Source organism: Molossus molossus, unplaced genomic scaffold, assembly GCF_014108415.1.
Source record: "Molossus molossus isolate mMolMol1 unplaced genomic scaffold, mMolMol1.p scaffold_m16_p_21, whole genome shotgun sequence".
NCBI classification, from domain to species: domain Eukaryota; kingdom Metazoa; phylum Chordata; class Mammalia; order Chiroptera; family Molossidae; genus Molossus; species Molossus molossus.
Genome location: NW_023425357.1, coordinates 8,734,187 through 8,805,078, shown reverse-complemented (window position 1 = coordinate 8,805,078; position 70,892 = coordinate 8,734,187). Strand labels below are relative to the sequence as shown.

Genomic DNA, 70,892 nt, shown 5'->3' with positions numbered 1-70,892 from the left:
TCACTGTTGTTCCAGAACATTCCCACAGAGGCGGAGCCCCAGGGCCTGCTTTACTTGAGTGTGACCGGACGTGACCGGACGTGACCGGACGTGTGCACTCTGCCTTCCCAGTCACGCAAGAGTGGATGACCCCAGGCTGGAATTTTAAAAACCGACTCTTGGGAAGCTAAAGTCTCCTAACCCTGAACAGGTGGATTAAAAATGCGAACGCACATCTCAATGACAGGGCAGGTTTTCTTCCAAGGGCTGAGCAGAGCCAATTCACCTGGCATGAAGGTGGCGTGGTTTCCATCCAACACGGGTGTGGCGTGCATACTCTTTAACGCAGGGAAAGTAAAAACCCTCACCTTACCCCTCAACAAAGGTCCACGATTCAGCCGGCAGATTTAAAAACTGAGTTGAAATTCACATGACATAAAATTAACTGAAGTGCACAATTCAGTGACATTTAGTCTATTCATGATGTTGTGCAACAAGCACCTCTATCTAGGCACACTGTCATCACCCCAAAAAATACACGTACCCATTACCGGTCACTCCCCCTTTCCCCTCCCCCCAGCCCCTGGCAACCACCAACCTACCCCCCCCCCCCCCCCGTCTCTGTGGATGTGCCTGTTCCCGTCAGTTCATAGATAGAGTCCTACAGTATGTGGCCTGTGTGTCCGCCTCCAGTCACTGAGCTCCGATTTGCAGGGTCAGCCACATCGGAGCAGGTATCAATACTGCATTGCTTTTTTTTTTTTTTTTTTATCCTCACCCGAGGACATTTTTCCATCTTCTGTTCAGGTAGAGTGGGAGGGAGAGAGAGAAACATCGATGTGAAAGGAACACATCGAGTGGCTGCCACCCGCACAACCGACCAGGGCCGGGGACAAACTGCAACCGAGGTACATGCCCTTAGCGGGAACCGAACCCGGGTATCTCAGGACCGCAGGCCGACGCTCTAACCGCTGAGCCAAACCGGCCAGGGCTAAAACTGCATTGCTTTTTATGGCCGAATAGTTACTACTTAATAAAAGCAATATGAGTACACAGTTAAAAACTGATCAACTATAGGAAACCAAAATAAATCCTGAAAGGCCCCCCTGTACCCCTCCACCTGCTCTCTACCAGATTCAGCACTCCAAGGGCAATTGCTGTAAAGGGGGAAAAAAAAAATACACACACACACACACACACACACACAAACACACACATCTTACAGAAACAAATATATCTATGTGCATCTCTTAAGATATTAATGTGTTATTATTCTATTTAAAAATATTCAACAAAAGGGACCATCTAAAAATATTAAACAAAAGGCACCATCACACATCGTTTTTGCAGGATGGTTTGTGCACTAAAAAGCAGGGCTTGGCTCCTGGCTGGTTTAGGTCGGAGCATCGGCCCTCAGGCTGAAGGGTCAAGGGCTCGATTTCCAGTCAAGGACATGTACCTGGGCTGCAGGTCTGATCCCGGCCCTGGTCAGGGCTGTGCGAGAGGCAGCCAATCGACATGTCTCTCTTACATTGATGTTTCTCTCTCTCTTGCTCCCTCCCTTCCACTCTACCTAAAAATCAATGGAAGAATATCTCGGGTGAGGTAATCGCTTCGGGAGAACATCACCCAACCGGTCCCATCCCTGGATTTTCCCCCACCTGGGGCCATGGGCGCCTTTCTGACTTCACTGATAGGCTGGGTGTACCTGGAGTGACTACCTCTGAGAAGGATGTAGACACCTTGGTCAAACGTGGCATTTCCCACAGAGGGAGGGCAAGGCCCCAGTCAATGAGCCTTTCACTGGGTCTTCATGGGCAGCGTACGCCAGGGCCCAGCTGGCTCTGAGCCCAGCTGGCTCCTGGTCCTCCAAGTCTGTGGGAGACCATTTGCATGGCATCCATCTTGTTAAAGTCTGCTCTGCTGTCTCCGGCCCCAGGGTGGGGTCTCTCTGAATACAGTGTCTGCATTCCTCTAGATAATTGTTTACTCCATTCTTTGCTTATCATTTGTTCCACCTGAGGTATTTACTGGAATTGGCTTCAGGTGGGATACTCATTAACTGTTTCACCTGTTTTTCCCCTCTATATTATGTGAACTCCCCCTGAATAAACGAGACTTGATCAGAATCCTGTCGTCTCCATTTCTCGTGTCTCTTGTCCCTCCTCATCCTCACTCCCCCTCTAGAGTCCTCGTTGCTCGACCTGTGGGACGGGTCACAAGTCCAGCTTCTCTCTGCTCTCTTGGGCATCTCCCCTCCCTGACAATCTCTATTCACAAAACCCCAACCTTGACCCCCAAGGATCTGTCCCCTGCCTCAGGGTGAATTACTCCACCTGGCCCTCTCCCACCCACATGTGCATAAACTTCTCAGGAGACATTAACATACTGATTTCTGATACGGATACAACCCCTAAGGGGGTCCAGTGCCCAAGAAATGGCATTTAACCAAGACCCCGGTGACAGATGAAGCGGCCACCCTGGTTAAGTCCATAACAGGGGCGGGATAAAGCAGGAGAAAACGAAGTTTTTAGCTGAAGACCTCAGCTTCTGATTGAGGGAAGGCAAGGATTTTCATCATCCAGCTGCTTTTAAAAATAAACTCACATTTTCAGGTCATTCACATCACCAGTTACCTGGTCTAGAAACTTCTAGAAACCCCACGACCTGCTGGAGATCCTTTCCCATTGGTGGAAGGCCATACAGCCAAGAGGAGAGACATCTCAATGGCTTCTTCTCTTAACCGAAAATTGAACCTTGAACACAGGTCAGACAGTGGCTCACACTGGGCTGGGTGGGAGTCTAGCCTTGTTCAGCACAAAACAGACTCAATATTTAATTTGCTAAACTTTATTCCATAGCATTTACATTGACAATGACTAATCATGGCGCCAATCTGTTAACACGATGAAGCCCTCAAGGACCTGATTTTGAAACCGGGTGCCGGAGAGCCACGGGCTTTCGTCAGCTCGAGTGTGCCTCGCTCCTGTTCCGTTTTGCACACACCAAGGAAAACCATGATGCACACCGATTAGCCGCAGCGAGTGAGACCACTTTCTTTCTTTTCTGATCTCATAAGACTCCTCCGGGATTTTGCAAGGAATCGTCACCAGAAGTTTGTTTTCCAAGTTGAATCACTGACAACATCTCACAACTGTGCACATTCTTTATCACAAAAACTGAAGTCAGAAGAAAGACTCCGAAAACGTCAAGGGCTAACCTCTCTCTGGCAGGGTGTTATTACTGTGAACCACGTTAATGCACTAACTTGCTACCACACAACTGAACAGCGCAGCGTGGCCAAGCACGTGGATTACAAAGTTGTATCGCAGGGCATGCACGTGACCGAATTTCTCCCACTTGGGTGACATTTACAAGACTGGTTCTCATCAGTCACACTTGTAAGAAACTCATTTATATACAAATAAGTGGCAGAAACAATTCACTCAAGACCTGTTCAAAAACAAGTTAATGTATGAACTCAAGTTAATGTATGAACTCAAGGTGATATTTTGCTAGTCTCCAGTGGGATGGGTTTGGCTCACGACATAGTTGAGTAATCATTTTTCAGTGTTTTTCACTTTTTTAATATATGAAAGAATAGATTCGGGTTACATCTTTGAGTGTACCTTGGCCCTCCAAGGCCAGTTTGGAAACCAATGATCTCAGGTAGCCTCTCCACCCCCTAGGCATGCGCACACAGGAGACATGATATTCTGGTCCATCCAGAGTCCAATTTTTTTAGACTACTTTTCCCTCTTACTACGTGAGAAATGTCTTCAGCCCCAAAGATGTTGACAGTTTGGTGGCACTGGACGGAATCAGAGCAGGGAAGCCAGGACAGCCCGAGTCCTCCCCTACAGGTTCCTGAGAGGGTTTCACCGCAAGTGGGAAATCCAAGGACTATTTTTATTAACAGAACTTAAAACTCAAATACTTCAAGGCCATTCTTTTGCCCCAAAACTAACTCTGGGGACCTTACCACCCTCCGGTTAGACAACTGAAGGATGGCAGAGGAAGCCTGGGGGAGCAAGGAAGCCGGGCCTGCTTCGGAGATTGTGGCTTAACTTACACGCCACCAAAGCGCAGAGAAGATGAAGGGAGAAAACGTCCGGGCTGCTCTTTTTTTTTCTTTACTGATTTTAGAGAGAGAGGAAGGGAGAGGGAGAGAGAGATAGAAACATCGATGAGAGAGAACATTGACTGGCCACCTCCTGCATGCCCGACTGGGGATCAGGCCCACAACCTGGGCATGTGCCCTGACTGGGAATCGAACCAGTGACCTCTTGGTGCGTGGGTCAACGCTCAACCACTGAGTCACACTGGCCGGGTTCAGCCTGCTTTTTTTTTTAATCCTCACCTGAGGACAATTTTTTTTTGTGGCATTTATCTTCAGATAGAGCGAGAGGAAGAGAAGGAGTAAGAGAGAGAGAGAAACATCGATGTGAGAGACGCATCTAGTAGTTGCCTCCCACACGACCCCAACCAGGGCCAGGGACAAACTGCAACCGAGGTACATGCCCTTAGCGGGAACTGAACCCGGGACTCTCTGGTCCACCGGCTGACGCTCCAACCACTGAGCCAAACCGGCCAGGGCTTGGCCTGCTGTTTAGACTGCCAGGCCCTACAGAGCTCAGCCAACCACTCAGAAGAGGCAGGGAATAGAGGAGAAAGACCAAACATGGATAAGCATAACAGTGACCCTGCCCGTGGATGGGTCAAGATGAACGTTATAGAATTTCCCCAGTCTGCTTCTTGACTCACCAACCTCAAAGGTGAATCTAGGAGGAGGGGGGAAAGCGGCCTGGCAGAGGGAAAAGCATAGTGGAATATATACCTCCCTCCCACCTTAATTTCTCCCACCTCAGATCTCACATAGCATTTACCTCTGAGAGACCGGGATCTTAGGAACCCAGATCTCTACAAAGTGGGTCCCTAAGACAGTCAAAAATCTTCATTCAAGAGAAAGCTTTGTTCCCAACTTGGAATTTCTTCCTTGGTCTTCTTTCACCTTGGGGGTCCCCCAACTCAAAGTTTCCTGGATTCTGCAGATAAATTAAAACAGCTCATGAGATGGAACAGGGAGAGATGCCATTTGGAATTTTTTTCATTTTTACTTACTGGGACTTTCTAAGTCCCTGAATATTTCTACCCCCCAACCAGGCCTCCAGAACATTCCACCCTCAAAGCCACCTACCCTGACAAACATTATAACCTCAAACCATTCACTTCTTATGGAGATGGTCAGATGGAATGGCAGAGACCTGTGAATACCAGAGCAACCCTCAACAAGATGGCTGGGTGAATTTGCTTTGCCACCTCCTGCCCCCACAGGCATTTCACGTTGGCCTTCAGGGGCTCCAAGGAGGGAGGTCAGGGCTTTTGCCCTCTAAAACCTCAACTGGTGTGTCACCCCCCTCCTCCACTGCACTGGGGTCCTCCTCACTGGCCATGTGACCTGCCACCCCCTTGAACTCATCAGCTTCCACCTGCCACTCCTGCTCCTCCCCCTTCATCTGCTCGGTGACACAACCCAAATGACTTCTGTTGTCATTCTCACCATGAGAAGAGCCTTCTGGTTTGGACTTTGCACCCTGTGACGTTGAGGCTGGTGACTCAGTGGGCCGTGAGCATCTAGGGGCCCTCTGGACTGACGCACCCCTTCTTGAGCCTGGCCCTTTCTTTGGAATGAATGGCTTCTTCTTGGCGCCTTCCACATCGACAAGGACATAAGAGATGGGGCCCAAGCTCACCTTCTTTTTCTTCCTCATGGGGACCGGGCTCTTTGCTGAGGCCCAGCGCATAGCCTTCCTCTTTGGTGGGCTCTCATGCCCATCATCTTGGTCTGACTCAGAAGCAACTCCAGGGCCTGCCGCTTCTGACTGGGCATCCTGAGGTGCATTTGTGGGAGTCTCTACAGGCTTCTTCAAAGCTGACTCCTGCTTCACACAGGGCTTTTTGCTGCTCCTGGTATATTCCGAGAGCTGCCTATTTTCACCATCATCAGCCTCAGGATCCTCCAAGGAGGCCGAGCTGTTGGAATGGTGGCCTTTGGGTTTCTTCCGGGACACCGGTTCCTGCTTGGGGGATTTTCTCTGCTTCTTTCTCCTGGAGCGAGTCTTAGCTCCAGCCTTTCGAACCAAAGGTTTGGGAGGGTCACCTTCATCTTCCATGCCATTCCAGCTGTCTGGGCTCTCCATCTTCAGGGCAGGGCCCACCTCGGCAGCCCTCCCTGGCTCCTTTTTGACCTTCCTCCTGGCTGCTGAAGCTGCAGCTGCCACAGCATGGGCCTCAGCGGCCTCCTGGGCCCTAGCTTCCTCCTGGCTGCGGATCTCTGCATCCATGTGGAAAACGATCTGCATCACAGCCCCCAGGAGCAACCCCAAAGCTTCTGCCCAGTTCTCTGGAGGCAGAGTGTGGTTCTGGGGCGGTGGGGGGTTGTTGAGCTGGAGCAAGCGAACCACATCCTCCCAAGTGCGCCCCTCGGCATCCAGGAACTCATTCAGGTTTTTTAAAAACTCTGCATCCTGGGTGGGGTGTCTGCAGACCACTCTCCAGACACCTCCCCTTCCAGGAAACTCCCGGGGTATGGCCCTCAGACTCACACCCTCGCCCACCTCAATTAGGGCGGCTTTGGCATTCTCTTCCCTCAAGAAAATCTTGTTGAGCACAACGTACGGGCCCAGCGGGGAGAGGACCCCATTCAAGGTCTCTTCGATTTCTGCTTGGCCACAGTCCGCCGGGATGCCCGTGACCAAGAGGGACCTGTGGATGTCCACTTCCATCCCGCGGCACCAGTCCTCCAAGAGGTTCATCGTCATGGTCGCAATCACCTGCCAGCTCTAATCCCACGAGTAATGAAGAGTCAACCTGGTGGGCTGGGGCCGCAGGGGTCCCCCCGAATTAATCCTGTAAAGTGAGAAGAGAGGGAGGTTAGATTCCCAGGACGACAGCCAGGCTCGAAGATCTTAGCGGCCCCCTCCGCGGCGGGCGCGCAGAGGCCTCGCGCTTCCCCGGGTCCTCCGCCCACACCGGGCCCCGGGCGCTCACACGTGTCCCGGATCCGCGAAGCCCGCGCCGGCCCCGCCCCCGGGCCTGGCAGTCCGCCGGCCGGCAGGGATCTGGCAAAACCCCGCCTCCGATAGCCCAGCAGCGCCCAGGAGAGGCGCCGGGAGGAAGCCGCTCGCCGGGCGTCGCCTCGGACCACCCCAGCGCGGCGGCTCCGGGCCGAAGTGGAGGGAAACCCGCGTCCGCCCCGCTCCGGCGCCGGCGGGTCACGCGCCGTCCCGCCGGGACCCTCGCAGCTGCGCGGAGCCAGCCCGGCGTCGCAACGCGCGCGTGCGCACTTGCTCTCGCGCCGCCCGCCGGCCGCGCGGCGCCCGCGGTCTCCATGGCAACGGGCCAGCGGCTGGCTCGCGCTTGGGCTCTACTCTTGGGCTTGGGGATCCCCGGGAGCGCGACTTGGCAGCTGTTCGCGGAGCCACGGGTCTGCAGATCCTCTTCCCGCCTTTCTCTCCTCAGTGTGGGCCTCGGGACCGGGGTAGAGGAGGACGGGGCGCCGACTGCAGTGGCCGCCCAGCTATGCTCTGCCTTCCTGCTGGGTTCCGTCAGCATGACTCCTGGGAGGCGCCAGAAATCAGAGGACACAAGGAAAGAGTGGCTTTCACCCCCACCCCACCCCCCGGGTTCCACCAACAAAAGCTACAGCTCCTGGCAGGATCCTTCTTCAGCTACAGTTCCTGGATTCCAGACGTTTCCAGAAACTTCTTGCTTCCACTCCCCCCCACCCCAGCCACCCCGAAGCCTGGGGATAATGCTTCACCATCCTTGCTGATTTTCTCAGCTTGCTGCCCGCAGGCTACAGCTTGGTGACTAGTCCATTGAACACTCAGTGACTGGGTCTGAGTTGCCCTCTTTCCTGCCAGGCCCTCAGCTAACAAAGCCGCGTCCAATCTGTGCATCGTGAGACAAGTCATCCGAGCGCTTTGGGCTCCTTCCTCTTCTGCACAACAGGAGCACCAGTCCACACCTTCCTGAACTGCACGCTTTGGAGATTCGTGGAGATCACATGTGAAGAGATGTATGAAGTACAGCGGTGGCCTGGGTCTTCAACCAAAATCTGTTCTTTGGATTCCATTTTGAAATAGGCCATGGCAAGACCAAATAGCCCAATCCCTCCCTATTCTGCTGTCATCTGTGCCATCCCTGAACTTGGACTTGATCAATATTTGTGCTATTGCTCAAGTTGCCATTGTGTTTCATGAGAAAATGAAGTGCCATTCAAAATGTTAAAGAAACACTTTAGCTATATAACCAGAGTTTAAAAAATCTTGTTCTTGCCCTGGCCCGTTTGGCTCAGCAGTTAGAGCATTGACCTGTGGACCAATGAGTCTCGGGTTCAATTTCGGTCAAGGGCAATCGGTTGTGGGCCCCAGCCCTGGTCGGGGTCATGTAGGAGGCCACCGGTAGATATGTCTCTCACATCAGATGTTTCTCTCTCCCTCTTTCTCTCCCTCCCACTCTATCTGAAGATAAAATGGGGAAAAAAAGAGATACAAGTTTATGGCTCTTTACATGTTGAAATTCTATGAAGCAGCTGAAAAGGGACCATATACCATTATGCAGTGGTTTGAAAACAGAGCCATACATTTTTTTGACACTGCTCTGGATGAGAGGTGGGAATCTGTGTCCACTCCTCTTGAATCTGAGTAGACTTGTAACTGCTTTAACCAGTAGAGAGTATGGTAGAAGGGAAATGATTGACCCCATTGAGTATTGGTAGGGAGCTATGTGATGTTGCAGACTAGGTTATAAAAAGCCAAGCAACTTCTTCCTTGTTTGTTGGGACTCACTCATTCTTGGATCTCTAAGATTCCAAGTAAGAAGTTCAACAACCCTCCGGCCGCCATGCTACGGAGAAGCCCAAACCATGTGTGTAGGCTAGTCCATAGTTCCCAGCTGAGCCTAGCTTTCAGATGATCTCAGCCCAGGCACCAGACATGTGATTAACGAAACTTCTAGATAATTCTAGTCCCCAACCATTTACGTCTTCCCAGCTGAGGCCCAGACACGGTGTAGCAAAAACAAACCATCACTGCGCTACCCTGTGTGAATTCCTGGCCCATAGAATCAATGCGTATAACAAAAAGTTGTTCTACACCACTAAGTCTGGGGTGGCTTATTATGGAGCAATGGGCGACTGAAAGGTACTGTAAATGCGACAGTAATCAGTGATGATTGCAAAGCAGTACTGCAAAAAACTGAGAACAACCTTCTTAAGTCAGCCTCTGAAAGGATACCTCAAAGCAGCTTTTTCTAGCAGTGCACAAAGTTTCCATTCATGGAATTTTTTTCAATGAAGTAGCATCGTCACCATCAAAGAGCTCTTTCTGCTTGTGTTGAAGAGATAAATCTTCTATTTTAGTCAGTTACTTTTAGCGAGGAAAGAAAGCGTCATAGTTTAGTGACATGTTCCCATCAGCAGAGCTGGTCAAAATGTCTTGTTCCTTCATCGTTCACTTAGCATCATAAGTGGGCAGTAGGCCCTGGCTAGGTGGCTCAGTTGGTTGGAGCATCATCCCGTGCACCAAAGGGTTTCAGGTTCTATTCTGGTTAGGGCACATAACTAGGTTTCGAGCACCAGTCAAGCACATACGGGAGGCAACAGATCAATGTTTCTTTCTCACATTGATGTTTCTCTCTCTCTCTCTCAAATAAATTAAAAAAAAAAAAAAGCCCTGGCCAGTTTGGCTCAGCGGTTAGAGCATCGGTCTGCGGTCCGGAGAGACCTGGGTTCGGTTTCCGCTAAGGGCACGTACTTCGGTTGCAGTTTGTCCCCGGCCCTGGTTGGTCATGCGGGTGGCAGCCACTCGATGTGTCCCTTCACGTCGATGTTTCTCTCTCTCTCTCCCTTCCTCTCTCTCCTTCCCACTCTATCTGTACAAAAAATGGAAAAAAATAAAAATAAAAAAAATAAAAAAAATAAGAGCTCTGCCTGACTGATGTGGCTTGGTGGTTGAGCATCGACCCATGCACCAAGAGGTTGCCGGTTCGATTCCTGGTCAGGGCACATGCCCAGGTTGTGGGCCAAATCCCCAGTGGGGAGCATGCAGGAGGCAGCCAGTCGATGTTCTCTCTCATCAATGTTTCTGTCTCTCCCTCTCCCTTCATCTCTCTCTAAAATCAATAAGTTTAAAAAAAATTTTTTTTAAAGAGCCCTGGACCCTGGCCAGTTTGGCTCAGTGGTTAGAGCATTGGCCTGCGGTCCAGAAAGACCCAGGTTTGGTTCCCGCTAAGGGCACGTACCTCGGTTGCAGTTTGTCCCCGGTCCTGGTTGGGTCATGTGGGTGGCAACCACTCGATGTGTCCCTTTCACGTCGATGTTTCTCTCTCTCTCTCTCCCTCCCACTCTATCTGAACAAAATATCGAAAAATGTCCTCGGGTGAGGATTAAAAAAAAAAAAAAGAGCCCTGGCTGATGTGACTCAGTAGTTAGAGCATTAGCCCACGTAGCAAAGAGTCTCAGGTTCCATTTCTGGTCAAGGGCAATACTGGGTTACAGGTTCAATCCCCGGCCCCAGTTGGGGCACATGCAGGAGGCAACCAATCGATGTGTCTCTTTCTCCCACTCCCTCCCTCCTTTCCACTCTCTAAAAATCAATGGAAAAAATATACTCAGGTGAGGGTTAACTAAATAAATAAATTAAATTAAAACATTTTTAAATAAGAAAAATAAAATAGCTCTGGCCGGTTTGGCTCAGAGGTTAGAGCGTTGGCCTGTAGTCCAGAGAACCTGGGTTCGGTTCCTGCTAAGGGCACGTACCTCGGTTGCAGTTTGTCCCCAGCCCTGGTTGGGTCGTGTGGGTGGCAGCCACTCAATGTGTCCCTTTCATGTCAATGTTTCTCTCTCTCTCTCCCCTTCTCTCTCCCTCCCACTCTATCTGAACAAAAAATGGAAAAATGTCCTCAGGTGAGGATTAAAAAATAAATAAATAAATAAAAATAAATGCGCAGTTGGGTGGCCAGAGGAGCAAGCTACTAGCTGACTGTGCTATGAAATGATACTAGCTACTACATTTTAAAAATAGATTTTAGAGAGAGAGGAAGGGAGTAGGAGAGAGAGAGAAATATCAATGTGAGAGAGAAACATCAATCATCAGTTGGTTTCATACTCACCCCGAACAGAGAATCGAACCTGCAAACTGGGTATGTGCCCTGATTGGAAACTGAACCCATGACCTTTCAGTGTACGGGATGACGTTTCAACCAAGTGAACCACCTGGCCAGGGCTTAAAAGAGCTTTTTAAATTTTTGTTTATTTATACATAAAAAAGAATATATGTATATATTTCGATGAGCAATAATCGTGTCTCAGATAAACTTCATTGACTACGATACTGCCACTGTGCAAAACTTATAAATATATATTTATAAATAGTCAATTATGTGGATGTACATATATACGTTCATATATATGTATGTGTGTGTCAAGTGAAGGCAGCTGCCTGCTCCCTCTCCCAACAAGGAGCCACTCTGATTACCAGCAGACCTAAAAATAGTGTTGAAGCATCCCTGATAGGAGTAGCTGTGGTTTCCATGGCAATGAATGGCCTATGGTTTCCATGACAACACAACCCTGCAGCTTCAACCCATCCAGCGGTCTCTGCACTGTGGGTTTAAGGTCACCTTTCCATCCCTTTCCTCTCTGTTTTACCTTTGGGTTTTTATTTTGTCTTCCTGTGTGTGTGTTATTTTTTTAATTCTTAAAAATGTTTTAGATTCTTTTTTCAATTCTGGTGTATTTCATACGAGAACCCGCAGAGTTTCTATAAACACTAAACACAGAGAAGGTCCCAGATTTCCCCACCGGGGGAAGTTGCACTACCCAGCGTGGTGGTTCTGAGACTTTCTGGCATGTTCTGTTCATGGCGCTGTGAGAGCTCCTTCTCGCTTCAGTTTCTTCCTTCCCCACCCCCCCAACTACCCCGCTTCCCCCCACCTCTAACTCCCACGTCGCCAACCTCAGCGTCTGGTGTGAGTCCACACATACTTTTCTCCATCTACCCAATCATTTAAAACTACACAGACTATTTAGTTGAGTGTCCTGTGCACTGGAAGTTTGCCAGTTTGATTCCTGGTCAGGGCACATACCTGGGTTTAGGGTTTGATCATCGATCGGGGTATGAATGGAAGGCAACAGATCTTTATCTGTCTGTCTCTCTCCTCTCTCCTTTCCTCTCTCTAAGCATGTCCTCAGTGAGGATTAAATAAGAAGAAGAAGAAGAAGAAGGGAAGGAAGGAAGGAAGGAAGGAAGGAAGGAAGGAAGGAAGGAAGGAAGGAAGAAAACTACATAGCCCAGCCAGTGTGGCTCAGTGGATTGAGCATCGTCCCATGCACTGAGGGGTCACGGGTTCGATTCCAGGTCAGGGTACATGCCCAGGTTTTGGGCTCGATCCCCGGTAGGGGGCATGCAGGAGGCACTGATAGATGTTGATGCTTCTCTCTCATTCATGTTTCTATTCCTGTCTCCCCACTCCCTTCCTCTCTCTCTAAAAAAACAATAAGAACATTTAAAAAATAAAACTACATAGGCTATTTTAAATAGCAATACTTTATCTCTCTCTTTTTAAAAAATTACTGTTAAATACTCTAGAAAATGCAGAGAGTGGGGGGAAGAGATGTAACAAGACTGGCCATGAGCTGATAGTGGTTATAGCTGGGAGTCATTACAATATTCTCTCTGCTTTTGGCTGGTTTTAAATGTCCATAATGGAAAACATTTTTTAAAGAAAACGCCTTCTGTCTTTGGGATTTTATTTTTTTTTACTAATGTGGTTTACAGAAAGAATAAAATGCATCCCCACAGGATTTTATTGTTTTAATCTTAATTGTTCTCATAAAATGTCCCATCCTATACCTTTTAAAAGGTAAAATTCATATCATTGACTGGGAAGAGAGGCATCTTGTCCCTCCATATTTTATTGAAATATTTAACCAAATGAATATCTACTGTGTTCTCTATTTAAATACTTATTCTCATAATTTTAGAAAACTGTCGTTATTAAACACTTTAGATATATGGGGAAAGGTACAGGCAGACCTCATTTTATTGTGTTTCGCTTTATTGCATTTCTCAGAAAATGTATTTTTCACAAATTAAAGGTGAGACTCCCCCCCCCAGCAAGAAGATTATGACTTGCCGAAGGCTCAGATGAAAATGAGCATTTTTTAGCAATAAAGTATTTTTGATTACTGTATAAACGTTTTTAGACATCATGTCATTGCACACTTACTAGATTACAGTATACACATAACATAACTTTTATATTCACTGGAAAACCCAAAAGTCGTGTGACTCACTGTACTGTGATATTTGCTTCACTGTGTCAGTCCGGAACCAAACCCTAAGTATCGCCAAGGTACGTCTGTATGAAGAACAAGAGAATAAGCAGTTGTGTGTTGGTTTACCAACCCTCCCCACCCCCAGCTTAGAAAGTGAAGCATTTCTTCACTTAGGTCTCTTGCAGCCATTAGCTCCCATGATTCTCGCAGGATACTTGCACTTACCCTGTGCCCTTCATGTGGTTTCCTCCTTATGACTCAGGTTTTGCTCCAAATGTCACTTCCTCTAAGAAGCCTTACCAGACTCCACCTGTCTGAGTAGTTTCCCCCTTCACAAAAATCACTGTCACCTCATATTGGCGTATTAATGCATCAGTTAGCATTCACTGTGTAACAAGCAACCCCCAAACAAAGTGGTTTGAAGACAGTACTCACACTCCCTGCAGCTGCATTTCCCGTGGTGATGTGAGCCCACCCGTCTGCTCTGTCTTGTCCACCATCGTGTCCCCAGAACCTCGAGTGTTCGTCGCACAGAGACATGGAATAATTGAGTGAATAAGTGCGTTTATCTGTTGACTGTCCTGGGCTGGGCATGGAGGAGGCACTGGGACAACTACTGTAATTCTAACTAAAGCCAGAGAATGAGACACTCTCTTTAAAAAAAAAAAAATAGGAAGAAAATAAGAAGGTTGTTTCTGTCTGCAGCGCTGGGAAGGAAGCCAGAACAAAGAGCCCTTATTCCTCAGTGCAGACAGGTAAATAGTAAACCCCGCAAGAAAACTCCCCCCTCCCCTGCCTGGGAGGGAGGTTTTCCCCACGAGAGTCAATGAGACCAGTCACTCCAGGTGGCCATAAATCCTGTGGGTGGCCATTCCAGGGAAACTTTCCAATCTGAACTCTCTCCCTCCCCAGTCAAAGCAAGGTTGGAGGGTTCACCACTCACGTCCCCTTCTTCATACCCCCCACCCTCGCCCCACACATACATTTTCGAGAAACTCCATTACTTGTATCGGGCCTTACCACAAAAATTTATTTTTTAGTTTGGCAAGCTTTCCCAGTGGGTTCTTGAATTCCCTCGCCTTGATGCTCCAGCTAAAAGGATCACCAGAGGGTAAGAGCCAATAAAAGGCATCTTCTAAGAAAACAAGCGTGTTGGCCTGGCTGCAGTGCATGCTGGGATCAGAGAAGGGGGTGCCAGAGTTAGAGGGGCAAACTCAGGGATGGGGCAGATGGCTTGAATGTGCTTAGGGACTCTTGTAGTAATTATTACTATCGCCACCACCATCATCATTATATTCATATATTCACAGATATAAAATTACAGTTACTATTACGCATGGTTCTAGCACTGTGGATACAGCAGTGAGCGAAGCAGACAATCCATGGCCTCTAGCCGGGAGGATCAACAATGATACATAAATGCAATGTAACATTGGGAAGAGACGCTGTGAAGAAAACTCAGGAGGGGGCCCTGGCCGGTTTGGCTCAGCGGTTAGAGCATCGGCCTGCGGTCTGGAGAGACCCGGGTTCGGTTCCCGCTAAGGGCACGTACTTCGGTTGCAGTTTGTCCCCGGCCCTGGTTGGTTGTGCGGGTGGCAGCCACTCGATGTGTCCCTTTCACGTCGATGTTTCTCTCTCTCTCTCTCTCTCTGTTCCTCTCTCTCAATCCCACTCTACCTGAACAAAAAGTGGAAAAATGTCCTCGGGTGAGGATGAAAAAAAAAAAAAGAAAACTCAGGAGGGGAAAGTGTGTTTCGGATAGAGTGGTCAGCGAAGTCCTTTCTGAGGAGGTGATATTTAAAGGGAAACCTGGAAGAAATGAGGGAATGGGCCTTGCAAGTATGCAGAGTGAAGGCTTTCCGGGCAGGGCAAATCGCCTGTGCAAAGGCCCAGGGGCCGGAGATCGCGAGATGTTTGAAGAGCAGCAAGGAGGCCAGTGTGGCGGGTGCCGAGTGAGGAGGGGAGGAGGAGGGGAGACGTGGTGTGAGAGCAAACGGGCTGGATTCCGTGGGGCCTTGGCGGGATTTGGGTTTTTCTCAGAGGAACATGGAAGACACTGCGGGGTTCTGAGCAGAGGTGTGATCTTATCTGTATTTAACACAGGCACGTGGAATAGAGATGATCAACCCATTCAGCGGTTCTCAACCTTTCACAGGGGTGGCCTAAGACAAAACAGTAGCAAAATTACAGTTGTGAAGTAGCAACGAAAATAATTTTCTGGTTGGGGGTCACCACAACCTGAGGAACTGTATTAAAGGGTCGCGGCATCAGGAAGGTCGAGAACCACTGCCTACAGATGAGGACACTGAGGCTCAGAAAACATATCACGTTTGTAGGGGAGCCGGGATTCGCAGCTGCATCTACGTGGCTTCCCGTGTGCCTGATTGGGGACTTGGACCCCAAGCACAGAGGATGAGGCCAGCCTGGCAACCCTGGCTCTGGAACTGAGCAGAATACACGGGGCAGGGCGAAGACGCTCAGCTCCCTGAGCAGGGCTGGGCCTGGTGGAGCCTGACAGCTGCTCTCACCAGAGCCCCTCCTCGGTCCCATCACCTGCCAGCCAGAGAACCAAACCTCCTGGCGAGTCCTGCAGTATGATCCCCTGAGAGTACTCTGGTGAGGACCTGGAATTTACCTGCATTGTTTAGCTTGAACTCCTCCGCCACTGTAAGTTTTTCTAGATTCTCGCAGCCCCCTGGGCTTCTCTCTGCAAAGCCTTGGTCATTCTTGACCTAGATCACACCTTCTTGCCCTTCGGGTTTCAGCTTATTCTCCTCCTCCTCCAGGAAGCCCTCTCTGACTGCCCAAGCTGGATCCAGTGCTGCCTCTAGGCTCCCGTAGTTCCACCTCTGCCCACTCTGGGTTCTCACAGGTTTGTCTCCCCGACTGGAGTGTGACCCCAGAAGGGCAGGGCTGGGGCTGTTGTTGGTCACTCCTGTATCCCCAGTACAAGCCGGACACAGAGGACGGGCTCAGAGAATATTTTTATTGGATGGATTTGCCCTAAGTTCTCCAAAGACACTAATGCAAGAGAGGAGGAAATGTAAGGGCACGTTTAAGACATCTTGGGTCAGGCTCGGGTTCCTATCGCTCATTCTCTCTGAGCCTCAGTTTCTCTGTCTGCAACCTGGGGGTATTGGGAGCATTCTGGCATGATACATGTGACTCATGGGGCATGGAACATAGAACACACTTCGGCACATGTCAGATTCTATTAGTGTTTTTCTCCAAGACAGGGAAATGAATGATTTTCCTGACAAGCACTTATTTTTGTCTTTTCCTGATTTGGGTGGGAAGGAGGAGCATGTATAAAAAAGCATTTTTATTGATTACAGAAAACCAAAAACTAGCAATATCTGTCTATTATGAAGGGTTGAGAAAATACTGGAAGAGGAAAAGAAAATCTCCCACAAGTTCATGTTGCATGGAGGACCTTGTTACCATTTTTTTTTTAAATCCTCACTTGAGGATACTTTTCCATTTATCTTCAGATAGAGTAGGAGGGAGGGAAAGGGGAAGAAAGAAAGGGGGGGGAGAGAGAAACATGGATGTAAGAGAAATATGTAGACAGATCGCCTCCCACACAACCCTGACCAGGGCTGGGGACTGAACCACAACCCAGATACGTGCCCTTGCCCGGAATCAAACCTGAGACTCTTTGGTCCTTGGGCCGATGCTCTAACCGCTGAGCCAAAGTGGCCAGGGCCTTGTTGCCATTTTTAAAGGCAAAATCAGGACTCTCCTACAACTATAAAATGGACACGTGTCAAATATTTTATTTAACTCATCAAATAGCCCTGGCCAGTTTGGCTCAGTGGTTAGAGTGTCAGCCCGCAGACCAAAGAGTCTCGGGTTCAATTCTGGTCAAGGGCATGTACCTCTGTTGCGGTCCATCCTCGGTCCTGGTTGGGTCGTGAGGGAGGCAACTAGTCGATGTGGCTCTATCACATCGATGTTTCTCTCTCTTTCCCTCCCACCCTATCTGATGATAAACAGAAAAATATCCTCCGATGAGGAATAAAAATGTAAAAAAAACCTCATCAAATAACTCAGGAAGATAGTACAGCAGTTCAAAGGGAAAATCCCCAGGCAGACAGACATGGGCGCCATCAGGAAAGCTAAAATGAACTTCCTCATACATAGAAAACGGACCGCCGCCCCGTGGGGCAGGGAAATCGACGGTCCGGCGGGCAAAATCATTGACAAGCCTGGACAAAGGTAACCGGCATCGCTTAGTCATCTACAGCTTACAGGGGTGGGAGGAGCTCAGAGGCCCAGGGACTCACAGGGTCAGTGGTCTGGGAAGAGGGGCTGGACGGCGCCAAACTCTCCAGCAAGGCCCCAGCCATCTCTCTGGCGCATGTCAAGGTCTTTCAGTTTTCCTACAGAAACAACAGAAGCCCTGGCCAGTTTGGCTCAGCGGTTAGAGCGTCGGCCTGCGGTCCGGAGAAACAACAGAATACAGAAGCCTGAACTCATCTCACGGAGTCATGTGTTTTATGAAGCTTTCTTTAGTTATTTTAATCCTCACCTGGGAATATTTTTTCCATTGATTTTTAGAGAGAGTAGAAGGGAGGGAGGGAGAGGGAGAGAGAGAGAGAGGGAGAAAAATATCGAGGAGAAAGAGACACATCGATTGACTGCCTCCTGCATGTGCCCCAACCTGAGCCCGAGACGAATCTGTAGCCCAGGTACATGCCCTTGACTGGGAACCGAACCCACGACACTTCAATGCTTGGGCTGACACTCTAACCACTGAACCACACCAGCCAAGGCTGAAGCTTTATTTATTTATTTTTATTCTCACCCAAGGATATTTTTCCATTTATCTTCAGATAGAGTGGGAAGGAGGGAGGGAAAGAGAGTGAGGGGGAGAGAGAGAGAGAAACATCGATGTGGGATGCAACACATCAACTGGTCGCCTCCCGCACAACCCCAGCCAGGGCCGGGGACGAACCACAGCTGAGGTATGTGCCCTTGATCAGAATTGAACCCGTGACTCATTGGTCCGAGGGCTGACGCTCTAACCATTGGGAAAACTGGCCAAGCCTGAAGCTTTCTGTGTGTGTGTGTGTGTGTGTGTGTGTGTGTGTCCTAGGTCACAGTAAAACGTTGTGTGTTTTTTTTACTATGGATCATGGTCCATAATGGGTCATGTGACAGCCATTGTCATAGCTAATCAGCTATTCCCCTGTGGCTGGTTATGTGGCTTTTTCTTTTTTAAGTATGTTTTATTTATTTTTTAGAAAGGAAGGAAGAGAGAGATAGAAGCATCGATAGGCTGCCTCCTGCACACCCTCTACGGGGGTTGGAGCCTGAAACCCGAGCATGTGCCCTGATGGGGAATCGAACCGGGACCTCTCAGTCCATGGGACTGAGCTCAGTCCACTGAGCCACACCGGCTGGGCGGCTGGGCGGTGTGGGCTTTTTCAAATTAAGAGCTGAGACGACTTGGTGGATGGTCCCCTGTTGATCCCTCTGTTGCTTGGATTCAGATGTGACTGCTCAACTTGTTTGAAATGATGACGCCTTTTAGGACATAATGTCTGGTTGGTTTTATAGCACAGAACAGGAATCTAAAATACAGCCTCAGGCCCTGGCCGGTTTGGCTCAGTGGTTAGAGCGTCGGCCTGCGGTCCGGAGAGACCGGGGTTCGGTTCCCGCTAAGGGCACGTACCTCGGTTGCAGTTTGTCCCCGGCCCTGGTTGGGTCATGTGGGTGGCAACCACTCAATGTGTCCCTTTCACATCAATATTTCTCTCTCTCTTTCTCTCTCTCCCCCTCCCACTCTATCTGAACAAAATATTGAAAAATGTCCTCGGGTGAGGATAAAAATAATAATAATAATAATAAATAAAATAAAATACAACCTCGGCTTCAGCAACACAGGCCTGGCAACGCTCCTCCTCCCGGGGCCATGCTGAGCCCTCGCTCTGTCTTTGTGAAAACCGACAAAACCTCGGGATTATATGGAGGGAGCAGAGATGTGTTCTCATCCAAGCTGGGGCTCAGGTTACAGCCGCCAGCTGCTGGCCCTGAGTTTCCTCCGGACAAGAAGCCAGCAGCTGTGTCCACGCTCTGCAGCCGCAGGACAAGGTTCCAAGCGAGCAGACGTGGCCAGGAAGCCAAGGGGCCCCACGTTCCTTTTCTTCCCTTAATTTATTTTTCCTAAAAAATCCCCAGACACACAGCAAAGTAATCCATATAAGATTGCATTCATATAACGTTAAAAAATAGTCTCATCTACAGTGTTGAAAGAGACATAGGTTTATTTCCAAGCGATTACATACTTGGAAAAAAACATATGTATCTATAGAAAAGCAAGGCAATGCTTATCACAAAACAGAATATCGTTTATGCTGGGGAGGGAGAAGTTTGAGATGAGGGGTTTCTGGGCTGACCATTTCTTGATGGATCCTCATATCATGGATTTTGCTATATAATTATTTGCTCAACTGTATGTTTGTATTTGGGGCACATTTCTGTATGCATGTTATGTATTTTAGTATCTTAAAATGTTTTTAAAATAAAAACAGTCACCCGTTCAGGGTACAAGAGTGAAATAAACGTTATACCTATTTTCTAGAGTGTCCCACAGATGAAACTCTGAACTCTGAGGTAAAGGGAGCATTTTGAAAAGACTGGTGAACTAAATGCACAAAACAGTCCGGTGGCCCCACAGGTGTGGCTCAGTTGGTTGAGCACAGTCCCAAGCACCCAGAGGTCACTGGTTTGATTCCTGGTCAGCACATATACCTGGATTTTGGGTTCCATCCCCAGTAAGGGGCGTGCAGGACAAAACTGATTGTCGATGTTTCTATCTCATAGATGTGGGCCTCTCTCTCTCCCCCTCTCCCTTCCTCTCTCTCTCTAAAACAAATTAAAACAAAACACAAAAAAACAGCTGATGTGTCTCTTGTGTATACTATGGAAGGTGACGTCTGTCCTCCTGGTGTCTAGAAAATGTCATGTGGTGAGAAGAGCATAGTCTTGGCTGGTGACCTTAGGAAGTTCCTTCCCCACTCTGGCCTCAGCTTCTTGCCTATGAAATGGGAGGATTGGAGTGAAAATGGTTCACAGCCCTGGCTGCACATCAGAGTCCACTGGAGAGCCTTTAAAATGATAGATGCAGCCCTGGTCGGTTTGGCTCAGCGGTTAGAGCGTCGGTCTGCGGTCCAGAGAGACCTGGGTTCGGTTCCCGCTAAGAGCGTGTACCTCGGTTGCAGTTTGTCCCCGGCCCTGGTTGGTCATGTGGGTGGCCACTCGACGTGTCCCTTTCATGTCGATGTTTCTCTCTCTCTCTTCCTCCCACTCTATCTGAACAACAACAAAAAAATGTCCTCAGGTGAGGATAAAAAAATAAAATGATAGATGCCCAGACCACAGCTTCAAACTCTCTGAGGGTGCAGCCAGGGCACCCCAAGTTTTTAAATGCTCCCCAGGACATTCAAACACGTAGCCAAGGTTGAGAACCACTGTCCTTTCCTGGGGCTTTTAGTCAGTCGTCTCTGGAGAAAGGGGACCCAGCTGATGCTTCTGCTGGGGGAACACATTCTGAGAACTGCTGCCTTCGTGGTGAGTTCACCCACCCTCTCCCTGCTGCCATCCTGCGAGTTTATGAGTCTCTGGTTAGTGCAAACATGGTGAGATTTCTGGATGAGTGCATGTTTTTAATAGAGAGGTCGTTGTGGTTGGGTGGTCTACTGAGCACCCAGAATCAGTTGAGATGTCCAGGCTAATGACACCACATGCACCAAGAATCAAAGGTTCACTCTTATGTAGGGATATTTCTGGGGAGATCAGGGCAGGCGCAAGCCAGTCCCCATTGCTTGAACAAAATCAGAGTGAGCCCCGCCAGTGTGGCTCAGTGGATTGAGCCTGGTTCCATGCACCAAAAGGTCACCAGTTGGATTCCTGGTCAGAGCACAAGCCCGGTTATGGCCTTGGTCGCCAGTAGGGGGCGTGCAGGAGGCAGCCTATGTTTCTATCTCTCTTTTCCTCTTTCTCTAAAATCAATAAAAACATGTTTTGTGCCCTGGCCGGTTTGGCTCAGCGGTTAGAGCGTCGGCCTGCGGTCCGGAGAGACCCGGGTTCGGTTCCCGCTAAGGGCATGTACTTCGGTTGCAGTTTGTCCCCGGCCCTGGTTGGTCGTGCGGGTGGCAGCCACTCGATGTGTCCCTTCACGTCGATGTTTCTCTCTCTCTCTCCCTCCCACTCTATCTGTACAAAATATGGAAAAATATCCTCAGGTGAGGATAAAAACAAAAACAAAAAAACAAACAAACATGTTTTGTTTTGTTTTTAAATTTCAGAATGAGAGCATTGGGCCTTTACCGAGGCTGGTAGCTGGGGCTGGGCATTTCCAAGGGTGGGAGGGGGCAAGCAAATTTTTTATGGTCTTTCCCAGATGTGGGGTGGACCATCTAAGGCTGTCCATGGTCAAACCTCAAAGAAGAGAGTCAGCCTCTATTACAGAGGTTTACTTTTTGGAAAACTATTTGCACATAATTGCAAAATGTACGTGGCACAAGAAATGGGCGGCTATGCTTAGGCAGACCCCCGCCTAGGGCTGGGTACTGTTCTAAGTCCTTTGTGCTTAATACCTCCCGGAGGCCCTGCGAGGGCGGGGCTACTTCCAGCATCGCCCTGTTTTCGGATGTGGAAGCCGAGGCACACAGAGGTGATGTGACCCACGAAAGTCGCACAGCCAGTGAGTGGGCAGGTGAGGACCTGAACCCAGGTCCCATCTCCAGAGATTCGATTCGGCTACTCTCTCTTTGCAGGAACATAATGCAAACTAGATCTTTTGTTCATCTACACATATATTTTCTCTTCTTTTAGTAACTCACATGGTAACACAAATGGTAATGTGTCTGATGATCACCCAGGTAAGTACCTTGTAAAATGCAGATCCTGATGCAATAGCTCTGTTGGGGCGCCTAACAAATTCCCAGGAGATATTGATGCAGTTGGTCTCACTTTGAGAGACCGCTGTCCCACAGGGAAGTCCGCTTTCCGCAGCCTGGTGTTGAAAGGCCTGGAGGAGCTTTGGAGTTTCAAGTTGATGGGCTAGTGTCCTGCACACCTTTGAACCTCCTCCACCTCCGCCTCCGCCTCCGCGCACGACTTTAACCGGCGCCGGGGAGCGCCTCCTGGTGGGGATCATGGGGGCACCCTGGGAGCGGTCTTGGAGCGCCCCCTGGTGGGAAAATAAGCAACTCACGTAAATGGACACACCTCCTCAATCCTAGAACCTGGGAGCAGAAGCATCTTTATGATGGGGTGGAGCCTGCACAGAGATAGTCGGGCCCTGAGGCCACCAGGCTTTGGAGAATCCAATGGAGGGCAAGAGTTGTCATTTTCTGTTCCCGGGACTCTGACTTCTCCCTCCGGGCCGTTCTAGGACCTGGTCACATCCCCACGATCTCGGGGTGCCCCCGTCTCCGTTTGAGCGGGCAGAAGGGCCAGCATAGGCTCATCCCCCAGATCCATGCCCGGGTAGAGGGGCGTACCCCCTGCTTCTCTGCATGCCCGATCCCCATCCGAACCCCAGTGACTCTGCACATTCATTTCAAGCCTGGCTCACATCTAAACACCAGTCGCGGGAGGAATCCAACTAGACAGTCCCTCCCGGGAAGCCTGTGGCTACTGTGCCGTGTTTTGCAAACACGGTCTCCCGAAGCCCAGCACTGATGCTGGCGGCGCTGGAGGGGTCAGCGACGACACGCCAATGACCGCCTAGCTTCACAGCGCTGGCTGGGGCTTTTGCACCGGCTGTCCCTGTCCCTGGGTGCGCTTCCCTCACGCATCCGCTGCCTCACCTCTCACCTCCTTTGGGGTTTCACTTAAATGTCAGTGAGCTTCCCCACACAACCTTAAACAGGTGGTGATTGTAAACCCTCCTGCCCCGCAGCCTCAGGCTTGCCGGGTTTTTCTCCCCGCAGCCACCGCTAGTACAGGGTCCTGCGCTTCTCTCGGAGACAAAGCATCTGTCCCCACCACCGCCCCGCCCCGGCCGCCTTGGCCCTCTCCATGATCTTCTGAGAGGGTCTGCACTTGTCTGTCCTGCTTCCTGCCACAGCCCCCGCCCCCAGCCCCGGGCCTGGAAACAGTCCTTTAAGGCTGGCTCAGCCTCCTCCCGGGACAGTGCCTTCTCCCACCGGGGGCGCCCGCGCTCCACTCGGGCCTCGGGGCCCGGCGCCTCCGGGCTCCGCACAGGAACAAACCTCAGCGAAGCGGCCTTAGCGGGCTCTCCCCGCGCCGCCCTTCCCGGGGGATCTCAGCGCCTGTACGCGGCTGCTCCCTGGACCCGAACCGCTGCTCCGCGCGTCCCCAGGCTCCCTCCGGCCAGGGCGGAGCGTTCCCGCACTTTCCTCGTCGGGCGCCTCTGGGTCCGGTTCCCCAAACCCTCGTGGCTCATCCGGCCCGTCAGTCATTCGACACTAGAAAGTGTGCGGGCACCTGGCTGGCGCTGGGGACGTGGTGGGGAACAGGGCGGAGCACTCTCCCGGCCCGGAGCGGCCCTGCCCACTCTGCTGCCCTAAACCCTCGCTCACCCACCCCGACCCCATCACCGGCGGACCCTCGGCCTCAGCACGTCCGAATCCTCCGCTAGCTGCGCCGCCCGCCCAGGGAGCTGGTGGCAGTTGGGAGCCCGACGTGAGCCAGGGGCTCCTGCGCCTCCTCAGGCCAATGGGCTCTGCTCAGTGGGCTCCGCTGGTGGCACGTGGGCTCCGCTGGTGGCACGTGGACTCCGCTGGTGGAACGGCCCCAGGCTGCACCCTTCCTGGGCCGCGAGAAGCTCGCTCCGTTTCTAATCTTTGGGCACCTGACTTTGCCTGAGAAACCGTGTCTGTTCCTTCTACCCCCCAAAATACACTCAGCACGTTGTTTCGAAATAAATAAGTGTACCAGATGGCAATCAGAGCTCTGAAAAATAAGGTGGGGATGAATGGAAAGGGTGACTTTTTTTTTTTTATCCTCACTCGAGGACATTTTTTTTTTTTTTTTGCATTATCTTCAGATAGAGCGGAGGGAGAGAGGGAGGAAGAGAGAGAGAGAAACATTGATGTGAGAGAGACACATGGAGTGGCTGCCACCCACACGACCGCAACCGGGCGGGGGACAAACTGCAACCAAGGCACGTGCCCTTGGCGGGAACCGAACTGGTACGCTCCGGTCCCCAGGCCTACACTCTAACCGCTGAGCTAAACCAGCCAGGGCAGGAAAGATGACATTTTCAATAGGGTGGTCAGGGAAGCCCTCCCTGGGCACGTGACATTTGAAGAAAGACCCATGTGAAGTGAAGGACAGGCTGGTGCAAATATCCTTTGACCTGTGGGTACAGGAGATGACTGGAAAGGGTTTGGGAAGGCCAGGGACTCCCTCAGGCATCAGGTAAGTCCTAACAGGACCCCTCTGGCAGCCCTGTAGGTATGGATGGGAGTGGGGCAGGGACCCAGGCAGAAGGGGAGGTTTCTTGGTCTGGGGTCCAGGGCAGAGCCTTGAAGAGCAAGTGTGGGAGCTGGGAACTGGGCATAGGTTACAGGACAGAGCACCAGTGAGTGTGGCGTGGCTGAGCTCAGAGCTGGGCCCTGAGTGGGGTGGGGCAGGGAGCTGGACTGGGGGAGGGTGTGAACAGGCTGGGGGTCTGGTAAGGTGTAGGTGGGTGGAGACTGACCTGAGGAAATGGGCTAGGGACCAGGATTAGGGGTGAGGGCTGGGACCCTAGAACATGTTGTTGGGTGAGGCCAGCAAAGGGGGTCTGGTGGCAGGGACCTAAAGGTGATGGGAGGGCGGGGCCTGGCAAGATGTGATAGGGCAGGAGACCGCTGAGGTTGGAGCTGGCTGGGCAGGTAGAAGCTGACGCGGCAGAAGGTAAGTGGAGGGATCAGGACAGGGGGCTGGGTGGGGGCACAGTCACTGAAGCAGAAAAGACACTGGGTGTAAATCGGTGACAGGGCAGTCCCAGGGTGTTCCGGCTGGACATCAGCCATGACAGGGGGGCATCTGTTGCCCAACCTCATACCTGCCCCCCCCCCCAGTGCCCAGAGCACAGAGACCAGGCCAAAACACTTAATTCACTTTACTGAGGGATTCCAGGTGACAGAGCACAAGGAGGAGGGGCCTGGGTGCTGCAGGGAGAAGGTACACGCAGGGCCCTCCCCAGCCCAGGCATCTCCAGAAGCTGCTCAGCCCAGGACCAGGCCTGAAGTCCATCAGACCGCAGGAAGGAGGGGGCTTCCCCTCCAGCTCCATGCCCACCCTGACCCAATCCAAAGTTAGCTCATTTCTGTCCCAGGGGGGTCCCTGCAGCCCAAGGGGGTCACCTCCAAGCTGCTCCCGTGTCTACTGCTGCACCTGGGTGTTCCTAGTTGGGCTGGGACAGTCCAGTCGGGCTTTGAGGACACACCCAGGCAGCCGTGCCTTCCTCGGGACATGCAGGGAGGACCCCTCTGGCAGGATGGGAACTGGGACATGGATACACACAGCCCTAGGACCAGAGAGGACTTGGAGGGATGGCGAGTGGAGATCACCACTGAGGGTAAGCATCAAGATGGGCAGAGAGGGCCCATGCACAGGTCATCACATGGACATGACACGACACAGGAGCGGCAGCACTTGGGACAGCAGGTGCTGACCTGGACAGCGCCAAGCCACGTCACTGGTGGGGGTCTAATCAAGGGCTGACTGCAACTCCCTCCTGGGGACATTTCCTCCCCTCTGAACACAGGACCCTAGTCACCTACACTGGTGGGATCAGCCCCTGCCCCTCAGGTGCCCCCGCAGGGTCCCCTCTGGAATTTAATTCACTCAGTTGGTGAACTAGGAGACCCCATCAGCTAACCTTAGATTCTAAGGGGCTGCAAAGCCAGCACTGAGGGACTGGTCAGGCCAAGGAAGGGGGTGGGCAGCTGGTGGGAGGGCAGAGGGCAGCCACACACCTGGCGGAAGGGCGCTGTCTGGCACTGCAGAGAGAAACCGATAACCTGGATGTGAATGGCTGTAACTGAAAATGTTGGCAAATAATTAGGATTTGGGGAAACCACGGTGCAGTCTGAGTGGCAGATTCAGCCTGTGGACAGCAGCACGTGGCCTTGGCCTCGAGGAGCTAATTCATCTGCATCAGCTGCACCAGAAGTGGGCACGGCTGGTGCCTCTTTCCCTTCTTCTTCCTCCTCCTCTCCAGCTCCAGGAAACCGGCCCGCTCCTCCCCCACCTCTTCTCTCCCTTCCCCGCTTCCCGAGGAGCTGCCCCTCTGCCTCTCGGGCTTCTCTTTCTGGAACCGGTCCCTCCTCCAGGCAGGCAGCTCAGCTTCACCCTGACATCCACTGGACGGTTGGTGGCCAAGCCTCCACCACAGACCCCAGGCCCATCAGGTTGGGGGAGGGGAGGCAGGGGCCTACAGATGCTGGCCAGAAGCATGTCTGGAACCTTCGTGGCCCCACGAAGAGTCAAAGAACTCACTGCACTGCTGGCTTCTGCAGGTGCCCTCGACTGCGGACACACTCACCCCGTGCTAGCTGGGGGACACACAAAGCCACACTGCCTGGTGCCCTTTGAGACAGGGTCCCATCACCTGGGGCTGCTGCCTCCGGGGGGGGGGGGTGCCCGTTTCTCTCTCCTTCTTCCATCAGGATCGCTCGCGCCACCTGCAAAGGAGGGACTGGAAGGTAAAGGTGAGACCCGCGGTGCGCGCCTGGCGCACAGCAGAGCACAGAGCGCACGGTTAAGCGAGAGACCGGCCTCTGCTGCAGGGAGGGCGGAGGGAGCGCGGAGGGAGAGGCCACGTGGCCGGCCGCTGCCTGGCTGTCTCTGGGAGCCACTAGCGGCACTTGGGGGGCAGCCTACCGCCCCTACGAGCCTTCTTCCCGCGGGCCGTCTTGGAGCTGGTGGGTGCCTGCCCCCTGGCCTCGCCGGTCTTGGCGCGGGCTCCGGCGCCCGCACGCCCCTTCTTCTTCTTCTTGTCGCCCGCCGCCTCGTCCTTGTCTTTGGCTTTCTTCTCGGGAGTGTTGCCTCGCCCGCTGCGGCCTCGGCCTCCCCGTCGGGTTTTGCGGGACCCCGAGGGGCCGCCAGCCTGACCCAGGACCTTCGAGGCCGTGCGGGCTCGCTTGGCCCGAGGCTTCCTGGAAGCCCGATCTTCAGGCTCCGACTCCTCGCTCTCGGTGTCCTCAGACGCCTCCTCTGAGTCCCCGTCCGAAGCCTCCTCCGACTCCTCCTCCGACTCCCTGTTCTCACGCGCTGCCAGGAGCGCCAGGACCTCCCCCAGGCTGCCCTTGGCGTATTTGAACTTCCCACCGTCCCAGGCTTCTTCCTTTTCTTCCTTCATCACCTCAGCCAGGTCCTGGGCAGCCAGAAGCGCCACTAGCTCCAGGAGGCCCCCTTCCTCTTCCTCCTCATCACCCCAGCCCCCGAAGAGGCCACGCGGCACCTTCTTCCCCTTGGGGAGGGTCTCCGGCTCAGCCAAGGTAGAAATACATTCCAGAAGGTTCCCGTCGTCCTTGGCCTTCCTCAGGACCATGGCGTCCACCTGGCGGCCTGCCTCCTCCACCTTCACACGGGTTCCCGAAGTGTCCTTGGACATGACGGACAGGACCTCGGGGAGCGCATCTTTTTTCTCTTTCTTGTCGCTCCAGCCCAGTGACTCAATCACAGAAGCGATTTTCAACATCTCCTCCCGGGCGGAGGGGTCCGAGGGGTCTGTATATGCCACAATGGCCACAAACTCAGGATTGCTCCCCTCATGTTCTTGGTCCCCGTTTTCCTGCGACTCGCTTTCGGAAGCATCGCTGTCTATGGGCTCCTCGTCCGAAGTGTCTCTCACAGCCAGTAGGGCCACTAAGTCGGGGACCCCGCTCAGGTCTTCGATGTTCAGGCTGATGGACTCAGCCCCAGGGGTTTCTTTGTCCATCTCCTCCTTCTTGGCTTTGTCCGTCACTGTCACCAGAGCCAAGAACTCACGGGGGCCGTCTCCATCCTCTGTGTCACCCTGGAGGGCCCACTTCTTCACGAGCTCCTTGGCGGCGACCTGGAGCGTGGTGTACAGGGCTCTCTGGTCGTCGTCCCCGCTCAGGTCCTCCTCGTCGATCTCCTCGATCACGATGCCCAGGCTGTCGGAGGAGGAGTCCTCGGACTCGCGCCTGGTGGAGGTGAACGGCCGCCCTCCTCGGCCTCTCTTCTTGCCCTTCTGGGTCAACCTGTTGCCTCTGGCTCTGCTTCTGCGACTCCGACGGCCCCTCCTGGCCCTGCTGGCTGCACCCGGAGGGGGGCCAGCCTCCCTGGCCGCCGGCTCCGACCCCTGGGCCTCCGTCTCCGAGGTGGGAGGGGTGGGCGTGTCCCCCGGGGCCCTTTCATCCAGCAACAAGCGTTTCATCTGCCTCAGGACCCTGGTGTCCTCCGCGCGGTCCTTACTCAGAACCCTCCAGACGCCGCCGTCCTTGCCGGGGATCTCCCTGGGGATGGCGGAGTGGTTAATGTCCTCCACGAACTCCACCAGGGCGGCCTTGGCCCTCTCGTCCCTCATGGCCCTCGTGTTTAGCAGCCGGAACGTGCCCAGGGGCAGGAAGGCCGGCTGCAGGGCGGCTTCGATGGCCGCCTGCTCCAGGCCCTCGGGGATGCCGGTGACCAGCAGGGCCCTGTGCACGTCCACGTCCAGCCCCCTGCACCAGTCCCGCAGAAGGCTCAGAGCCATGGTGCCGCCGGCTGGCGCTCACCGCCCAGAGCCAATCCCAGCCCGGGACAGCCGCAGGGCTCAGGGTTCAGGTTCAGGTGACTGTGGCCGCGGTGAGGGCTCAGAGTCGGGGTCCCGCAGCCACTGGCTGGCTGACGCAGCAGCCTTTCCCGGGGTCCCCTCCCCTGGGCTGTCGGACAATCCGCAGGGGGCTTACGTGTCAGGCCCGGCGATGCCGCCGGCCCCGCCGCTCTGCCCTTTGTCCCCGGCCTGGGTGACGCGGCGCCGGGCCAGGTGCAGGGGAGGGTGGCGCTGTGGCACCTGGAGCGCGGCGAGGACGGCAGCCGCCGGGGGCCGGGCTCCAGCCGCGTCTGGGCGCGCACCCTCCGCTCCGGTCTCAGCAGTTCCGCTGCGTCGCGGCTGCTCCGTCCTGCGCCTGCGCGCACGGGCTCGCCCCTCGGTGAGCTGGTCTCGGTCTCCATGGCAACACGGCTGGCCGCAGCTGGATTCTGGTGACCCACTCTTAAAGGGCCGGACCACAGGGGGATGTGGGCGTTGGCAGCACTACCTTCAGCAATGAGGCCCCAACAGGCCAAATTCCCAGGGGGCGAGGGTGTAGGGACCTAAAAGAAGGGTCTCTGGCCTCACACCATGGGACCCAGACTCACTCCTGGGTTCAGAGTTTACAGGTGGCACTCGGTGGAAACGGGCTTCAGTGAGGGTATACTGGCCTCATCTGTGGGGTGCAGGCGCCATTCGGGGTGCACAGATCTCACTGATGGGCTGCAGGCCTCGTTCAATGAGATCATGCCCCGCTCCTGCCCACGTTCCTGTATTCGAACGGATGCACGTGCAACGAACCCTGGTTTTGTTTTGTACATGGTTTGCATAGGTGTAGGGTCATCGGTGAGGTCACACATGAGTTCGGCAAGAAAGCACTTCCCTGACTGGGTCCACCGCCGGGGACATGGAAACGCCATAGCTGCTCCAAACACACACACCCCTCCCCCAAGTAAATCAGGCGCTGTTGTCCAGCTGGGGGGTTTCTGTCTCCACTGCGTCCCCCGCTGCGACTATGGGAAGGTTCTCCAGCTTCTCTGAACCTGTGCTCTTCTCACTGAAAGGGCTACGGCTCTAACCCTGCTTCATAGGGTTCCTACTGGGATTAGACGGGAGGATCCACCAAAGCACTTGGAGAAGAGGTTGGCCCGCAGCTGGTGCTCCGTTCGAGCTGGCTCTGGGAATTATTTAACAAGAACTTCCCATTACATAAGCATTTGTTAAACAGATAGACAGACAGATAGAGAACCAAAACACTTCAGGCTTTTCTTTTAATCTAGGAAGAGTTTATTGCACGGTTACCATGGCAACTGGGCCTACAGGCAAACGCAAGTTTTCTCAGTCTCCTACCAGCGCCCCTGCAGCTCTCATTTCCCTTCGTTTCTCTTCTCCTGTCACCCTCTTGATCCCCAGTGGATGTTACCTTCTCTCTAGAGCCGCATCGTCTGGCAGAAACATAACGCTGCCCCCAACGCAGCTATGTTACCTTCGTTCTAGCCGCCGCCGGTCAATAGGCAGAAACAGGTGAAATAAATTGTAAGACTAGATTTCATTTATCCCCAAGTAGATAAATAGTATCATTTGTGCTTGTTGTCAGTATAAAACAATAACTAATGAGATATTGAACAGCCGCTTTTTCATAATGAGCTCCATTGGAGCAGCCACGTGCAAGGGTTCGACAGCCACACGTGGCCATAGTGTGTGTGTGTGTGTGTACAGACAGGTTCAGCATGATTGTATTCATCCCTTATTTATAACCCTGCAAGACTGGAAAACTCAACAACAACAAAAAAACAGAAGCTGGTGTTTTTCTGGTGTGAGTGAGGTTCTGTGAAAAGATTCATATACCATATATAAATCACCATCTAAAGTGTGCGATTAGCCTGGCCGATTGGCTCAGTGGAGTATGCGTGGTCCCATGGACTGAGAGGTCCCGGTTCAATTCCCCATCAGGGCACATGCCCGGGATCGCAAGCTCAGTCCCCAGTAGGGGGCGTGCGGGAGGCAGCCAGTAGATGTTTCTAAGTAGGTGTTTCTATCTCTCTCCCCCTTCCTCTCTCTCTAAAAAAATCAATAAAAACATACCTTTAAAAAATAAAGGGTGCCATTAAATGGTTCACAGAGTTGTGCAACTATCACCACGGTCAATTTTAGAACATTTTCATCACCCCTAAAAGAAACCTCACATCCCTTAGCAACCACTCTCCAATCCTCCCCCCAGCAACCACTAATCTCTTTTCTGACTCCCTGGGTTTGCCTATTCTGGAGATTTCAGATCAATGGGATCATAGCTACATGGTAAGCTCGCATCTGGCTTCTTCCACTTGGTATAATGTTTTCAAGGTTCGTACATGCCATGGCAGGTGTCAGTGGTCCATTCCTTTTTGTGGCTGCGTCATACTCCATTGTGTGAAAATACATTTTCTTCATCCGTTCATCAGTGGGTGAACATTTGGGTGATTTCCGCATTTTAGCTGACAGTGATGCTGCTGTCAACATTCATGTCCACGTTTCTGTGTGGATGTATGTTTTCATTTCTTGTGGCAAATGCCTAGGAGTGGAATTGCCGGATCACATAGTGCCTCTGTTTAACCATTTGAGGACCTGAAGAGACCCTCTTTACAGGAGATGGTTCAGAGCAGAGGTCTTTTTCTACTTCCCAGAAATGCTACCTGGTATCTCTATTGTCTAACAGGAAGCCACCCACCAGGCAAGTCACTTTTCTCTTCCTGGCTCAATGTCCCCACTTTATCATGAGATGCTGAGGATTCAGGAGGTGGTGTGTGTGGGTGTTGGAACAATGTCCTGCCCTGAGTGTTACTGAGACTAAGGTTTTAGTCTCACCAGGAGACAGGACATTGTGACACACTGGACTGCAGATTGTGGAGGGGACACCCCAGGAGAGCACCTGGCACCTACAGATACAGAGGCAAGTCCCTCTCCCTGAAGTGTATGTATCTCAGGAGCTCCTACTGCGAGCAGTTTGGCCTCCTGGGGGTGGTTTGTAACATGATCTGGGCACCACAGACATCCAGTGGGCACTCTGGGGATGCCAAGTGTGTGGGACACCCAGGAATGGTCACGAACTGTGAGTTGTTTCACATCTTCCACGACCCTGGGAAATTCCACCAGGCCCTCATATCTGTGAAAAAAAAAATCAGTTTACAATGATCTGAACTCAGCTTTACATGCACACAAAGCGTCTTTTTTATACATAAATTTTTGTTTTTATTTTTATTGATTTTTAGAAAGAGAGGAAAGGAGAGAGAGAGAGAGAAACATTGATGTGAGAATGAAACAGCAATCCTGCCAGGCCCCCCTGGGGATCGAGCCTGCAACCCAGGCATGTGCCCCAACCAGGAATCAACCAGCAACCTGTTGGTCCACTGGCCGATGCCCAACCTACTGAGCCACACCGGCCAGGGCTTATACGTGATTGCAATTGACCCTGACTATGCCAGCTTTTATTCTAGGGCCCCTGCCATACTTCCAGTGTAATCCCACCCACTTCTCTTCTTACTTCTCTTAAGTCCACATTTATTCATGAAGAACAGGTATGACTATCAGTCCTCTTGATCTCTGGCTGCTCTGTCCCCCAGAGGTAGCCCCCATTCATTTCTCTCCCAGTGGCTTGGTGTGGAGCAGAGTCGGTGGGGACGTGGTTTCAGGAGCTGAGTAGAGAATTTGAGACTCAGAAACTTGTAGGAGGCATCCAAGAAATTGAGGGTCCCTGTGGCATGGCAGAAGCTCCAGGGCAGGGGATCAGGGACCCCTGGGCATACCCAAGGACAAACCCATTTTTATAATGAAGCTAAGAGAAGCTAAGACATTATTTGCCCTTTTCACTCTCATTCTCTCGCGAGAGCTCAGTGGAGTTTCCAGAGGCTACATGGAGAGCAACATTGAAACTGACCGAAGGCAGAGGCAGGTATGGGGATCCAGCTGAGTCAGGCCTGAAAGAGTTTTGTAAAAAATATAAAGGCTACTCTTCTCGATTTGTTTTGGTTTTGAAAATTATAGCTATTTAAATATATATATATAATTTGTGTTAATGTGTAACATGTTTGTTGTTGCTATTTTTAAAGAGTTCATAAATAAGTACTTTTAATTTCTCAGTTGAAATTCCTAATACAGATTGAATCCACATTAACAAAAGTCCCTTGGGGTTCGCTTTCACTGTAATGTGCTTTCTGGAAGGAGTGGGAGGAGGCGAAGGTGCACCCAGAGGGCTGGGAATTACTAAGCTTAATGGGTAAGTAAGGCTTTGGAGCCCAGTAGATTCGGGTTCAACACCCAGCTCTGACACGCACCCACTGTGTGATGTTGGAGAAGCCTCTAAACTTCTCTGTGCTTCACTAAACTGGGGATCATCGTGGCTCTATTACAGGGGTGCTGCACAGACTCCCTGCCGTCAGGCATGGGAAGTTCCTGCAGACAGCATGTGCGTGGATTGGGACTAGTTTCCCTGGTGACAGTCAGCGCTGACTTGCCAGCCATGTGAGTGAGGCGTCTTAGAAAAGGGGCCTTAGGCCCTGGCCAGTTTGGCTCAGCGGTTGAACAGCCTACGGACCAGAGAGTCCCAGGTTCGGTTCCCGCTAGGGGCACGTGAAAGAAAGAAAGAAAGAAAGAAAGAAAGAAAGAAAGAAAGAAAGAAAGGAGGGAGGGAGGGAGGGAGGGAGGGAGGGAGGGAGGGAGGGAGGGAGGGAGGAAGAAAGAAAGAAAGAAAGAAAGAAAGAAAGAAAGAAAGAAAGAAAAGAAAAGGGTCCTTATTTTCTCAGGGAGACCCGCCCCCAGTGCCACATGAAGAGATGAGTATTCCTGTTGGGCCCTGCCCCAACTCCATTTGTGAGCAAAATAAATGTTGATTTAATGCACTGCCTTTGGGGGCGTTGTGTTCTGTAGCGGCTGAGACTGTGATTGCTCTAGAAACAGCTCTGAGTCACTCAGGATCATAAAAGTGAATGTCTCCCTCGCTGCGGTGTATCCTGGGTTAGCAACAAGTGTCTTGCCACCTGCTGGACACAGGGTGGGGTGTGATGCAGCTTCGCTTCCCAACCCACTGCCGACCTTGTGGGCTGTGTGGGTGTCTGTAACGAATACCCTGGCATCTCAGTGGTGCACATCAGCGCAGTGAGCTTGGGTCTTCCTCACTCCAGAGGCCAAAGGGGTACCCCCCACCCCTCCATTTGGATATGTTCTTCCGGTGGTGACAGGAATGGCTGAACTTCACAGCAGCTGTCATAGCTTCTGCTCACGCAGGGCACTCAGCATGTCCCCTCACACAACGTGGACAAAGGCAAGTCACAAGCACCTCCTTGGGATGGGGACACATACTTCCTACAAGCGAGGCACCACCAAGCTACATGGCAACCATCAGAAGGGAAAACTGGCCCTGGTCGGTTTTGCTCAGTGGTTAGAGCGTCGGCCTGCGGTCCAGAGAGACCCGGGTTTGGTTCCCGCTAAGGGCATGTACCTCAGCTGCAGTTTGTCCCCGACCCTGGTTGGTCGTGTGGGTGGCAGCCACTCGATGTGTCCCTTTCACGTCGATGTTTTTCTCTCTCTCTCTTCCTCTCCCTCCCACTCTATCTGAAAGATGGAAAAATGTCCTCCGGTGAGGATAAAAAAAAAAAAAAAGAAAGAAAGGAAGACTGAATGAAAGAAGGTGAAAAGATCAGCCAAAGAACATATATGCATAACGCAAGGACACAGACAACAGTGTGGTGATGGCCAAAGGGAAGGGAGAATGGGGCCTGGGGGGAGGGGGGCAAAGTAGGGGGAAATGGGGAACATCTGTAATAGTGTCAACACTAAAAATAAAGAAAAAAATAAAGAGATGTGTATTCCTTTTAGAGAGACAGTGCATGGAATGATAGAACAATCTAACACACCAACGCCTCACAGCAAAGGCAAAACTTCCTCCCATGTGGCTTTTACAGTCTTGTCTTCCACTAGACCACGCATGCTCAAGGTTTGGGATCAGCCTGTCCTCACCTGGCTGTGTGTGTAACCTTGGTCCTTACATCCCTGAGCTTCAACATCCTCATCTGTAAAACTCAACCTCTGGGCCTCCTTGTAAAGTTCAGGTGTCATCATTCACGCAAAGCGTTTAGCACAGCCCTGGGTACGCGGCAACCTAAGTCCTGGCTATGAGGACGTTAGGGACCAGCGGCTGGGAACAGCTCTTGGGACGATGACCATGTGGGGCGCCCTCTGCTGGAAAACGACAGAACAGCAGGACTGACCCACTGCACCGCAGAAACTCATGGGTAATATCATGTGACAATGATGCTGAATGAGTTTTGAAAAGAAGGTAAAGATTACATGAAGGTGGGAGAAAGCAAGGCGGGAATTGGATCACAGAATCGTTCTGTGTTCTCTTGGGGGGTGGTTAAGCTTCCAAGGGGTCTGAAAAAGGATTACGCTGGCATTTGAAAGACGTGTTAAAGATGCACAAGAACAATTAAGGCCAAGATGAATCTTTTACTAAAGAAGTTATATGCCTGGGGAGTGACTACCCATCATCACCTGTCCAGTTAGAAATTTGTGATCAGATCACTCTGAGAGGTAGTGTTCTGTCGCTGGGCTCGTCAGATTTATTATAGAGCCCCTGTTTTGTCCACAGTGCCCAAACCATGAAGTTGTTGGAGAGCTGATTCAGTTAATGCGTGTAAAGTTACTAGAGTAGTTCGATGAATTAAAGATGAGTTTAAATCCCCATCTAGAGGTGGGATGGATTAGAATGAAGAGGAAGTGACATTGAGGCTGCCAGCTTCTGCTTACTGACAGGAACAGTAACACCTGCTCTCGGGACACTCTCTCGGAGGACCCAGCTGCTGAGTTGCTGGAAAACCAAGAGACTATGGGTAGGCGCTGCAGTTGACAGTCCCAGCTGAAGTCCTAGCCAGCACCACCATCAGTGGCCACCGTGTGAGTGCTCCACCTTGGACATCCCAGCTCACTGAAGCCCCAGCTCCTATGAACAACCCATGAAGCTGGAAAAACATCCTGCTTAACCCAGTCAACCCCCAAAATCATAATGTTGGAGGGGGCGGGAACAGCACCAGGGGTTAGACCGGTGGGGTCAGACCAGACCTGGGTTCAGCAACCTCGGTACTTGAGGTCTGGCTAGGAGAGAATTCAGAGCCAAGACTCAAATGGTAAGAGAACATTTATTTGGAAAATCACAGAGGTAGAAGAAGTAATTTGTGAAAGAAATAGACTGAGGAAACAAGTTACACAGTTAAAAGAAGAACCCTTGGCCCTGGCCGGTTTGGCGCAGCGGTTGGAGCGTTGGCCTGCGGTACTGAGAGACCCGGGTTCGGTTCCCGCTAAGGGCACGTACCTCGGTTGCAGTTTGTCCCCGGCCCTGGTTGGTCGTGCGGGTGGCAGCCACTCGATGTGTCCCTTCACATCTATGTTTCTCTCTCTCTCTCTTCCTCCCCCCCCCCCCCCGCTCTATCTGAACAAAAAATGGAAAAATGTCCTCGGGTGAGGACTTAGAAGTGAGAAAGGTAAAGATGATGCACCTGGGAGGAGCGGGGCGGGGGAAGGGAAAGGCTGGGCAGACTCCCAGGAGGGAGAGCACACTGGGTCCTCTGTCCTAAGGGTTTTAAGGGTGGAGAGTTTAGGGGCGGTCCCAGGGGAAAATCTCAATAGACTAGTCAGCAACTCTCCAGGTGTGTCCTTTTAGGGTCTAGGTCTCCGCTGATTGATTGGTCCACACCAGGGCAGGGGGTCATTAGTCAATGCAGCTGGTCCTAAGACAGCCATGGCTTTGCTTGTCTGGCTTTGCCGCTTTTCTGAGCCTGGAGCTGAACTACAACCGAGGCCTAGATATTATCTCTAGAGAGGAAAGGTCAGGGGGTCCAAACTACGTGAACAGTGATAAGCTAGGGGAGGAAAGGTCACCCTGGGGACAGGGCCCCGCCTTACAATTGTCCTTTGCTAGGCACCCAAGGCTTTCTGCCTTCTGTACCTAGCCCAGTGTCCTTGCTCTGCTCTTGTCTAACTGCCCACTACATCAAGAGATAATAAAACAGTTATTGCTTAAACCATAACATTCGGAGGGGTCTTTTTTTTATGCAGCAATAGAAAATGAAAACAAATAACACCAAGAACATAGTAACCATGAGCTGCTGCTATTACATCAATTAATCTTCAGCCCGGCTGGTGTGGCTCACTGGCTGAGCATCGACCCATGCACCAAGAGGTCACTGGTTCGATTCCCGGTCAGGGCACATGCCCAGGTTGTAGGCCAAATCCCCAGTGGAGGGCATGCAGGAGGCAGCCAATCAATGTTCTCTTTCACTGATGTTTTTATCTCTCTCTCTAAAATCAATAAAGGAAAAAAAATTTTCTAATTAATTTTCAGAATAATTCTGTGAGGTAGACATCAATATCACACCCATTTTAGAACTGTGAAAACTGAGGTACTAAGAGTTTGCACCCTTAACTCCACTATAACATTTGATGGAGGGTAAAGAACCCCACCCAAAATGGATCCCTTGTGTCAGATTATTTAAATCTAGTGGTGAGGGAATAAAACATATATATATATATATATATATATATATATATATATATATACTGTTCAAAGAAAGACTTCCAAGAGTATAGGATGCAGTACTTCCTATTCATAAAACAGTCAACAGAAAACGGGTTTGTGTAAATGAATCACTCATCTGCTTGTGAAAATTTTATCTTCTTTTTGTTAATTCTTACCCAAGGATATTTTTCCATTGAATTTTATTTTATTTTTTTGGTACATGTCCCTATCGGGAACCGAAACTGGGACTCTCTGGTCCGCAGGCTGACACTCCAACCACTGAGCCAGGGCTCCATTGAATTTTAGATAGAGTGGAAGGGAGGGACGGAGATTGAGAGACAGCAGACATTAAGGTGAGAGACACATCAGTTGATTGCCTCCCGCAAGTGCCTCAGGGATCAAACCTGCAACCCAGGTATGTGCCCTTGACTTGGCATTGAAACCATGACCCTTTGGTCCATGGGCCGATGCTCTAACCACTGAGTCACACTGGCCAGGGCAACTTGTGTAAATTTTAAAAAATAAGACTCAAGCCCTGGCCGGTTTGGCTCAGCGGTTAGAGTGTCAGCCTGCGGTCCTGAGAGACCCGGGTTCGGTTCCCGCTAAGGGCATGTACCTTGGTTGCAGTTTGTCCCCGGCCCTGGTCGGTTGTGCGGGTGGCAGCCACTCGATGTGTTCCTTTCACATCGATGTTTCTCTCTCTCTCTCTCTGTTCCTCTCTCTCCCTCCCACTCTACCTGAACAAAAAATGGAAAAATGTCCTCCGGTGAGGATAAAAAAAAAAAAAAAAAAGACTCAAGTACTCTGATGCTGCATTGATTAGAACTATGGTTGAAGCTGTTGGCAGCAAGCCCCAAAGGTGTCGATGGGATCTGCCGTCAGGGAAGATTTGGTTCTGTCCATAGTCGCCTTCAAAGGAAGCTGGGAAATGTAGTCCCCAGCAAGGCAGCTCTAGGAGAAATGAAGATGGGCTTTTGGTGGATCAAAGCAGCAGGACTGCTCCTCAGAGTCTTAAGCTGTTCCTGGTTACCTGAAAGCAGGTACCCGTAGACCTAATCGGCACCTCCCCAGTGTCCTGTCAAGAGATCCTTCAAGGCTTTGTGACCCCAAACCCCTTCACCCCATTAGAGACAAGAATCCAAGGATGGCCCTGGCCGGTTTGGCTCAGCGGTTAGAGCATCAACCCGCGGACCAGAGAGTCCCGGGTTCGGTTCCCACTAAGGGCACGTACCTCGGTTGCGGTTTGTCCCCGGCCCTGGTTGGGGTCATGTGGGTGGCGACCACTCGATGTGTCTCTCTCACATGAATGTTTCTCTCTCTCTCTTCCTCCCTCTCTCCCCCCATCTCTGTCTGAAGATAAATGCCAAAAAAATTTTCCTCGGGTGATATAAGAAAAAAAAAAAAGAATTCAAGGACGGCTGCAGGCAAAAAGCGCAGGGCCTGGAAGGGAGGTGTTATTAGGCCCTCAGAGAGGAGGAGGGTGAATGCGCATCTATGCAGTGTAGCCCTGGCAGTCCTCAGCCTCGGTCTTCTCTGGGTTCTTGTGGATGACAAAGAAGCCCTTCTTCACAGAGCAGCACCGCTGGGTGGGTCTGTGAAAGACCAGCTGTGACCCACAGCAGTTTACATCAGAATTGCTGGAGTCAAGGGCCACCTCTCCACAGATCCGCCATGTCTGGAATCTGGCTGCCACCACCACACCTGGGAATGGGAACCATCAGGCAGTGTAAGATCCGGGGGGCGCTCCCAGTGCCTCTTCCCTGGCCCAATCCCCACTCACGACTGTGGTCTACGGGCCCTGGACATCTAGCTTCTGTGTAGCAATCCAACGGAGTGGCGGAAACTGCTCTCTGTTCATGAAAATGTATTCTCCTCTCCCTCCCTAGGTAATGAGATGCTCATGGTAGCCCAGTTAGAAACATCTGTCAGCGCCCTGGCCGCTTTGGCTCAGCGGTTAGAGCGTCGGCCTGCGGTCCGGAGAGACCCGGGTTCGATTCCCGCTAAGGGCACATACTTCGGTTGCAGTTTGTCCCCGGCCCTGGTTGGTCGTGCGGGTGGCAGCCACTCGGTGTGTCCCTTTCACCTTGATGTTTCTCTCTCTCTCTCTCTCTCTCTCTCTCTCTCTCTCTCTCTCCCTCCCACTCTATCTGTACAAAAATTGGGGGGAAAAATGTCCTCGGGTGAGGATAAAAAATTTAAAAAAAGGAGAAACATCTGTCAGCCACATCCTGACCAGATGACTCAGTTGGTTGCAGTGCCATCCTGCACACCAAAAGGTTGTGGGTTCAAACCCTGATCAGGACATGTACCTGGATTGCAGGTTTGATCCCCAGTGTGTGTGGGAGGCAATCGATTAATGTTTCTCTCTCTCTCTCTCAACTGATGTTTCTCTCCTTCTCTCTCCCTTCCTCTCTCACTAACATCAAATCTCCTCACTTCCGCCCCCCTCCTGCCTTTCCCCACACTGTTGTCTGTGTCCATTGGTTATGCATATGTGTATATAAGTTCTTTGGAGAGATTTAAAAAAAGAAACATCTGCTGGCCTCCCTTCCAGAGCCATTAGGTGTAGTTGTGGGCCTAAGCAGGCCTTCATCAACTGAAGTGATGTGTACAATTTTATTTATTTATTTATTTATTTGTTTTTAACTTATCTTTATTGTTGAATATATTACAGATGTTCCTCATTTTTCTCCTATTGACCCCCTCCTCCCGATTCCCGCCCACCTCCTGCCTTTCCTCACACTGTTGTCTGTGTCCATTGGTTATGCATTTATACATATAAGTTTTTTGGTTTATTTCTTCCCACCCCTCACTTCCCTTCCTTTGAGGTTTGTCAGTCTAACAACCAATTTGTACTTTTTTTTTTTTATTCTCACCCGAGGACATTTATCTTTAGATAAAGTGGGAGGGAGAGAGGGGGGAAGAGAGAGTGAGAAACATCGATGTGCGAGAGATTCATCAACTGGTTGCCAACCACACGACCCCAACCAGGGCCAGGGACCAACTGCAACCAAGGTACGTGCCCTTAGCGGGAACCGAACCTGGGACTCTCTGGTCCGCAGGTCAATGCTCTGACCACTGAGTCAAACTGGCCAGGGCCCAAGTTGTACTTCTTAATCCTTTCACCTTTTTCACCCATTCCCCCAACTCTCCTCCCATCTGGCAACCAACAAAATGTTCTCTGTATCTATGAGAATGTTTCTGTTCTGCCTGTTCATTTTGTTTGTAGATTCGATTGTCGATACATATGTATTTATTGCCATTTTGTTTGTTTGTATTTTTAATCTTTTTCTTCAAGAAGACCCTTCAACATTTCATATAATAATGGTTTGGTGATGGTGAACTCCTTTAGCTTTTTCTAGTCTGGGAAACTCTTTATATGGCCATCAATTCTAAATGACAGCTTTGCAGGATAGAGTAATCTTGGTTGTAGGTTCTTGCTTTTCATCACTCTGAATATTTCTTGCCACTCCCTTTGGACCTGCAAAGTTTCTTTTGAGAAATCAGTGACAGTCTTATGGGAACTCCCTTGTAGGTAACTAGCTGCCTTTCTCTTGCTGCTTTTGAGATTCTCTCTTTGTCTTGAAACTTTTGCATTTTGATGATGATGTGTCTTGGTGTGGGCCTCTTGGGGTTCATCATGTTTGGGACTCTATGTGCTTCCTGGACTTGTATGTCTGTTTTCTTCACCAAGTTAGGGAAGTTTTCTGCCATTATTATTTCAAATAGGTTTTCGATTTCATGTTCTCTATTTTCCTTCTGGCACCTTCAAGATGTGAATGTTGGCACGCTTGAAGTTGTCCCAGAGGCTCCTTTCACTGTCCTCTTTTTTTTTTTTTTTTTGATTCTTTTTCTTTTTGCTGTTCTGAGTGGGTGTTTTTTGCTTCCTTATATTCCAAATTGATGGTTTGCTTCTTGGCTTTACCTACTCTACCATTGAATCTGTGTAAATTATTCTTTATTTCAGTTAGTGCCTCCTTCATTTTTTGACTGTGCATTCTTCATTTCTGACTGGTCCTTTTTTATGCTCTTGAGGCCCTCACTAAGTTCACCGAGGTTCTCACTAAGTTCATTGAGCATCCTTATAAGCAGTGTTTTGAACTCTGCATCTGTTAGGTTGCTTATCTCCATTTTGCTTAGTTCTTTTCCTGGAGTTTTGTTCTGTTCTTTCATTTGGGATCTGTTACTTTGTCTCCTCATTTTGGCTGCCTCCCTGTGTTTGTTTCTATGTATTACTTAATGAGAGGTATGGGGCTAGCTGAGACCAGATGCTGCTTGTTTGAAAGAATTTAGGCAAACTTGAAGCAGGATCCGAGACAGGCCAATCCTATGGTTAAGCAACTGGCAACAGCTTGGGTGGGCCTGAAAGTTGGGTGGGGCTGGGCCTCAGGGAATCACCAGGGTGGGGCAAACCGGGTGAGCCCAGTTGCTGGAGTCCCAGATATGGCAGCTGTCTGCTGTCCCAGGGAAGGGCTCACCAAAGGAACAAAGGCCTCTGACAGCATGTCTGTCCAGGAGAAAGCTGCCTCTCCAGCCCTCGCTCCAATGAGAAACAACTCAGTTATTCCCCATATGTCTCTGGTGCCTTTTAAGCTGCCTCCCCCATGCTGAAGCCTGGAGGGTGCCAGTCCAAGTAAATTCGTGCATAGGCCCTTTAAGAGTAGCTGCCTGGGGCTCCAGAAGCCTCAGCCTCCCTCAGACTCAGTTTCTGCTAGTTTTTCCAGCCAGAAGTGATGGGGATTCTCTTCATGGCACTGGAACCCTGAGCTGGGCACCTGGTGTGGAACGGGGATCCCTCAGTCCTCAGGGAGACCTTCCCAGCCGAGGTGTCCTTCTAATTTTTATCCACACGTGGGTGTAAGAGCAGCTCGTCCCCTCCGCTCCTCCTACCAGTCTCAATGTGGCTTCTTTAATTTCATAGTTATAGGACTTCCATTCAGCTTGATTTTAGGCGGTTTTGAACTATATATTCTGTAGTTTAGTTGTAATTTTGATGTTGTTGTGGGAGGACGCGATACCGCATTTACCTACATCGCCATCTTGACTGGAAATCCTTGTGTACAACTTATTTTATTTTATTTTTTTTTAGCAGGAGGGAGAGAAGGGGGAAGAGAGAGAGAGAGAAACATTGATGTGGGAGAGACACATTGACTGGCTGCCACTCACACGACCCCATCCAGGGCTGGGGACAAACTGTAACCAAGGTATGTGCCCTTAGCAGGAACCAAACCTGGGTCTCTCTGGTCTGAAGGCCGACGCTCTAACTGCTGAGCCAAACCAGCCAGGGCTGTACAAGTTATTTTAAATAAAGATTCTGGTCCTTGATTTCTTCCTTTCATCTGGCTGAGGAACAATGACCACAGGAGCATATCTAAATATAGAAGCCATTTGTTGCAGATGTCGAAGCCAATTCACTAAATGACCTCATGAAGAAAAGGAGTCACCAACTTTTGGAACAAAGAGAGGGGAAAAGTTTACCTTAGTTAAGCTACAACATGTTGTTAGACTTTCTCATTGTCTTAAACTCTCTTTTGTATTTTCCATCTTTTACTCTGTGCTTGTCTGCGTGTTTTCTAGAGGTCTGAATTCTTGTTCACTGATCCTATTGTCTATGGTATCTAATCTGTTTTAAACATGTCTGTATCTGTGCATTTCAGTTACGGTACTTTTCTATTCTATAATTACCTTCTCTCTGGTGAAATTACCTATCCCTTCCTCTAACTTCTGTGTTTTTCCTCTTTTGTCTTGGATGTATTCATTAAGATCCTTGTCTGCTGACTCCAGTCAGGATTACCCATGGTCTCTTTATACTGTCCTTTTTTTTTCTTGATTTTCAGTCATTTGGCCTTACCTCTAGGATGCTTGGTTACTGAATGCCAGACAATGTGTATGAAAAATTGTATAGGCTCTGGAAGATATTTCTTCCTCTCCTATGCACATAGAATGGAAAATTTCATTTTAATCCAGTCAAAAACAGGACTGAATCTAGGCTGAATTGCATTTTTGGAAGGGCTCTATGTTTAACTAGTTCAGACTTGCTCATGATTTCCAGCTTGGAGCCTGGATACACTCATATCCTGCCTTTTTTGTTTGCCTTTCAGAGGTTTTTATTGTTGTTGTTCATCCTCACCTAAGGAGATATTTTTCTATTGGTTTTTAGATAGAGTGTATTGGGAGCCAGCTATGTGTCTGACAGAGTCCATGGAGCCTGGAGGTCTTGAGTCAGACTCGACTTCTCCCACAAGGAATTGGGTTTGCGTTGTGTTTGTGCAGCTCCGGGCTAAGTGTGATCCAATGGACCTTGAAATACCTGAGATAAAAGACTGGGTGTTTCTGTTATCCGCGGGGCAGACAAATTCTATACAGCATTGTTGTAGCCCTGGACATTATATCAAGAAGTTCCTGTTTTCTTATATCACTCAACTTTTGCTGTAAGGTATAAAAGGCATGTAATAAAGCATATCGAGGCTGATCCTGCTGAGAACAGTCTTCCTGATCCCATATCTGTGTCTTTGTCTTTATTCCCACTGCTTGAACTTGGACTCTGCTCTTCAGGCTGGCTCCTGGCAAAGTGGCGCCCAAATAGGGACCTCAGTACTTGAGATGCAACTAAAAGTAAGGTGAGAAACTCCTCTTGAACTGGGCTATTTTAAAATCAAACTCCATTCTGATCAGTTATTCCTGCACGTAAACACCCAAGAAGTTTTCTAAAATACCTGGGACTGACACCCAGAGGAACCATAAAGATAAGGGGTTAATGATGGCCTTGGGAAATTTGGAGGGACCATAAAAAGAAAGAGATTAATGATTACCCTGACCCCTGCAACAAATTCCCCCTGCCTCTGGAGCAGTCTGTATCAGCCCGACACCAATTAAGCGGAGCCAAGAAGAATGCAGAGTTTTCTGAATATAGTTTTTGTAATTTTTGTGGGTGCCTATATAAGCCAGAGAATAAAGAAGGCTGGCCGCTGAGGATTTGGGAAGCTGTGCACCCCCCTCAGCCCGCCGGTGTAATAAAGTGCTCCTTTACAATTCGGCTGTGCGTCTCTGGTTATCTTGCTGACACGTTACAACACTCTAGTGCGGCGCGCGCAGTAAGGAAAGGGAGAAGAGGAGCAATAGACTAAACAGTCAGAAGTAAAAGAAAATTGGACAAGCAGGGTCATCTCAGCGCCTTTTTGTGCAGTTAATTCGGTCTATTTTCTGGGCAAGGGGAGCCAAGGTATCTGAGGAGCAAATACTTAAATTTTTAAAGTTTATTGAACAGGTTTGTCCTTGGTTTCCAGAGGAAGGAACGGTTAACTTGAAAACATGGAAAAAGGTAGGAGGAAAATTAAGGGAATGGTATATTGCTCATGGCCCAGACAAAGCTCCTGCAGGTACATTTTCTCTGTGGAGTTTAGTGAGGAATTCACTGGACCCCACTCATGAAGCTGAGCGATCCCCGAGAGAAGTGGAAAAGCCTCTTAAGGCACAGAGTGAAGAGAGGGATTCTGAATGGGATACTGAGGAATTAAGCCCCCAAGATCAGGAGGAGTTAGATAATGCTGAAGGTCACGGTCATGATGAGGGCGTGGGAAGCCCCCATAGATAGTGTGGGCAGCTTCCTCAGCTGGTACGGTCCCTAAAAAGGCCTCATATACTGAGGCCTATCCCTCCGCTCCTGTTGCTCCTGCGCCTGCTCCTGCTTATTTCCCCTCAAGAGGAAGTGGGAGGATTGTGACTGCTGGGGACAGTCCCTCGCCGCTGCAACCAGCCCTAGTGCGAGCAGAGGACCGAGGGAGGACGTCTGGGATTCGGGGTTTCACTTATTCCCAGTAGTAGAAGCACATGACCCTAATAATCCTGATCAAGTGCAAAGGTCACATTCTCCTCTATGAAGATATTAAAAGAGCTGAAAACTGCCGCAGCCCAGTACGGGCCCACGGCGCCGTATACTCCAGCGGTTCTAGAAGGAATTTCAGGAGAGGCGCTTGTCCCTAATGGTTGGAAAACATGAGCGAAAGCCTGTCTTGCGGAAGGAGTCACCTGACTTGGAAAGCTGAGCACTGTGATCGGGCCTGTTAGCTGCCCACAGCGATCAGGCTGACACTATTCCCACGACTGTGACATGTTAGTAGGAGAGGGGGCATATCTCACTAATAACGCTCCAGCTGTATTCCCGGGAGAAGCTATCAGACTGTTAATGCTGTAGCACTACGTGCCTGGGGAGCTCTACCTACTACAGGAAAGACAGAGGAGCTAGCCCTAGCCGGTTTGGCTCAGCAGTTAGAGCGTCGGCCTGAGGTCCTGAGAGACCCGGGTTCGGTTCCCGCTAAGGGCATGTACCTCGGTTGCAGTTTGTCCCCAGCCCTGGTTGGTCGTGTGGGTGGCAGCCACTCGATGTGTCCCTTTCACGTCGATGTTTCTCTCTCTCTCTCTGTTCCTCTCTCTCCCGGGTGAGGATAAAAAATTTAAAAAAAGACAGAGGAGCTATCAAAAATTAGACAAGGGCCGGATGAACCATACGCTGATTTCGTAGCTAGACTAGCACAGGCCACAGGAAGAACAGTTGCAGATGAGGAAGCAGGCAATATCCTAACGACTCAACTGGCTTTTGAGCATGCACATCCGGCCTGTCAAGCGACTATTCGACCGTGGAAGCAAAAGGGAGATGTAGGTGATTATATCAGGTTATGTGCAGACGTAGGTCCCTCCCACATTCAGCGTCTTACCCTTGCAGCTGCTTTGCAGGGAACTACACTGCAAGGGCTAATACAACAGCAGCAACAAGAAAAAAAAGGGGGAAAGAAAAAATGTTACAACTGTGGAAAGAAAGGTCATTTTAGCAGAGAATGTCACTTGAAAGGGGGGGAGGGGTCAATAATCACGTACAGGGTAGCAATCAACACACGCCTGCCCTATGTCCAAAATGCCAAAAGGGAAAGCATTGGGCTAATGAATGTAGGTCAAGAACAGACAAAGATGGGAATCCTTTTAATCAGCAGGGAAACTCCTGATGGGGGCAACGTCGGCCCGCAGACAGTCGGGGCAATGTCGGTGTACACGCAGTAAACCTACCCGGCCGGCGAGGTACAGAACCTCTACCGAGCCACCCCAGGGAGTGCAGGACTGGACATCAGTGCCTCCTCCTGCTTTGTGTTAACTCCTGAAATGGGACCTCAAACTCTTCCTCTGGAATGTCTGAGCCTCTGCCCTCCGGGACTGTAGCACTGTTATTAGGAAGAAGCGGACTCACTATGAGAGGGCTGCAGGTGTTACCTGGAGTCATAGATCATGGTTATACAGGAGAAACTAAACTCATGTGCACAGCTCCTAGAGACGTTATAACTATTACAGCAGGGGTGAAAATTGCACAACTAGTGTTAGTTCCTCTTAAAGTTTCTCTCTCTCTCTTCCTCCCTCTCTCCCTCCTGTTCTATCTGAAGATAAATGCAAAAAATGTCCTCGGTGCCCTGGCCAGTTTGTCTCAGCTGTTGGAGCATCGGCCTGTGGACCAGAGAGTACCGGGTTCGGTTCCCGCTGCGGGCACATACCAAAAACAAAAAAAATGTCCTCGGGTGAGGATTAAACAATAATAATAATAAATAAAATAAAAACTTATCCAGATGGAGACAACGCTGCTATGGATTGGTTGCACAGTACCCTATTGAAGGGACAGAAGAGGTCCTATACAACTGGTCAAGGGCTAATCCCCAGAGTATATTGATTTATCAACTAACGGAAACTCCAGGGGGTTTTATAGAAGGCATGTTGGTTACACAGCGAGGTCACATACAGAGAAGTGCATGGACACTGATAGCTAATCGAGACTTAATAAATATCACGCATCCTGGGACTCAGAGTTATACTCTGCAATCACATGATAATGCCTACTCCTGTGTTGGGCCTCCTTATGTGTTAATTGTTGGAAAATTGAATATTACAAGAGATTCAGAACATTATGATATTCAATGTATTAATTGCAATCTTACTACTTGTGTTTCCCACAGTAATCGGGGAAAAGCTATGTTAACCAGCATTTGTCATGGTACCTGTAAGAGTGAATGGTCAATGGTATGATAATAAGGGACTTGAAGCCTTAAAAGAACTAAAGGCATTGCTTGATCAGTGAAGGCGGTTTCTAGGTTTGTTCATTGCTGGTATTGCAGCTCTGGTATCTATTGTGGCTGTCGCAGCAGTAGGAGGAGTGGCCCTGACACAAGAAATTCTCACAGCTCAATATGTAAATGGCTGAGCAAAAAAATGTTTCTGACACCTCAGGGGCACAGGAGAAGATAGATAAAAAAAAACCAGAGGATTGCCCTGGCCAGTTTGGCTCAGCGGTTAGAGTGTCGGCCTGTGGTCCGGAGAGACCCAGGTTCGGTTCCCGCTAAGGGCACGTACTTCGGTTGCAGTTTGTCCCAGACCCTGGTTGGTCGTGCGGGTGGCAGCCACTCGATGTGTCCCTTCACATCGATGTTTCTCTCTCTCTCCCTCCCAGTCTATCTGTACAAAAAATGGAAAAATATCCTCGGGTGAGGATAAAAAAAAAAAAACAGAGGATAAACTTAATGCATTGGAAGAAGCAGTGTTGCTAATAAGAGATCAAATTCAGAGCATAAAGGTGAGGATCTCTTTGCGGTGTCATGCTCAATTTCAATGGATTTGTGTAACTCAAAAAATATATAATCAGCCCTGGCCGGTTTGGCTCAGTGGTCAGAGCGTCGGCCTGCGGTCCGGAGAGACCGGAGTTCCGTTCCTGTTAAGGGCACGTACCTCGGTTGCAGTTTGTCCCTGGCCCTGGTTGGTCATGTGGGTGGCAGCCACTCGATGTGTCTCTTTCATGTCGATGTTTCTCTCTCTCTCTTCCTCTCTCTCCCTCCCACTCTATCTGAACAAAAAATGGAAAAAAAATGTCCTCAGGTGAGGATAATAATATATATATATGAGTACGTGTGTGTGTGTGTGTGTGTGTGTGTGTGTGTGTAATCAATCAGAATGGGGATGGGATAAAATATGTAATCATTTACTAGGGATTTGGAGTAATCAAAATTTTTCAGTAGATATAACGAGATTACATGCAGCTATTAATGCTATTAATGCTGCACCTCCATTAGATACTTTGCGTGCTGAATTAGCTAAAGAATTGTTCGATAAATTTCAAATGCTCATCTCTGGATATGGATTAACATCATTATTATATTCAGGGGTAATGCTTGCTATCATTGTAGTAATATTCTTATGTCTGTTCCCAGTCTGCGTCTGGGCAGGAATGCAGAGCATCACCGAGCTGCAAACAGGAATCCACCAACTGAATTTAAAAAGAAGGGAGAGATGTTGGGAGCCGGCTACACATCTGACAGAGTCCATGGAGCCTGGAGGTCTTGAGTCAGAGACTCGACCTCTCCCACAATCTCAAGGAATTAGGCTTGCATTGTGTTTGTGCAGCTCGGGGCTAAGTGTGACCCCATGTACCTGAAATACCTGAGATAAAAGACTGGGTGTTTCTGTTATCCAAAAAGCAAACAAATTCTATACAGCATTGTTGTAGCCCTGGACATTATATCAAGAAGTTCCTGTTTTCTTATATCACTCAACTTTTGCTGTAAGTTATAAAAGGCATGTAATAAAGCATATCGAGGCTGATCCTGCTAAGGACAATCCTCCTGATCCCATATCTGTGTCTTTGTCTTCATTCCCATCACTTGAACTCAAGGACTCTGCTCTCCAGGCTGGTTCCTGGCAAGAGTGGAAGGGAAGGGGGTGGGGGAATAGATTTGTTTTTCCACTTATTTATGCATTTATTGGTTGATTCTTGGATGGAACCTGCAAACCTTGGTGTATTGGGACGATGCTCTAACCAACTGAGCCACCTGGCCAGGGCAGAAATATTTTTTTATCATGGATATATATATCCCAGTCCAAGGGCACGTACCTGGGTTGCAGGTTTGATCTCCACCCAGTGTCTCTATCACATCGATGTTTCTTTCTTTCTCTCTCCCTCCCTTCCTCTCTATCACTCTCTCTAAAAATCAATGGAAAAGAATATACTCTGGTGAAGATTAACAAACAAACAAACAAGGTAGGATAAGAGTGTATTCTGGTTGCTTCCTGCTTTGGCAAGTCATAGCTCAGAACTGATCCCAGGCAAGAACTGGACACTTTGCAAGCAGAGATGGACAGAAGTAGACTTCAGCAAAAAGAGGAGGCATTTTTCTCCTTTTGTTCTGAAATCTAAATTTATTATAAGTCCAGAGATTTGGACTCTTGTGGGATTACCAGGTCACTATTTACATATCCCCAAATAAGTGATAGGCTCAAAGCCTTTTTGAGGATCACCATTAATATTTCATAGCCTGGCCCTGGCTGGTTTGACTCGGCGGTTAGAGCATTGGCCTGCAGACCAGAGAGTCCCAGGTTCGGTTCCCACTAAGGTCATGCACCTCAGTTGTAGTTTGTCCCCAGTTGGGGTCATACAGGTGGCAGCCAGTTGATGTGTCTCTCTCACGTCGATGTTTCTCTCTCTCTTCCTTCATCTCTCCCTCCTGCTCTATCTGAAGCTAAATGCAAAAATGTCCTTGGGTGAGGATAAAAAAGACAAAATTTTTTTTAAAAAGGAACTTCCGGTCAAGATGGCGGCATAGGTAAACGCGGTATCGCGTCCTCCCACAACCACATCAAAGTTACATCTAGATTCCAAAATGGCGGCAGAGTGAATGGAAGCTACACAGACTGTCTCCCAGGACCAAACTGGAATTACAACTAAAACACAGACAAATCGAAGGGAAAAAGCAACAGAAAAACAGCTTGCGAGGATCATAGAACCAGGAACACTGACTCGATCCTGGCAGGATTGCAGAGGTGCGAGATGGGGGCTGGGAGCCCACAGACAGCAGCGGCCTTGGCTGTGAGCAGCACCCTCGGGTTCAAATCCCCAGTGGCTCCAAAGTGCAGAACTGGGACAGACGCTAAAATAGCCACAACCACTCACCTTGGACTCCAGCAGTGGGAGGGCAGACTAGACTGGAACTGTGTGGGGACACTCGGGATTTAGAGGGTGCTAAGAGCTTTTGCTGAGTTGCAGCCACACAGGACGGTGGCCATCTTGCTCCTTCCCAGGGCTCTGGGGAGAGGCAGCAGCCCCTCCCTCAGAGATTCAACCCCACCCAGGTGGGTCATTGGAATGCAAATTGAGGCTCACTAAAACCAGCATCTGCCCCACCCTCTAGAAATCCCCTTATGCTGAGCACCTGAGGGAGTTTTTCATTCAACTGAGAACCCAAGGCTCTTCAATTAACCACCACTGCTAGCCTCCATGCAAAAAGCTAGAGGATAACAGTACCATTCCTGGACTAGCAACTCTAACCAGGAAAGTAAGACTTGACAGTGGTGTTTAATGTCAGTTGTCCCTCGCTCATCCAAACCCAGGAGAGGGAGCCACAAACAGCAGAACACCAACACCCACAGGGGAAATTTGGCAGGCTCCAAAGCTCACCGTGATAGCCAAAATGGTGAAACACAGAAACAAAAGCCAAATGAAAGAACAAGAAACCTCTACTGAAAATGAGATAAATGTGGAGCAGTTAAGCAAGTTAACAGAGCTAGAATTCAGAGCCATGATCTTGAGGAAGCTCAACAGCATGAGTAAGAACATAGAGATGTTGAAAATCAACCAATTGGAAATTAAAAACCACCAAAAAGAAATCAAGAATGATATATCACACACCTGTCATAATGGCCACCATCAACAAATCATCAAACAAGTGTTGGCGAGGGTGTGGAGAAAAGTATACTGCTGGTGGGAGTGCAGACTGGTGCAGCCACTATGGAAAACAATACGGTGTTACCTCAAAAAATTAAAAATTGAACTTTCATTTGACCCAGTGATCCCACTTCTAGGAATATACCCTAAGAAGCCTGAAACACCAATCAGAAAGAATATATGTACCCCCATGTTCGTAGCAGCACTATTTACAATAGCTAAAATCTGGAAACAGCCCAAGGTCCATCAGTAGACGAATGGATAAAAAAGCTGTGGTACATATACACAATGGAGTACTATGCAGCTGTAAGAAAGAAAGATCTCTTATCCTTTGAGATGACATGGAGATACCTGGAAAGTATTATCCTAAGTGAAACAAGCCAAGCAGAAAAAGATAAATACCACATGATCTCTCTTATTTGTGGAATATAATGAACATAACAGTTTGAGGAATAGGGTAGACCCAGAAACACGGAAGTAGGGTACAGACTGACAACCCTCAGAAGTGGGGTTGGTGGGGGGTGGGAAGAGATAAACCACAGAACTTATATCATGTATGCATAACCAATGGACATGGACAACAAAGCTGGGGTGGGGCGATGGGGAGGAGAGTGTCAATGGGGTAAAAAAGGAGAAACCTCTGTAACAAAAATAAAATTAAATTAAATTAAAATAAAATAAAATAAAAATAGGTCATAGACCCACACACACACACAAACCAATAACACAAGTTCACTGCAGAAAGAACTAGAAATTGTATGTAAACAAAAGAACATGAGGTTTACTTGTAAACTCAATAAAAATCATGAGAACATTCTAAAAAAAAAAAGTTACAACTAAACTACAGAACAACAATCATTCTAAATCACCTGAAATCAAGCTAAATGGAAGACCTACAACTACAAAATTAAGAAGCAGCCACATCGAGACTGGTAGGAGGGGTAGAGGCAGGCGGGCTGGTCCCACACCCACTGTGCTGGCATGTTTATAACCCCATAATGGATGATTGATAAATTATTGTGCTGCTCCATAATTGATAATTGGGAAAATCACTGTGTGCCCTCTAGTTGAACATGTTTAGTCAAAATAACCTCAGTAAACTGGAATACTCCCTGAACCAAGAAATTGTTGGGAGCCGGCTTACATGTCTGACAGAGTCCACAGAGCCTGGAGGTCTTGAGTCAGAGACTCGACCTCTCCCACAATCTCAAGGAATTAGGCTTGCATTGTGTTTGTGCAGCTTGGGGCTAAATGTGACTCAAAGTACCTTGAAATACCTAAAATACTTGGGTGTGCCTGGGTGTTCCTGTTATCTGTAAGGCAAACTAATTCTATACAGCATTGCAGTGGCCCTGGGCATTATATCAAGAAGATCCTATTTTCTGTAAGGTATAAAAAGCATGTAATAAAGCATATCTGGGCTGATTCCAAAGACTCTGTCACAGATGTGTTCGGAATCAGACACCTGCCAGCCAGCTAATAAACAGCTCTTATTTGCACTTTAATTCTCCAGTGGTCTTTCTTTGACTCTGGTGTGCCACAACATTTGGAGGCCCCAGGGCTGGTCTCCGAGAACTCGGGATCAGTCGCCGGCCAGCTTTGCTCTCTATTTGGCTTTAATTTAGCTCTGGTGGTCTCTCTGTTCTCTTAGCCCTGAGCTGAACAACACATTGTATGGCAGATAAAAATCAGGAGGGACACCTCAGCTGGGAAGGTCTTCCCTGAGAACGGAGAGGTCCCTATCCCACACCAGGCGCCCAGCTCAGGGATCCAGTGCCAGGAAGAGAATCCCTATCACTTCTGGCTGGAAAACCAGTGGGAACTGAGGCTGAAGGAGGCTAAGGCTTCTGGAGCCCCAGGCAGCTACTCTTAAAGGACCCATGCACAGACTTACTTGGACTCACATCCTCCAGGCTACAGCATGGGGGAGGCAGCTTAAAAGGCACCAGAGACATATGGGGAAGAACTGAGTTGTTTCTCATTGGAGCGAGAGCAGCTTTCTTCTGGACAGACGTGCTATCAGAAGTCTTTGTTCCTTTGGTGAGCCCTTCCCTGGGACAGCAGACAGCCGCCATATCTGGGACTCCAGCAACTGAGCACACACTGTTTGCCCCACCCTGGTGATTCCCTGAGACCCCGCCCCACCCAACTTTCAGGCCCACCCAAGCTGTTGCCTGTTGCTTTACCATAGGATTGGACTGTCTCGGATCCTGCTTCAAGTTTGCCTAAATTCTTTCAAACAAGCAGCATCTGGTCTCAGCTAGCCCCATACCTCTCATTAAGTAATACATAGAAACAAACACAGGGAGGCAGCCAAAATGAGGAGACAAGGTAACAGGTCCCAAATGAAAGAACAGAACAAAACTCCAGGAAAGGAACTAAGCGAAATGGAGATAAGCAACCTAACAGATGCAGAGTTCAAAACACTGCTTATAAGGATGCTCAATGAACTTAGTGAGAACCTCAGTGAACTTAGTGAGGGCCTCAAGAGTATAAAAAAGGACCCGTCAGAAATGAAGAATGCACAGTCAAAAAATGAGGGAGGCACTAACTGAAATAAAGAATAATTTACACAGATTCAATAGTAAAGTAGGTAAAGCCAAGAAGCAAACCATCAATTTGGAATATAAGGAAGCAAAAAACACCCACTCAGAACAGCAAAAAGAATCCAAAAAAAATGAGGAGAGTGTAAGGAGCTTCTGGGACAACTTCAAGTGTACCAACATTCACATCTTAGAGGTGCCATAAGGGAAAGAGAGAGAACATAAAATCAAAAATGATTTAAAACAATAATGGCAGAAAACTTCCCTAACTTGGTGAAGAAAACAGACATACAAGTCCAGGAAGCACAGAGAATCCCAAACAAGATGAACCCCAAGAGGCCCACACCAAGACACATCAGCATCAAAATGCAAAAGGTTCAAGACAAAGAGAGAGTCTTAAAAGCAGCAAGAGAAAAGCAGTTAGTTACCTACAAGGGAGTTCCCATAAGACTGTCACTGATTTCTCAAAAGAAACTTTGCAGGCCAGAAGGGAGCAGCAAGAAATATTCAGAGTGATGAAAAGCAAGAATCTACAACCAAGATTACTGTATCCTGCAAAGCTGTCATTTAGAACTGATGGCCATATAAAGAGTTTCCCAGAGAAGAAAAAGCCAAAGGAGTTCATCACCACCAAACCATTATTATATGAAGTGTTGAAGGGTCTTCTTGAAGAAAAAGATAAAATATATGAACAAACAAAATGGCAATGTGAGAAAATGGGATTATCAGGAGGATCAGGGGTGGTTGTGATGGAGAAGTACAGTGAGAGATACTTAAAGCTAAAGGACAGTGGCTGTGGAGAAGGGTGTTTTATACATTTTAAAAATGCAACAGACATTTGTCAAGTGCCTAGAAACTAGAATAGTCACGAGAAAAGAGCAAAGCCAACACTCATGCAGTTTGATCCCAATGAGTTATGAAACTCTTTCATTCAACTCCCACAGCCCCTAGGTCTCCACTTAATCTTTTTTTTTTTTTTTTTTTTTTTTTTTTTTTAATCCTCACCCGAGGACATTTTTCCATTTTTTGTACAGATAGAGTGGGAGGGAGAGAGAGGAAGAGAGAGAGAGGGAAACATCGATGTGAAGGGGACACATCGAGTGGCTGCCACCCGCATGACCAACCAGGGCCGGGGACAAACTGCAACCGAGGTACGTGCCCTTAGCGGGAACCGAACCCGGGTCTCTCCGGACCGCAGGCCGACGCTCTAACCGCTGAGCCAAACCGGCCAGGGCTCCACTTAATCTTTTGCCATCCATCGTCTATCACCCCCTGCAAGCCACCAACACCTTACCTGGCTCTTTCTGGCTCTGGGAGTGGACGCACATTTGCTCAGAGAATATGGAGAACAGGAGGCAGAAGACAACTAGAGGAGAGAAGAGATGAAGACCTGAAGTCTGAAGTCTGAGGCTGGGGTGAGGATGAGAGGAAGGAAGGGAAAATTAAGGCCAGAGTAGGGTCTGAGAATAGGGTTAGTGATGGGGATGGGCTGGGGATGAAAGAGAAAGAGACGGGTAGGATGCTAAGTTGGAGATGGGGTTGGAGATGCAGTTGGGTTGTTAGTAGGGTTAGGTTTGGGTTAGGGATGGGGTTGGGAGAATAGATGAGCTGGGTTGGAGAAGATGGAATAGGATGGGAGTTGAGAACGGGTTTAGGTTTAGAGTTTAGTAGTAGGGGATGGGCCTGAGATGGGGAAGATTGGAACATGGACTACATACCAAGGGGAAGCTGGACTGTGGCCATGAGCTGGGAGCTGGGAGTCTGCAGGGCCTGGATTTCTTGAGAGCCTGGCTGAAGTAAGCACAGACCAGAATCCTTATATAAGACAGAGATGCCACAGGCTGAAACCCTAGTCCTATGAGTCACACTGTATATCTACAACCACGAGATCAAAATTTCAATTATGTGACAAGGAGTTTTGCATAAACAGAGCCGGGCCTGTCCACAGTAAAGAATGAGTTCAGCAGGCTTCATTCTTTGCTAGAGTGTCTCTAACACTGGCTATAATGGGCTGAATAGTGCTCCCCCCAAATTCATGCCAACCTGGAACCTCCGAATGTGATCTGGTTTACATCTTTACAGATGTAATCAGGTCCTGGCTGGGTAGCTCAGTTGGTTAGAGTGTCATCTCGATACAGCAAGGTTGCAGGTTCAATCCCTGGTCAGGGCACAGACAACAATCAACCCACAAATGTATCAATAAGTGAAACAACAAATCAATGTTTCTTTCTCTCTCTCCCTTCTTCTCTCTCTAAAATAAAATAAAAATAAAACATTTTTTAAAAAAATAAATAGAATAAAGATGTAATTAGTTAAGGCTCTCAAGATGAAATCTTTCTAGATTTAGGGTAGGCCCAAACTCAGTGGATATTTGAAAGCACATACATACAGGACCCTTTTTACTCAAAAAAATTACTGAATACCTCAAAAACCTTTGTTTATGCTCATGAAATTTATATTCTACTTATTTATATTTACATTTGTACAAATATTTTATTTCTACTTATTTATCATATATTTACCATAATAGAAATTAAAATTGAGAAATTAGAAAAATATGATTAATTCTCTTAAATGACAATGATAAACCTATTATATATTTAGCACAAATCAGCAATTTTCTAATTTATAACATCCCATGGCACACATAAGCTAATTACTAAAATTCTGAGGCACACCAAGAAATATTTTTTTTTCCAATCTGACAAAAAATAGGTATAATTTTTATTAATTTAAAATTAACAATAATAATAATAATAATAATAATAACCTACCTCTTTGCTCCAAAGTAACTTTTTAAAATATCAGGTACCGCCCGGGCCAGTTTGGCTCAGCAGTTAGAGCATCGGCCTGCGGTCCTGAGAGACCCGGCGGGTTCGGTTCCCGCTAAGGGCGCGTACTTCGGTTGCAGTTTGTCCCCGGCCCTGGTTGGTCGTGCGGGTGGCAGCCACTCGATGTGTCCCTTCACGTCGATGTTTCTCTCTCTCTCTCCCTTCCTCTCTCTCCCTCCCACGCTATCTGTACAAAAAATGGAAAAATATCCTCGGGTTAGGATAAAAATAAATAAATAAATAAAATAAAATATCAGGTACCTATACTTGTATATAAGGATTTCTGGTACTAAGAATTAACCAAATCAGTCTGGCCAGTGTGGCTCAGTGGTTGAGCATCACCCCATGCACCAAGAGGTCACCGGTTCAATTTCTGGCCAGGACACATGCCCAGGTTGTGGGCCTGATCCCCAGTGAGGGGCATGCAGGAGGCGGCCAATCGATGTTCTCTCTCATCGATGTTTACATCTCTCTCTCCCTCCCCTTTCCTCTCTCTCTAAAATTAATAAAGGGGGGAAAAAAAAGGAGAAAAAAAAAAAGAACCAATCAGAGTCAACCATATTATGTAACATAACCAATAAGATTCAACTCTATTACATACCTATATGTTTATGGTTCAAGACAGGCATTCACACTCATAGCTATCGTGTCGGCTATTGTCATTTTTTGTATTTCACAATCTAAGAGAAAAGAGGTCAGTGCCCCTGACTATCAGGTATTGCAGGTTTCCAAAATTCCTGCACCACACCTGTGTACCATAGCACACCAGCTGAAAATCGCTGGCGTAATAATAGACTTGTAGGAAAACAAAACTGTATTTTCCGGGGGCGGACGGGTAGAACAAAACGATGAGAGAGTGGCAATGTTTTATATTTTTACAAAAGTTCTGGCTTAATAGAAGATACTTAGATTTTCATATCTGCTTCTGCATTCAGCCTGTCACATAAATGAGGGAGAAAAGCGAAAATAACATCTAAGTACCACGAGGAAGTGGTTTGATGTCATGGGCCACCAGAAAATCTTGAGAATGTTCGGGGTTCCTCAGAGCACACTTTGAGAACCACTGTCCTCCACAGCAATCCTCAGGCAGCTGTGACTTGTCACACTCAGTCACATTTGCTGGCTCCTTCCATGGGGCCATTTATTAGACAGAAATCACAAACTCAGACAGAATCCAGTTCATCAGCATTTTGGCGATGGATTACGGTTCTGAGATGTGGATTAAAAAGTCTTTGCCCTGGCCAGTTTGGCTCAGCGGTTAGAGTGTCGACCTGCGGTCCGGAGAGACCCGGGTTCGGTTCCCGCTAAGGGCACGTACTTTGGTTGCAGTTTGTCCCCGGCCCTGGTTGGTCGTGTGGGTGGCAGCCACTCGATGTGTCCCTTCACGTCGATGTTTCTCTCTCTCTCTCCCTTCCTCTCTCTCCCTCCCACTCTATCTGTACAAAAAATGGAAAAATATCCTCGGGTGAGGATAAAAAAATAAATAAATAAAATAAAAATAAAAAGTCTTTCTCATTTCAAAGGCAAAAAGATTTTCTCATATTTCTATTCCTTTCAGTATATTGCCTGTTACATTGAGTCTTAAATTTTTTTTTTAATTTTTTCCTTTATTGATTTTTAGGAGGAGAGAGAGAGAGAGAGATGGAAACATCGATGAGAGAGAACATCGACTGGCCGCCTCCTGCATGCCCCCCATCGGGGATCTGGCCCACAACCTGGGCATGTGTCCTGACCAGGAATTGGACTAGCGACCTCTTGGTGCATGATCGACTCCCAGCCACCGAGCCACACCAGCCCAGGCGAGTCTTAAAATGTTGAGTTACCTCTGAAGATGTCAATGGGCCAGTGTCCCAGTCTAGATTGTGATGCCTCTTCCTTGGTGTATAAAATCCCCACATACACACAGATCTGTCCCTGAGTGTGTTTTTTCATCAGTTGCAATAGCAATATGATTTTCCCTCTTTACTAATGTATAATTAAGAAGACAGACTTTCTGCCCTGGCCGGTTTGGCTCAGCGGTTAGAGCGTCGGCCTGCGGTCCTGAGAGACCCGGGTTCGGTTCCCGCTAAGGGCGCGTACCTCGGTTGCAGTTTGTCCCCGGCCCTGGTTGGTTGTGCGGGTGGCAACCACTCGATGTGTCCCTTCACATCGATGTTTCTCTCTCTCTGTTCCTCTCTCTCCCTCCCACTCTACCTGAACAAAAGATGGAAAAATGTCCTCGGGTGAGGATTAAAAAAAAAAAAAAAAGAAGAAGACAGACTTTCTGATGTGGGGCAATTCTGGAAATTCCTGTCATAACCCAAGTTGATTATAATATGCTTCTTCTGGTGGATAAGCCATTAGTTTCCAACGCCTAATGCTTTCCTTTGGACCCTTGCCTCTGTGATGGCTCACGTTATGTGCCACCTTGGCTAAGTGTCCAGTTGTTTGGTCACCCATGTCTAGCTGTTGCTGTGGAAATACTTGGTATATGTGCTGGCACTGGAATCGGTTGACTCAGAGTAAAGCAGACAACTCTCCATCGCGAGGGAAGCTTCGTCCAATCAGTTGAAAGCCTTCTGAGCAAAGACTGAGGTTTCCAGAAGAAGAAATTCTCCTTTTTTATTTTGTATTATTCATTTATTTTTTATTTTTGTATGTTTTTTTCCCTTTATTGATTTGAGAGAGAGAGAGAGAGGAAGGGAGAGGGAGAGAGAAAGAAACATCGATGAGAGAGAATGTCGACTGGCCACCTCTCACATGCCCCATACTGGGGATCTGGCCCACAACCTGGGCATGTGCCCTGACCGGGAATCGAACCAGCGACCTCTTGGTGCATGGCTTGATGCTCAGCCACTGAGCCACACCAGCTGGACAGATTCTGTATTATTTAAATGTTTCCAATAAGCATGCTTTGCTTTAGTAGTATTTAATAAAGAAATAAAATATAGGTCCTTAACACAGTTGCGTTCATCTCAGAGAGTCAGAGCCGATCTGAGGGATGGAGTTAAGGATAACACACAAATTAGTTTAACGGGGTTCCTGGGAAACTGAGGTCATCTGACAACAGTGTTTCAAGGGAGAGATGAAATCCACTGAAGTACAAATGAGAGGTTTCTTTGAGCTTTTTGCTGGGCAGAATCTTCTCTGGAGAGTAGTCCTCACCTGTCTGGAGATCGCCGAGTTCACAAAGCCGAGCCCCGCGTTCTGATGTTTGCCCTGCATTCACTCGTGTTTAGTGATGCATTTGACAAACATTTGGAGATGCTGTGATGACCAGGAGTCATCAGAGGGAAAAGACCTCATGGGCATGGCTCCATGAGAGGGTAGGATGCCTGGTAGCCAGTGGAGGAGGGCTGGCAATGTAGAAGGTGCATTCCTAGAGCAACAGGGGTGGTTTGACTAATAGCCCCGGGATCCGAAACTGACTGCAGGTTGAGTTGGGATGGCAGTTCGGGTAGTCAGGGACACCGTGGGATGAAGGGTGTGTCCTGAGCATTAGCCTTTGGCAGAGAACACCGTGTGTTCACCCAGCACACAGTCAGACCATAGGCATCTAGTTTGTTCACGACACCAAGACCCTTGTAAACTCAGAAGTCTGAGGAGTGAACCCTGGAACGCTCCAGATCAGGGGCGCTGAAAACACACCAGGGTCCAGTTATTTATTCGCTATGGTCTCTTCCTTCTGTTCTGACCCAGGTTGGGTTGGTCTCTTCCTTCTGTTGTGACCCAGGTTGGGTTGGTCTCTTCCTTCTATTCTGACCCAGGTTGGGTTGGGCTCTTCCTTCTGTTCTGACCCAGGTTGGGTTGGTCTCTTCCTTCTGTTCTGACCCAGCCCTCCTCCGCTGGCTACCAGGCATCCTACCCTCTCATGGAGCCATGCCCATGAGATCTTTTCCCTCTGATGACTCCTGGTCATCACAGTGTCTCCAAACGTTTGTCAAATGCACCACTAAACACACGAGTGAATGCAGGGCCCTCAGAGAGAACAGCAGGGACTCCCCTCTCACAGTTGCCTGCTTCTTGTATCGTGGTCCCTGGGGATGCTGGCCCCATGTGACTAGTCCTAGACTCTGATGACACTGACATAGTCACTGATGTGACAGGGAGCCTATGGCAGGCCACACATTCATGCAAGCCCTGGAGAGCCCCTTTATAACCTCATGGGGTGCCCCCTTTGCTCGCTCGCCCACTGGCCCTGGAGGCACAGCCCTCGCCAGACGGAGTCTGGGCTCAGCTGGGGTTCAGTTCCTCTGGGACCAGTGGGCAGGAAATAAGTAACGAGAGATGCCATCATTTCATGGAGTAAAGAAGAGCCACAAAAAGGCAAATGAGGTGATGTGGAGGGAAGCATGGGTGGGGGTGGGGGGCATCTGCTCCTCCAGGGACCAAGTTTCCGGAGGTCTTCTGAAGGGGTGACACCCACTCAGAGGAGGGGAAAGAAAGTGGCCACGCCAGAGGGTGGAGGCAACAAGCAGAGAGGCCCAGCTGGGAGAAGAGAAAGTGCAGAGGGTTCAGAGGGCAGGGTTTGAAGACCGGAAGATCTGAGAGGGGCCATAGGAGGGTGACCCCCATTGAGCAGACTCCACGGGGCCCTGAGACACAGCCAACGTGGTGTCAAGGCATCGAGATTTCTCTTTGCTGCACGCAACATGGGGAACGATAGGAGAGTCTTCAACAGGGTGATGCGATCTGAGTTTTGCCGCAGAAATCACTTTGGCTGAGGGTGGGGAGCAGGAGAGCAAGGGGTGAATCGGGCTCCAGGGGAGAAGGTTGTTTTCTCAAGCAGGACAGAGACCCTGGTGGCTTGGATGAGGGTGGGGGACAAAGGAAGAGAAGTTCCGATCTGAGATTGATTTTGGAGGCATGCTCAACCTGCCTGTGTCCTCATGCAAATGGATCTGTCCCCAGGGCCATTGAACACCAGCGTTCACAAGACAAGGGAACGCCGAGGGAAAAATAAGGCCCAAACCAAGGACAGGAAGGGACAGGGGAGAGCCTAGAAGGGGAAGTGTGGGCCCTAAAATCCACAAGTTCTGGTGTCACAGGCCGACACGGTCTTGGCTACTTTGTCAGCCAGCATTTGTGGTCCTCTGCTTTGGCATCTTCAGCAGTCGCCTGTCCCCTCCCTTCCCTTCTGCACCACCAGGCCCAGGCACCTGGGAGCCCCCCGGCTTCGGCCTTTGACAGCACGACCTCCGCTTGAGTTCTGCTTCTGGCAGGGCCCGCGAGCCCAGCGAAAGGGGATCCGGGGTCCTGGTCCACTGTGGCTGATTGCCATGCGTCACATGAGTCAGCTTGAAGTACGCTCCCCAGAACCCGCTCCCTGAGTGGTTCTCTGTTGGTGTGGGCGCAGAAGACGCTGAGCAGGAGATTTGGGGGGCAGAAGCCACGGGCCCTTCTGTTCAGCGGGTGCTGCTGGGTGGTGGTCTGGCCTCCTTGATGGGGGGCCGCTGCCAGGCCCGCAGCTCCCGGGGCTCCCCCTGAGTCCTCCTGCAGCTTTTCCAGCTCCTGAGCCAGGAGCACAGTTAACTTCATAACCAACGTCAGGGGCTCCCCCTGCAGGACACTCTCCCCAAACAAGGAGTCCCCGAGGCCAGGAGACACTGAGCAGGGTCCAGTCTGTCTTCACCGGGTCAGCTGATCCTCAGGGATTCCAGTGTGTCCACCTTCCCCTCCCGACAACCTGCCTGACTGATTCAGGGTCTCCCTGCAGGTGCAAAGACAGCCTCACATGGACTGTCCCCCAGCTCCTGGAACTGGAGAAGGGTCAGATCCCCACCACAAACCCTTAGGAAAGTGATGATCCGCATATGTGTCAATTGGCTGCACTCCAGTCCCGACTTCTTCAGCCAGCCACTGATCTAGGTTCTCTGTGAACGTGTTTTGAGGTGTGATAAACATCAGTCAGTTGATTCTAAGTAAAGATGTTATTATTCCTAAATAATCAGAGGAGCCCTGATCCAATCATTTGAAAGGCCTTCAGAGAAGCAGAACTGAGGTTTCCCTGAGGAAGAAGAAACTTGGCCTTTGAACGACAACCTCAACTCCTGCCTAGGAGTTGCCCGCCTGCCCTGTGGATTTGCAAATCCACAGTCAGCCCTGCAAATGCCAGAAGCCAATGCTGTGCAATCGCCCTGGCTGGTTTGGCTCAGCGTTTGGAGCGTCGGCCTGCGGACCAGAGAGTCCCAGGTTCGGTTCCCGCTAGGGGCACGTACCAGTAATAATAATAATAATAATAATAATTACATCCACACACGCACACACATCCACACATGTGAGCATACATACCTGTGTGCGTGTGTGTGTGTCCTCCGGGCTGTTCCCTGCTGGGACCTGGCTGAGATCTGTTTCTCCTCCTGGCTGTTTGCTTCCCTGACCGAGCCCGGCCTGGCCTCTGCTAAACTAAAGCTGAAGTAAGTTCAGTGGTCTCCTAGAAAACCAGAGTTGTGATAACAACTTTTTCCAGAGGAGAAGAAGCCATATATATGTAGAACCAGAAGAGGGATCTTATTTTGCCAGTAAATTTTTGTCCCACTTGCTCTTGAGTGTCTGCGTCTTTGGAAAGCAGGTACTAGAACTAATGACTGTTGTCTTTCAACCCTTCGTGTGTTCCACCACGCCTCTGAGCACCCAGCACAGGAGAGCCCTTGCCAAACTGTGTCTGAGGACACGGAGGTGACATGGCTGACCTGTCCCTGCCCTTACAGGCATCACAGTCCAGTGTGAGGGGAGGAGACCACTAAACAAGCATATTGGTTATCTATTGCCACATAACAAACTACCCCCAAGGCTTAGCAGCGTAGAACAACCAACACATAGTATTTCTCCACTTCCAACGGTCAGTAATCCACGTGTCCCAGCTGGGTGCCATGGCTCTGGGTCCCTCAGGGGCTGCCGTCAGGGGCTGGCTGGGTCAAAGTGGCAGACCTACTTCCAAACGCACTCTCGTTGCCATTGACCGGTCGCTGGTGCTTGCCGGCTGTGGGAGAGACATCAGTCCTGGATTGTGGCCTCTCCTTTGGGCATCTCCTATGACAGCAGCCCCCACAGAGCAAGGAGCGAGTGAGAGAGAGCGGGGAGACAGACCAGAGCCTTTTTGTAAACTAACCCCAGAAGCAACAACTTAGCCCTTTTGCCGTATTGTATTTGTTATAAGCCAGTGTCTAGGTCCAACCTACAGGCAAAGGGGCCTACAACCCAAAAGGCTGTGAATTCCAGGAGTCGAGATCATTGGAGGCCATGTTAGAGGCTGCCTCTCCGGAGTCGACCAGTTAGTGGTAATAAATGTGACCATGGCTCCATCTGGTGGGACAGGACAGCAAACAACGGAGCATGTGACAAGGCGGAAGTTCCACTTGGAATAGTCCTGACTCCAGAGCTGTGTGGCCAGGAAGAAAGCATAGGACGCCCAATTAAATGTGAAAATCCGAATTTCAGAAAAGCAACAAATACTTTGTTTAGTATTAGTATGTTATGCAACACTTAGGACACACTTATACTAAAGTTCACTCGTTGAACACCAGGGAGGGGCCGCCCAGGAGGCCTGTGGCTCCCCAAGCCTGGAGCTTGGAGGGAGGGCTGGTATGGCAGGCAGAGGAATGGGCCCCTAAGACACCCACGTCCCCGAGACCTGGAGGAGTGTTGCGCTACCTGCCCAAAGGGAACAGGCACCTGTGATTAAGTGGAGGCTGCTGAGATGGAGAGGGCATTCTGGATGACCTGGGTGGCCCACGGCACACACAGTGGTCTTCATAAGTGTCGTGGGTGGAAATGTTTCCCAAAAGGATATGTTGAAGTCTTATCCCCCCAGAAGCTCAGACTGTGGCCTTATTTGGAAATAGCGTTGTTGCAGGTGTAATTAGTTCAATTAAAATGAGGTTCTACTGGAGGACAGCAGGTTCTTAACCCAAGTAAAGGGGCGTCCTCATGAGAAAGTACAGGGAAGGACAGTACATGAGGACGGAGGCAGACAGCACAGTTGCGCAGCTTCGAGCCCGGAGCGCCAGGCAGAAGCTGCAGGAGGCCAGCAAGGGCAGCTCTCCACACCTGGAGGCTGGACGTCAGTCTCCGGAACCATGAGACAACACATTCCTGTTGTGTCAAGCCACCCAGTTTGTGGTACTTTGTTACAGCAGCTCTAGGAAAGTAATACAGTAAGAAAAGGAAATATGAGAGAGAGAGAGAGAGAGAGAGAGAGAGATTGATTTTGGTTGCCTTCAGTATGTGCCCCAATCAAAGATCAAACCCAAAACCCAGGAATTTGCCCTGACCAGAAATCAGATCGACAACCTTTTAGTGCACAGGACAACGCTCAGCCAACTGAGCCATTTCAACCTGACTTGAAGCTTTCTTCTTCTTCTTTTTTTTTTAAAGAATAGCTTATTGCCCGGCCGGTGTGGCTCAGTGGTTGAGCATCGACCCATGCACCAAGAGGTTACTGGTTTGATTCCCGATCAGGGCACCTGCCCAGGTTGTGGGCCTGATCCCTAGAGTGGGGCATGCAGGAGGCGGCCGGTCGATGTTCTCTCATCGATGTTTCTCTCTCTCTCTCCCTCTCCCTTCCTCTCTCTCTGTAAAATCAATAAAGAAAAAAAAAAGTTTTTAAAGAATAGTTTATTGCCCTGGCCGGTTTGGCTCAGCGGTTAGAGCGTCGGCCTGCGGTCCTGAGAGACCCGGGTTCGGTTCCCGCTAAGGGCACGTACCTCGGTTGCAGTTTGTCCCCGGCTCTGGTCAGTTGTGCGGGTGGCAGCCACTTGATGTGTCCCTTTCACATCGATGTTTCTCTCTCTCTCTCTGTTCCTCTCGCTCCCTCCCACTCTACCTGAACAAAAAATGGAAAAATGTCCTCGGGTGAGGATAAAAAAAAAGAAAGAATAGTTTATTGATTTTTTTTTTTAGAGAAAGGAAGGGAGAGAGAGAAAAAAAAAACATCGACATGAATAGAAACACTGCTCAGCTGCCTCCTGCACGCCCCCTAGCAGGGATTGAGTGAAAACCCGGGCATGTGCCCTGACCAAGAATGAAACCAGCAACCTCCTGGTGCACAGGACGAAGCCCAACCAACTGAGCCACAGAGGCCAGACTTGAAGCTTTCTTAATCCACATACTGGCGCAAGAGGATCCTTGTCCTCTCTCTGTCCCTGAAAAGTCTCTCCAGTGTGGTGGCTCAGGGCTTCCAAGTTCTAAGAGAGCGAGATTCAGGCAGTTCTCTGTCCTTCTCTCTCCTGGCCTCGGAAGCCACTCAGCATCATGTCTGCTGCGTTGCACTCACGAGAAGCAAGTAATAGGGCTGACCTGTGCCCAAGAGGGTGGGAGTATTAGAGTCCACCTTTTTAGGTGAGCACTGTAAAGGATCTGTGAGTGTGTTCCAAAATCACCACAAGTAGGCAGTATTTTATGCCCATTTTACAGAGGAGCAAACTGAGGCACAGAGAGCTCAAGTAACCTGCCCGACATCACACAGCTTGGGATGCATACCAAGCTGTCTCCAGGACCTACATCCTGTGGCCTCTCACATTAGCCGGCATCTCTGCCTGTGCACACAGTGAGCACAGCTCCTCCGGACAGCTGTGAGGACCTTGAGACATGACTGCACCGATAGCTGTAAACTGTTGAAAGAAAATGCTCAGAGTTCTGTCATTAGAATTGAGCTCCTGCCTTGGCTGGTTTGGCTCAGCGGTTAGAGCATCAGCCTGCGGACCAGAGGGTGTCAGGTTCGGTTCCCGCTAAGGGCACGTACCTTGGCTGCAGTTTGTCCCCGGGCCCCGGTTGGGGTCGTGTGGGTGGTAGCCAGTTGATGTGTCTCTCACATCCATGTTTCTCTCTCTCTCTTCCCCCCTCTCTCCCTCCCGCTCTATCTAAAGATAAATGCAAAAATGTCCTCGAATGAGGATTTAAAAAAAAAAAAAGAATTGAGCTCCTCAGACCCTGGCTGGGTAGCTCGGCTGGTTGAAGCGTCGTCCTGTGCACCAAAAGGCTATGGGTTTGATTCCTGGTCAGAGCACATACCTAGGTTTTATGTTCAATCTCTCTCTCTCCCTTCCTCTCTCTCTAAAAATCAATAAAAAGATATCCTCAGGTGAGGATTTAAAAAACAACAACAAAAATTGAGCTCCTCAGCCATCCTTTCTGACTGTACTGTCAACTCAGAAAATTCAACGCCCCAACTGGTAACAAAGGGGTGTTAAAAAGGGATTTTTAAAATTTTAATAAAAATAAAAATTTAAATATCAAAGAGGCGAAGATCTGTCTTTCCTGCAGCTACACACAGAGATACTGTTTTGCATAATTACAACCGGCTAAAGAATCTACCCCATAAGATAACGAAACTGAGGACATTGTCAAGAACCCCCATCTTGTTTCCCGGGGTGGCTTGAGATCCTGCCACCAACCTGATTTGCTCATTTAGGACTGTCCTTGGAAAGATAATTTGAACAAAAGAGTCTTGTGAGACTTTTCTCCCCTAGAAATTGTTGCCATAGCTTGAGAAAAATAACCTCCCAGAGAAGCCTGCCATTCTGATTGGTTGTCTTCCTTGATCATTTGTTGCCATGGTGATAACATCATATCTCTCCCTTATTAAAAGGAATAAATGCTTGTAAGGTTTCTACCCCTCTCTTAAAGGAAGAGGATCATTGGCACTTTTCTCCCACGAACATAATGGAAAGCAAAGCCTGTGACTCTGCTAGATTTCTTATTTTAACAAGGACATTGAAAGTCCTGTCCCATTTAAATGAACCAAAGCGCTCAGCCCCGTGGACCAGTGGTGGTAGCTCTGGTCACTGCAATGAGGGTGATCTGCAATTTTAGCTTCACCAGAGCGCCCGCTGGTGGGGAATGAGAGAACAGCAGGGCTATAGCTGCTGGGAGACTCCCTCCCGCCCCACCCCTTCTCACTGAGCGCTGACCACCACCACCCACCTGGCCAGGCTTGAGGTGGAGGACAGAGATCCCCAGAAACTCTGCAAAGGATAGACACCTACTGTGCGCCAGGCACCGCGTGCTATGCTCTCTACACTGTCCATCCTCACTGTAACCCCTTAAAGAGGGAATTATGACTTCCTCCACTTTCTTCAGATGAGGACTTCAAAAACAGAGAGGTTAACTCTCTTTCCCTAGGCCACACAGCCAGAAACTGGAGGGGCCGTGAGTTATTTAAACCCAGTTATTTAGGCCTCTCTAACTCAAGGCAGAGAACTTGAGCACAGAAGTGTGGCAGGACTGGAAGGCTCCTAATCTACCCTCAAGAGTTCCAGCTGGGCCCTGGCCGGTTTGGCTCAGCGGTTAGAGCGTCGGCCTGCGGTCCGGAGAGACCCGGGTTCGGTTCCCGCTAAGGGCACGTACTTCGGTTGCAGTTTGTCCCCGGCCCTGGTTGGTCGTGCGGGTGGCAGCCACTCGATGTGTCCCTTCACGTCGATGTTTCTCTCTCTCTCTCCCTTCCTCTCTCTCCCTCCCACTCTATCTGTACAAAGAATGGAAAAATATCCTCGGGTGAGGATAAAAAAAAAAAAAAAAAGAGTTCCAGCTGGGTTTGTCAGCCAGAGGCCTTCAACACCCAGCTTCTAATCGTCATGGTAAATCTGGGCTAGTAGTTACTGAGCTCTTGTTATGTGCTATGTTCTTTTTTTTTTTTTTTATCCTCACCCGAGGACATTTTTCCATTTTTTGTTCAGGGAGTGGGAGGGAGAGAGAGGAACAGAGAGAGAGAGAGAAACATCGACGTGAAAGGGACACATCGAGTGGCTGCCACCCGCACAACTGACCAGAGCCGGGGACAAACTGCAACCGAGGTACATGCCCTTAGCGGGAACCGAACCCGGGTCTCTCAGGACCGCAGGCCGACGCTCTAACCGCTGAGCCAAACCGGCCAGGGCTATGTGCTATGTTCTTGGCTAAGCACTTTTGATGTATAATCTCACTAAATCCTCCTGACAAATTTAGGGAGAAAATGTATTATTGTGCCTCTTTCACAGAGGAAGAGACCGAGGTTCAGAGAGGCCCATTAAATTGTCCAAGGACACACAATTGGCAAGTACTGGAACCAGGGTCATAAACTCACATCTGCCTGGCTCCGAAGCTTCCACTCTTCTCTATTACACTGTTCAGGACTAAAGATGGGATTTGGATGTGGGTGTGGGCCTGACTATTCATAGAAAATGCTTTCTGGGCCCAGGTAACAACCAATTAGCTGCTTCTTTTTTGTTGCATTTATCTATTGTGGCATAACAAATCACCCCCAAAACCCGAGAGCTTAAAACAACTGTTTATTTCGCTTGCAAATCTGCGCCGTGGAGAAGGCAGTGACATTTCTGCGCTCCTCGTGGCGTCCGCTGGACAGCATCCAGATCGACTTGTAAGATAGCGAACTCAGAGAGCTGCCTTCCTGCCACACGCACAATCAACCAGGGCCAAGGACAAACTGCAACCAAGGTACGTGCCCTTAGCGGGAACCGAACCCGGGTCTCTCTGGACCGCAGGCCAATGCTCTAACCGCTGAGCCAAACTGGCCAGGGCAGAGAGCTGCCTTCCTGGAGCTCAGCTGGCACTGAGCTCCAGGCCTCATTTCCTTTCCACGTGGGCCTTGCCTCTGGCCGCTTGAACTTCCTCAGAGCGTGGCGGCTGGCTTCCCAGAGAAGTGTCCCCGGAGAGCAGTGCAGAAGTGCGTGACATTTTTCTGAGCCGCTTTGGAATCATATCACTTCCACTCTATTCACAGTGGCTGTCACCAAGGCCCACTCAGGTTCCAGGGAAGGGGACAGAGACTCCACCTCTTGGTGCAGGAGTGGCAAGGTTCTAGAAGACCATGTGGGATGCGAGACACTGTTGTGGCCGTGTTTGGAAAATGAAACCTGCCATACTCTTGACGCGGCGTAGGGCAGAGAGGGATGTCCCCCTGGGTCGGCCTCGCCTTGCTCACTCTCTGGCAGCAGAGGGTTTTACTTGGGGATGATGGGAGGTTTGAAGACCCTGCATAGCCTTGGCCTTGGAGCTCTAAGAAGCCAAGAATCTAAGAATTATTTTGAGGACAAAAAAAGTGTCATTTGAGCACAGAGAACCTCTTTAGGAGGCCATTTAAGGATCCGTAGGGGCTGGACCTGCGTTTTATCGAATGACTTACAAAGCCCTCCAGATAACTCTGGGTAATTCTGGAGGCAGAAGAGCAGCGAGGTCCAGATCCCAGCCTTTGGAGCCTGGCAAGGAAATGCCAAATCCCGTGTCCCCTCCTGCGTATCCCTGATCCATTGCAACCTGTTTCCTCATTTGTAAAATGGGAATCAAAAGCATGTTCACTGGGTGTCAGTCGAGGCCGGAGGCACCAGATGTATGAGCCAGAGCAAGAACCAGTATTGGTGTAGCTGGTGGGTGCCTCGGGCCCGCGGTGGCTGGCATCTACTTCCATCCGTGCCAGAGTTCTACCTGCCCCGTGGGGACATGAGCCGCTACAGAAGGATCATCCAGGCTCACAGTCCCTGTCCCCATCAGAACTGTCCACAAGCAGGGACTGTCACCATGTGAATGGAATAAGCTACATCAGCGTAACCCAGAACGACACATGCAAGGAGCCCACTGGGCACAAAGCCATCCCCTCCAGAGAGCTTGTGTCTGTGACCTCCTTTCCGGGAAGGAAAGAAGGCAGCAGAAATCTGTGTGTGTGGCCCTTGCAACACAGTCTAATGGCTGCAGACATGAACGGGGACCCCTGGATGCATCTTTGCTAAATGTGGTCCCTGCCGTTTCTGTGCTGGGACAGAGTCAGTGATGGGACAGAGATTAGGCTGTCCTACATTTTTGGGGTGAAAAAAGATATGATGAGGGTTCCAGTTTATATAGACAGAAAGGCAGTGATGACAGCCTCGCCTTTGAAGGGTTCTGTACCTCTGAGGACACCATCCTTTACACTGGATGGTTCTAGAAGCAATCTGTGACAAAAGTGGCCATCTAAAGCAAGCGGGTGGAGGTTTGGTGAGAGCTCATATTTACCCAGTGTTGGAGTATCTTCCCACAGATTCCTCACTAATTACAAAATGAAAAAGAATAACTTGCCCTGGCTGGTTTGGCTCAGCGGTTAGAGCATTGGCCTGCTGACCAGAGAGTCCCGGGTTCGGTTCCCACTAAGGGCACATACCTCGGTTGCAGTTTGTCCCCGGCCCCGGTTGGGGTCGTGTGGGTGGCAACCACTCGGTGTGTCTCTCTCAC

At 49.6% G+C, this 70,892-nt stretch overlaps 2 protein-coding genes and 1 pseudogene across 2 annotated transcripts; all 3 read right to left on the bottom strand.

Moving 5' to 3' along the window:
* Positions 1 to 4,548: 4,548 nt before the first annotated feature.
* Positions 4,549 to 7,112, bottom strand: LOC118639146 (paraneoplastic antigen-like protein 8A). Its single transcript, XM_036275388.1, has 3 exons — positions 7,030 to 7,112; positions 5,540 to 6,888; positions 4,549 to 5,024 (listed from the first exon to the last, which is right to left on the bottom strand). The coding sequence occupies exons 2-3, from the start codon at positions 6,798 to 6,800 to the stop codon at positions 5,008 to 5,010; spliced, it is 1,278 nt and encodes a 425-aa protein (XP_036131281.1). The 5' UTR covers positions 6,801 to 6,888; positions 7,030 to 7,112; the 3' UTR covers positions 4,549 to 5,007.
* A 4,154-nt stretch (positions 7,113 to 11,266) lies between these two features.
* LOC118639708 lies at positions 11,267 to 11,393 on the bottom strand (annotated as a pseudogene).
* A 15,158-nt stretch (positions 11,394 to 26,551) lies between these two features.
* On the bottom strand, positions 26,552 to 29,273 carry PNMA8B (PNMA family member 8B). Its single transcript, XM_036275322.1, has one exon. The coding sequence runs from the start codon at positions 29,010 to 29,012 to the stop codon at positions 27,147 to 27,149; it is 1,866 nt and encodes a 621-aa protein (XP_036131215.1). The 5' UTR covers positions 29,013 to 29,273; the 3' UTR covers positions 26,552 to 27,146.
* Between the last annotated feature and the right edge of the window lie 41,619 nt (positions 29,274 to 70,892).

Coding starts and splice junctions, on each gene's coding strand:
- PNMA8B (XM_036275322.1), bottom strand. CDS start 29,012: ATGGCTCTGAGCCTTCTGCGGGACTGGTGCAGGGGGCTGGACGTGGAC.
- LOC118639146 (XM_036275388.1), bottom strand. CDS start 6,800: ATGACGATGAACCTCTTGGAGGACTGGTGCCGCGGGATGGAAGTGGAC.